The 72,089-nt window shown below is 42.8% G+C and overlaps 2 protein-coding genes across 2 annotated transcripts; both read left to right on the top strand.

Annotated features, from left to right (window-relative positions):
* Window positions 1–17,149: 17,149 nt before the first annotated feature.
* SLC18A3 (solute carrier family 18 member A3) lies at window positions 17,150–18,742 on the top strand (the record flags this gene model as incomplete). The annotated part of the gene is made up of 1 exon (XM_084290169.1): window positions 17,150–18,742. One exon carries the CDS (start codon window positions 17,150–17,152, stop codon window positions 18,740–18,742), a length of 1,593 nt encoding a protein of 530 aa, XP_084146295.1.
* Window positions 18,743–23,312: 4,570 nt separating this feature from the next.
* CHAT (choline O-acetyltransferase) lies at window positions 23,313–55,670 on the top strand (the record flags this gene model as incomplete). Its single annotated transcript, XM_084290168.1, is given in 15 exon segments — window positions 23,313–23,375; window positions 26,258–26,449; window positions 28,624–28,742; window positions 30,187–30,240; window positions 32,978–33,158; window positions 34,156–34,333; window positions 40,881–41,050; window positions 43,090–43,190; window positions 43,377–43,505; window positions 44,694–44,816; window positions 46,338–46,479; window positions 49,638–49,700; window positions 53,519–53,656; window positions 55,403–55,650; window positions 55,652–55,670. Coding segments are annotated over 15 exon segments (1,920 nt in total).
* Between the last annotated feature and the right edge of the window lie 16,419 nt (window positions 55,671–72,089).

Here is a 72,089-nt window from a genome sequence, read left to right as displayed (position 1 = left end):
CTGCTCTTGTAATTACACAATAAAGTGACATTATTTTAGAAGTGAGCATTGCCTAAGTCTGGTGTTCAGATACTGAAATATCCTTACCAACAGCCACAAAGACTGCTTCATAATCAGAGACAAAGAGCTAGCCCAAGCTGTTCTCTGAGAAGACAGGAGAACATCAAATACCCGCACCTACACACAGTCCCACAGGGCCAGGAGCCGGGGCTGCTGTCACAGTCCCCTGTGACTGTCCCACAGCCAGACAGCAGATTAAGAGCCCCTGCTCAGGGCAGGGAGTCTGTGACTCAAGACAAAAATACAGAAAGAGATACTTAATACAAACACAATTACAGTTCCTGGGTAACAAGCTCTGTCTACAGTTTCCAGAAGAAAACCCTATTCTGTCAGCATGGCTCCAAAGGTGAAGAGTCAGTCCTCATCATCTGTCACAGCAGCAGAAGAAAAAATCACCTTTGGGTAATCTCATCCTGAGGATAATCAAGTCAGCTCAGCCTGGCAGACGCTGTGGAACTGAGAAGCAGGAGGAGCAGATGCAGCATCGACGCAGCCAGCCTTTGCTCCTGGGTGGCAGGAGCCAAGCCCAGGCTGGAGGTCTCTGCTTGTCTGTGCATCCCGCCTTCCCTCAGCAGTGGCAGCACCTGGCTGCTGCAGTAGCTCCCTAAATTACAGAAGAAAATGGTATGATCTGCTTAAACCACAAGACCCACCGGGCAGTGGATTTCTGGGCGATTATCACAGACCTTAGGTTGCCTCTAGACTTTAATCACCCAAGAAGTGTGATAATCTGCAAGATTCATGCCCTAAGGTGGCTTATCACAGGCAGAAAATGACAGTAATGCACAGAGTTGTGTCATCCACACACTTGGATGCGTTTCTGGCATGGATCCCAGGGCCCTCAGTTGGTCACATGCAGAAAACATCTCTCCTTCTTTGCCATTGCTAAAGGTGCACCCCAGACATCTCCCAGCATGCCGCACCAGAGATGTGCTGATTAGATACTTCCAGGCACAGCTGGGAGATGGAAAGGTCATTCAGTGCTGTGCCACCACTCAAAATAACACCACATTGGAAAGAGCTGCTGAATATAGATCATCAGTCTAATATTGACGGCACACAGCGGCAGAAAGCCAAGCAGTGGGAAGGGAAAGCCATTGGTCTCTGCAATGATTACTTCCTCACTTTTAGAATTTTCTTTGATGAGCTCTCAGTTGTGGGTAGCTGCCATTTCCTTCAGCCTGTGCTGACACTTTAGTACAGGCATGGGCTGTTTCTGCTGGATTTTGAATCAGAGAAGTGGACTAGACAATTTCCTGCAGAAATCAGGGAGTCATCTCCCAGCACCCATCCAGGCTCTATAAAGAGTGTGGCTTAAACCAAAGCAGTGTTTAAGTCCAAAGACGCCGGCACAAGGATTCCCGAAAACACAGAAAACATTCTTTGCAAGAAGGCCAGGACACAGAGGTGTGTTTCAGACCGCTGCTCTGCAAGAGTTGCAGGGTCTAAGCCTGGCTGCCCCCTCCACCCAGCTATTTGTCAAAGGAGCCCAGCCATGTCTCAGCTTATTTATTTCCGACTTAAGGCCAGAGATGTCTATGACACATTGGAGGGAGGCTCATCATCGGTCTCTCCAGGCCAATGGCAGCACACCTCACTGCAGCTTAATCTGCTCTAAACAGCCCAGACAGAGCAGCTGCTGTTTGCTTTGTGCTCTTGCACAAATGCTGCAGATTTCCCTGTGAAATCTGGATTTGACAAGCTGGGAGCAAATAAAGACAGTTGATGACATTCGAGCATCTGAGCAGATTGCCCTTTAATGGGAACAAGTGCTACCAGAGAGAAACATGTTTTTATAGGTAACCCAAAAATTTAAGATGTTTGCCGGTCACTAAACCCATCATATGAACATTTGTCTCCTGTATCGTGACACATCACAGACATCTTAAATTCTGATGTGACAATAGGAAAATAAAAATGACAGCATCACAACCAAACCAGTACCTCCATTGATCATACAAGTGTCCCATCCTCAGAAAGGAAACCTTCACAAAGATCCTTAACAACGCTTAGAAGACACAAAACTAAGACTTTCCCTTACAAAACTCCTGTTGAAGCAAGTAATTAAGGGAATTCCTATGCGAGGAAGAAGTTGATAGATGTTCTGTCAAGTACAAAGATACCAATACTGTCAAGAAAAGAAGTGAGTCACTCTTTATGACAAGAGTATTGTCTGTTAATACTTAACTCCTCAAATAATTCTACCACTAAATATTTGCTATCACCTTACACATGATCTAGTAAAAAAAAAAAAAAAAAAAACATTAACTGTTTTTTTAAAATCTAAAACTGTCATCAGTCTCAGAGACATGAAAACAGAGCTGCAGAATTCAGTGTCAGCATACACAAGCCAAAGAAATATTTGTTAAAGTAGCAAATCGGTGCTTATACTGGTAAGCAGTGGAGAATGAACTTTCTATATCAAACACCCAAGATGCAATAGGAAATATTAAATAAGGGAGTTCTGTCAACCTGTAGGTGGAATTAATTTCTTGATATGCCCCAATAACTGCCTCCTCATTTCAGAGAAGCAAATTTATTTTTTTTTATATGCAAAAGATGGCATCAGGCCTTTGTGCAAAGAAATGGAAAAGCAGCAGCTGCTCCACAGCCCAAACACAAAAATAAAATATGTTTTCACACCAAAGACGTGCAGAAATGCTGTGCTGTCAGCAACAATAAGATACTAACTAGTAAATAGAAGTGAGTTACAGTAAATAGAAGGAACCCCACTCCCTGCCAGGATGCATCTCCTATAGCAACTGGCATATGTGCAAAGGGAAATGAAATTCTATCAAGTAATGCTCCTCCATCTGTTTATACTCTGCAGCTTCCACACTCTCGTTTTCCTTTGCTGTCAAAGACGTCCCTAAATGCAAGACAGCGGATAACGAGCTCTAGGGCTGAAATGACAAGGGCTTTTCCCCCCAATACACGATACCTTTGCACCCCCTACCGGGGAAAGGCTCATGAGCAATCAGCTTTAAGAGGCCTGCTGCAGGGCCTTTCTGCCCCCACGTCCCACCCATTTGCCTGCTCCTGACTGTTTTTTGTCTTCAGCATTTTATTTCTTTCAGCCTCGCGCCATCAGTTCTTTTCTGTTCGTGATCTCTATTGACTTTGATCTTAGCCAGTTCAGTTTATACGTGGGATCGATGAACACTAAGGGAAACTCATCTCGTTTCCTTATGTTACGACCACATTCTTCTACAGTCACTCACTTCTTTGCTCCTCTTAAGGAAGGAAGCCTTATGCTGGATACAAAGGCTGTTATAATACAAAAAAATACTAGCAATGAATCATCATATAACATGTTGGGAGGGCAGGCATTTGCTAGCTACTAGAAAATGGGCCTTTTTCTGTGGACACACAGAGAGCTGGGGCAGACCCTGCAGCAAGGACGGGGAGCTCTTGTCTCTAACCTTGACTCTTTCCCATTAAGTTTTTCAGCAGCAGGTCACAGTATGATGGTTTTACTCTTATCAGTATTACTTTTCACGTAAATAGTTATCCAAGGAAAAGTGTTCGTGCTACTCAGTAGAAGATACATTAAAATAAAAGCATTCAAGAAAGTTCCTAAAGAAGTTGGATATTTGGTTATTGCAGCTTAGCAAGATGGCAATAAACTCATTTTTAGAGCATCTGTGCTATTACATTTATAACCAGCAGATGGCATTAAATTGCCACAAATCTGCTCCAAGTGCCCTTAGCTGTGCTGTTCACCAGAGCCTAGCAAGTCCTGGGCTCTTCACGCACCCACAAATCTGCCACTGAAGCTGCCACTGCTGCAAACTCCCGAGAATTAGAGGAATATAACCAATTACCAACTCATGCTACACTGGTAACAAGAATGCTTCATTTCTTCCCTCCTGTTTGTTCCTCCTGTACGTCTGCCCTGGCTTTTCTGGAAGCCCACTGAAACCACTGGCCCCATGTCGAGTCCCAGTGGTCTATTTTCCCTGCTGCAGCAGACGGACCCTCTGCATCCACACACAGACTGAGGATGAATGAGGAGAAGGGAAGCAGGGTCTGAAAGTTTATGATCAGGAGACTAACAGCCCGTTTGCCAGACTCTGCACCTTCTCTGGAAATAGTTACTGGGTCAGCAAATCGAGCCGTGAAGCTCCACTAGGGGCTGAGACAGGGCTGCACCCATTTCGGGCACACTTCCAGGGCACCAGCTGGCTGTGCCCGTTACAGGCACATTGGCATCTCTGCCTGCAACCACAAAAACCACAGCAAAACTCAGTGAGTGTTGCTCTACAGGACTGCACCTCCAAAACAGCTTGCTGACTCCAAGCAGATGCAGCAACCAGCAGTGTTAAATTATAAGTACACTACTTAATGTATATTTAAGACACTATAGACAATACCCAAGGACTGGCATCTGTTTTAAAGGGTCATTGCAGATTCTGATCCCTTGTTTTCTTAAGGATAGAATGAAATTCAGATGATACTGCTGTGGCAGAATTCCCACTAATCTCCACCAGGCAGGTTTTATCTGGTTTTCGCACTGATAACATGTAACCCTGCCTTATGTCAGCAGTGGAGCAGCACCTCAGAAACTCAGGGCCGTTCCAGAGGAATAGGTTCCTGTGATCTTCACCACTTATACCACCTCCAGCAAAAAGGCAAAACTACAGGAATCTGGGGGGTGGCTGGATCTCCTGCAGGTGTCCAGCAAGTCCAAGGGCCAGACTTCCACCTTGCCTCTCCTACAGTGTTTCCATATAAATTTAGGGATGCGTTCTTACTGACTACCCCGACAGAAAGTTCCCAGGTTTTACTGAGAGCTTATCTCCTCCACTGCCTGCAGCCCTGAGTACCATGGAAGGCATCCCAGGTGCACAAGCTTATATTGAAAGCGTCTCCCAGATGGCTGAGGTTTCAGAAGAAAAAACATACACACACATCTGCACACTGACATAAAAAAAATGACCTCAGAGCCTTGAAAGTTTCCTCCACGTGGAGGAGTTGAGCAGGAGGCTCGATTCCCTCCTGCACTGCTCCAGATCTGCCGTGCTCCCCTCGGTCCCAAGGACACCACACACCCCGAGCAGTGGGACACCACAGGGCAGGCACGGCTCCAGCTGCACCTCCAGCTGTCTGTCATGGAGGCAGAAGAGCTGTCCTGTGACATGAAAAGAAGAGGTCAAAGGGAAGCTGGGAATACCCCAGCCACACTTACCCGCACTGTGTGAAGTGAACAGCAGGGAGTGGAGCAGCACTAGGGGGACCCGCAGGCACCGCTTGCCAGGCCCCCGGCCAGCCGAGCTCAGCGCAGTGGCAGGATTTCCGAGCAGGCTGCAGCAGACAGTGGTCCTGCTCCCCTCAGCCATGTCCCTGCCCAAGTCACAGCCACACCACGCTCTGAAGGAGCAGGCTTTGCTGCCCCGGGACTAGCTGCCTCCCAGCTCACTGCATGCCAGCAGAGCACTGGCCATGAGCAGTTGCCATCTCAACACAGACTCTAGAGTACTGCCAAGAGGAACTTTAAAACTATACATGTTTTGTTTTCATTTAAAGTATGAGCACAACATGCCTTTTTCATTTTCCACTTTTTATGAGTTTGGTCATATTCTTTTTTAATGAATTCCTATTTTGTTACCCTACACCATGCAAAAGAGCATGGCTAGGAGAAGAAATTGATGTTTACTAAAATGTACAGAAAACAGTAAATAGACAGTAAGTTGAAAAAGGGAAGCATTGGCATGCATAATATTTCACCTCTGACACAAGGTAAGACTTGACAAGGTGAACACTGACATTTCTTTGTGACCATTTCCATGCAAACAGACACTGCCACAAGTAAGAACCTAGGCACTGAAATTACTCTGTATTTGCACAAAGTAGAAATTCTGCAAATAACTCATGCCATAAGGACAAAGCTCAATTTTTCTTTCTTTACCAAGCAAAATTACAATATATTTTTTTCCTGTCTTTCAGATAACTCAGAGAGATCTGAGTGTTTAGAGCATGTTGTTGGAGAAGGGGTTCCCATGACAGACACTTACAGAAAAGCTAAGCTTTGCCAACACCCACGTGGAAGCCCAGACAAGCTGAGCATGTGCATGCAGAGGGAAGGAAACTTGAGAAATTAAGCTAAGGTTTGGAAGAAGCCACTCAGGCTGCCAGTCACTTGTATCTGTGCAGCCTCCTGACAGTCCACAAGTCTGTGCATCCTTTGCCTGGGACTTGATGGTGGAAGCACAAAGAGAAGATAGACCAAGCCCAGCTCTCAGCATGGCACAAGCTGGATGTCAAAAGCCTTATCTGGATTCACAACTTAAACACAGAGCGGAAGGGCAACATATGAAAGTTACTACTGCTGCCGGAGAAAATACAAGGAAGGAAGAGATCTGGAGTAGACAGGCAACAGCAGTTAGCTCTGATCAAAAGTACGGTGATGCTCAATTTGTGGCACGTGAAACTACTGAAAGATTGAGTACTTGGAGACTGAGGGAAATGCAGAGGGAGCCCCTGGAGGGGAACCATATTTCAGCAGGTCATGAGCAAGCCAATAATGATTTCCACTTCATTTGTGTGCACACTAAACATACTTGGCATTACTTCAGAGGCTGGGGTCAAAAGTTCGATAAATATAGATCTTTGCTGAAGGCATTGTGCTCACAGAGGCATCTGGATGCCTGCTACAGGAGGGTCAGAGCCAGGTTTGCACTACCCCTTACCCCTGCCCTGTCCTGGGATGTTTTCCCAGCTGAGATCCATTACACAACAGCATACAATACTTACACACCTCTCTCCTGCCAGCAGAAGACACCCACACCTCATTCCTGATTAGCAGGAAAAAATAATTTCCGTACATGTAACTGGCACTCGGAGAATCAGCCACAAAGCTTGTCTTGCTTTTTGCTTCACTGCCAGGATGCTTCAGAACAGCAAATGGGAAGCATAAAATCAGGGCTAACATTTATTTTGGGATCTTGCAATAGCCCTTCCATGGTACCAGTACCCTGGACCAGCAAGAACCTTCCTTTGCTCCAGATCCTCTTCAGAGCATCTTCCAAAAACATATCTAAGTACAGCACACATGCACACACACACACTCATACAGATGAGGGAGGGGGGAAGGATAGCCAATTCTATCACCCATCAGGTAAAGGTAGATAATTACAGAAGGGCAAACTAGAGCACTAGCGATGGCCAGTGCCTGAAGCAGAGAGCATGAAGAAGCGTGTTGCAATAAACCAGCATACACACGTTCTCTCCGTGCTGATGCCTGCACTGCAGTCAACACCCTTGCACAGCTTTCAACATCCAGCATTTCACGCCGTGCAGTAGGACACCCATTTTCCATGTCTTGGGGATATCCCCATGGGGCTTAACACGTGATCTCACATTTTGCTCTTAAAAGGTAACTGGAGCGAGGGCAGAAGTGCTTCCATGCTTGGTTTCTGTGAGCCAGCCTCCTGCCTAGCAGCTCCAGCAAGCCTCAGAGTTCAATTGGCTCTTAGCAGGCTATGAGAACTCACAAGTGTTTCAGACTGTTTGCAAGACAAGAAAGCTACAGCACATCCATGTGGAAAGGGAATCAGGCTGTCTCCCACATGCCTTCCCTTCTGCTTTGTCCCTCTCTTGGTCTACCCCCATAATTTGGGGAGTGCAACATTTTGGTCCCCAAGACGCTACATTCGCAAGTGCATCAACAAGAAGAGCACTTGGAAGCCACGGGAGTCAGGCACCAAAGGGGTTCCATTTCATGTGACATTTTATAGGAAGCTTTGCATCAGCCACATTACCCTGGTGAGACAGCAGCAGATGCCTGCTTACAGACATCCATCACCTTTGTCCCTAACCCTGGGGCAGCCCCACAACAAGCCAGTGTGCCAGCCCCAGGAGCAGTGCAGGCGACCATTGCCACGGCCTCTCTGCAAAAGGGGGCTGCTGCACCCTTGGCTGCTTCCCTGCTTGCCTCCCCACTCTGCCTCAGTGGCTAAACAAGTGCCAGTGCTGAGCTGGTTTGCCTGGCCCCCAGAAAAGCACTTAGCAAAGAAAGGTCTGCCAGCTGATCACTTAGCTCCTTGGCAACACTGACAGCATTTTAACCTCACCCTTTAGGCTTTGGTGGCCTCAGTAATATCAACCCCATGTACTCTGAGATGCACAGTAGAGTTCCCCTGCACCTTCACAGGGATGGCCCTTCAGTGATCCCTTTCTGCTCCGGTAGCATTTGGCTGTTCCTGCTTTTGGGTAGGCTGGGATGAAGGTGACCTGTAAGCACCAATTCCTATCTGAAGAAGGTAACATAGCTGCAACAAAAGAGGGCCAAGTGCACAGCCACAGTGTTTTGAGAATCTCTGTGATCCCTTGGCTTTCTTGTCTTTCTGCAAAACACACCCAGGTGACAGAGACTCTGATGACTCACTGCGTTTCAGCACATAGTTCAACTCTTTATGCAGAAATAGCGGGAAAGGGGAAAATCTGTCACCCCGAGGTTCACTACACCAGCTGTGTTTTCCAGCTACAAGTAGCCTCATCGAAAAGTTTTCCAGGGAAGCAGAGGATCTCAACATCCAGAGAAGCCTCATGCAGGCTCAAGGGAAATGGAGGACAAGAAGCTTTCATTAACTTACACAGGGCTTGGCTGAACAGGATTCAGGTACTGAATATCAAAAATGAATCTGTCTTCCCCAGCCAAGGACCCTCTTGAACTTCAGTGGGAGCTTGCAATGCATGCTCTAAGGATATAAGCCTAATAGACTCACATTATCAGTTTGATTGTCTGCATGTAAGGAGAGAAAACTAAAAGAAAACAAACTTACTCCTTCTCTTTTCTTAAACTTTTTTTTTTTTTTAACATAATTAAATCCCCCATAATGACCACTGCACTCTAAATCTAATAAGCACGAGTTTCTGTTTTCCACTGGTAGCCATTTGTACTGCTTGATTTAGGCAACTCACTAAAGCATAAGAGGAACATTGCAAGACAACCTTCTTGAGGCAGTGGATAAGAAAAAAGCTTACCTAGACAGTATCAAATCACTACAATCAATTGCATCCTATTGCTTATGCTCTGCTGCCATTGGCAGGAAGGGCACGAGCTGGCTTATTTACACACGCATGTACACCACTGAGCTCATTCACACACAGCTGCTTTCCACCTCAGAGCAACAAAAATTAATAACAAAAATAATTAAACCTCATCAGCCTTCAGGCGTATGGGAGCCTAAGAGCCCCGGAGCCAGATCCTCAGAAAATGCATCAGGTTCCTCCTGAGAGAGATTGGGGCCCGGCTCCTGCAGGGCTTGGCTGCCAGAACTGCCACGGCGCCTGGTCGTCACACTCCAGCAATAGATTACCCCATGGTATCGACCCCCCTGCTCTGGGTTAATTCTTTTAATTGTCTCAGCACATCTTTTCCCATTAGGCTGATGTAACTTGTTTAAGCATACACAGATTGATTTATGACAGCACTAGGGACGTTAATCAGATGCCTGCTCTCCAGTTAATGCGTGCTCTGTAAGAGAGGCAGGACAGCAGTCTCCTGTACGGGAGCTCTAGCCTTTTGCCTCGAAATCAAGCAAAGCCTCACAGCAAGAGCAGAATTACACCGCGCTAAGAGGAGATGGCTCCCACCAGTGCAGCAGGTAAGGCAAGGTCATTGCCTCCTGCTCTTGATTCTCAAGTGCCATCTTCTTTAAATATAGCTGCAATCAAGGAAGTGGAAGATATCTTTGAGTTCACTGTTAGGAACTTATTGGAGCCCATTGAAATCCTAAAACCTCATCAGGAGGCAAAGGGTTCCCTTCAGACATAATCCCATTTGTCTCCATTTAAAGAGGCACCTTCCCTCACAGCACATGTTCAACATCTTTTAGCTCACCGCTGTGTGCTCCCTGCATTCCCCTTTCACTGCAGTAATGCACACAGAGCAGAAGGCTGCACAAAACAGCTTTCTTTTCGACACACAGTGTTTAGGTCATGCAATGTGCAGGGAAGAACATTCAGATAGCAGGGAGAGAGATAAAAAACGGGTTTTATTCCAGGGTTCTCAGTAGTAGTAATAAAGATTGGAAAACACAGGAAAAAATAGGAAATCCTGCAAACCCACAATACTTCCCATTTTGCCACTGTGCTCAAAATTAAATCAACTGGATGTATTCAGTAAGAAAGAATTTCATGCAGGTGCCACCATCTCACTGAACGAGAAAGAAAGTTTGCCCCCCTGCATTTGTGCTTCTAAAAAAGAAAAAAAGGGGGGGGGGGGGGGGGCGGGGGGGAAGGGAAAAGGAAAACAGACTCTTTGCCAAAGTGCCGAAGAAAACAAGTTCCAATCCTGACTCTAACCTACATAACCATAACCAGACACTGCTTGGGATCACAGCTAGGACACACCAGGCTCATCACTTTTTGACAGCAAATCCCATGCATTTTCCCTATCAGCAACAGGGCTCAGATCGGGGACTCTCATCTCATCCTCCCAGGTGCTCCCCCCATCACTCAGCCTGTCCCGCCTCAGTTAGCAGTCAAACTTCACTCCTCTCACACCTGCAAATCCTTCAAACAGTCTTTGGTACTGTTCCTAAACACAAAGTTCCTGGATGTGCGGAGAAGTCTCAGCACTTCTTAAGAAACTTACTCCACCTATGACCTAGCCTTCTCCAACCCATGGGGAGAGGGGGAGGAACTTACCTATTTATTTATTTTTTAACTGCAGATGTGTTCTCTTGAACCAAGTTCCAGCCCCAGCTCAGCCCCTTTAAACACAGGGGAAGGAGAGCCAACTTGGGCATAACCAAGCAAACTGTCTGGAGCCTGCTAGCAGCAGCCTCGCAGCCACAGGATGGGGCCAGAGTTGCCCTGGGCAGGGGGTAGGACACATGCATAGGCCAGCACCACCCACCGCTCTGCTCCAAGCCCAGCTCTCACCCAGCAAGGGTCTGCAGCAGCATGAACCCCACCAGAGCTTTCCCAAAGCTCTGTATCAGCATAGGCACTCCAGGGAAGAGACAGGAGGTAGGACTGACACTAGCTGGCCACACTTTTGGCCCAGGCAGGGAGGCAACAGGAGGTGCCTGGCCCCTGGGAGCCAGCTGGAGCAGCCCATGTTTCTAGAGCCAGGTAGCAGGGAGTATTTGCAGTGAGTTCTTGGAGAACAACCCTCATGCTGAGAGCAACTCACATTTTCAGACAAAATAAGTGAGACAATTGTATGAGTATCCTCAGAAGATTCATGAGCAAAGACAAAAAAAAAAAAAAAAAAAAAAGTTATATAATATATTATTAATATGTATTATTAATTATGGATCATTCATTCAGTTCTACTCAAAAATATCAAAGGCTGCTTTGATAGATCTAAAAGCACCAGCAGGAGCCACTGCCCTTTGTGGCTCGCTGAGAGGCCTCACTAAGAGCCCCCAGCTGAGGAGGGCCACATGGCCCATATGCTGCTCTGAAACAGCACCGACACAGAGGTCCGCAGATACTCCAGCTGACAAAAAGGACAATTAAATCACTACCTTGGCTTTCCTGCCTCCACCCACAGTCTGTCTCAGGCCCCCACTCCAACAAGTATCTTCAAGCCAGCACACTCTTGCCCCATCCTCCTTAATGGGCTCAGACACGGCTTTATGCCTTCCTGAGGAACCAGCCCTGATGCACACCTGCTGTGTCATCCTAAATTTGTGTAAATTTTCCCAATCCTACACATCTGCAAGTACCTATAAGGTGGCTTCAATCTCCGCTGATTTTATCTATGCTGTGAAAAGGAGCATTTTCTCTCCTCGCACTCAAGTGTTTTTCTATAGTTCACAATTCGAAATGTTTTTCAATGTATTCAAAATATTAACTCAAAGGATGAAAGCTTTTTATGAATGTAACTTCTGTGAATAAAAGAATACATGAGAATAGATGGGCAAGACCAGTGATAAATTCTGCCTCACAGCATCACCTAATATGCCTATAATATATGAGTAAATATCTAAGGCACAATAATTATTCTAGGATTATCTTTTCCGAATTTTGTAAGTCACATGGAAAAGCGGGAGCCGTGACAATATTTGCCCCCAGAGGCCAGTACCTATTTCATACTTTACTCAGAATTTTCTCCTTTGTGATAATTTTGTAGAAAGGAATTACGAAAATTGCCAGATGCCAGAGCTTTTCTTGAGAGACAGTGAAATTTCACTTAGATAGTACGAAGATATAAGCTGACTCGTATCCTGTCACTGGGATATGTCACAAAATAATATATTGTGCAAACATGTTTCTATTTCTTTGCCAAGAGATTTGCCTCCCTGTTTAAGTAAAACATTCATATGCAATTCATTCTGCTTGGGACAATGTTGATCCCTTTACAGATTACCAAACTAAAACATTTGACAGGTTATTCGAAATATCCTTCTGTAGCCAGCAGGACAAAAATGCCCAGCATGATGGAAACGTACATTTAAACTGTCAGCAAATCAGATTGCCAATCTGACACTGCTTTTAAAGCAACAGAAACTATCTGTGAGTGTGCGGAAGATGTGTCTCCTGCTGCCTCTGTTCTGAGAGGCTGTTAAGCAACAGGGAGCTAATGAGGAATTTGATTTGGGCTACAGCAAAGCCCCAAAAGGTGAACAGACATGAGTAGCTACCGGAGAAACACGCTAAGAATCAGTAGCGTCAAAACATACCTCAGGTTCCTGCTCACTGAAAAATTGGATGAGAAATGAATGCAGGCATGAACTTGAGGGTTTTTGGAACAAGAATAGATTTTGTATTCTTACAATCGAAAAGCCGAAAACGGTGTCTTTGGAGAAAAAACAATACTTCTCCATTTGGTTGCAGAACATTTTGACAGGCTTCCTCAAAGGAGCAAAGACAAGATAGGACAAAAATGATGCCAAAGAGCTGGGAAGAGAAGCAGTCATTGGGAGGGGAAGAATTTTCCCAGGTCTTATTGCTGCTTCTTGCATCTCAGAGATGGATACCAGTGCAGCATTTGTAGTCCTCGCCTAGCCTGTGACTGACAGAGCAAATGTCTGAAGGATACAAAGAAGAGACAAGGACAGATTAAGGTGACACACAGAGCAGACGCAGGCATAGCATGAACAAAACAGGAAAAGAAATTTCAGACTGAACATTAGGAGACTACTCAAGCCATGAATTTTATTGGACAGCAAAGTATTCTCTAAGGGGGGAAGTGGAATTTCCACTGGCTCAGCCATTTAGAAGTAGAGGTATGTCCTGCAATTTCAGGGTTGGAAGCCACGCTATAATTCAATATCTCTCTTTTATCTCTAACTGCATAACTGTCTATTACAACTAACAAGAACATCAAGTATTGCTGGAGCTACCATAAGCCTAGGCATAAACCCCTGAATTACTTTCTATCTTCTCCTTCTCATCTATTTTTCTGCCTCTCTCTAAGCATTACTGCCAAAGGGTGAAGCAGCATGAAGTATGGGCACAGCGTAAAAACAAAACAGATCGTTCACCATTCCTTGAAAAAGCGTTAGGACAACCATTTTAAAAAGAGGTTTTGCTTTATTTAACACAGCTTTCACAGAAATGGATGGGCGCACTTTCACGTACAGCCCCCATCCCTCATCACATCTGTCCCACGCATGAAGTTTTGTCTTCAGGAATGCATCACCACGGACAGGCAGTCCCTGGGGGCTTACACCAAAAGCCTGTCAGCCGATGGGGCTGATGCTCATGCCCCCCACACTGCCGACCAGACCTGCCCAGCAGGCACTGAGCCCTACCTGCCCCCTCAGTGCCACCCCATGGGCACCACCGGCCATGGGATTTGCCAGCCCCTGCCAGGACTCCCTCTTTCCTCTGCCTTCCAGAGCTCCTGTGTGTGTTTTTCTATGCCTCTGCCCTCAGCCGTGTGCCCGTCTGCCTTGGGAAGGCAGGCTGCGGTGCCTAGCAGGAAGGGCAGGAAGCTCAGCTGCCACTGGCACACAGAAATACACGGCTTTTGCCTAGTGGCCATGGCAAAATGACTGATGTTTTCTCAATAATTCTGCTCATGCGATAATTTATTGGTTTTTGTTTGACAGCCCCACTATTTCATGCACAGAAATGCATCTGAAATGAAGCTCCCATAAATGGGCTTCACCTCCTATCTTCTTCCTTTTCCCTTATCACACTTCTAAAGTTTTTAACATACTTGTCAAACTAGGTGAGCCTCTACTCTGGACAGGATCAGATAAGCAGGTCTTTTAATCAGAAATGATGTAGGAGAGAGACACATAATTAGTTTAGCACTAAGTGCTAAAAACTATTGCCATACCCTTAAGAGGACAAGCTCTCTGTTGCAAACATTAAGTACTTGGGCTATTAAGAAAATTAATATTTTGCAGACAAGAGGAACTCTAACTCTCTGAGTCATTGTGCTTGGACTCCTCCTATCAGAAAGTTGTTCTCCTGTGGAAGGAAGACTTTTAAGGACACCCAATTAACTTAAGCCCATTGCTGACAGCAGGCTGCATCTTAGCAGTTGTTGCTTCTCTCTCTCTGTTAAATCTTCCTGATACAGCATCAAAAACAACTGTCATTCCAAAGTGCAAGGACTATCAATTCTGCAGGTAGCAGGACAAGCAGGCACAGACTGTATACAGCCATTTTCTCTCTTTAGGTACTCATTTATTTTGATTTTTGGAGAAAAAACTTTCTCATTTTCCGAAATTCCCAACAGAGGTAGATCTCTCTTCTGAAGCTAAAGTGGGTGTTAGAAGTGGGACCAGTTGGTCTTTCTAGACCCCTCTCTCCCTGCATGTTCAACTCTAACTGGTATCATCAGACCTATAGGTTTACATACTTATAGACGTGTTATGTATTTTCTGTTGTTTCTGAAATTAGGAAGATCCTAAACATAATTTCTGGGCCTTTTTGGACTCAAGAAAAAATTCCTGTATATGGCAAAGCAGTTATCGTGACCTGCATTTTCCTTTATCCACAGTGTCTCGAACAAAGAAAAGTAATAAGAAGTCCTGGTGCAGTCAATTCTGGTCTTTCTACAAACCTAAAACCTTCTCCTTCTCCTTGACATTAAAAGTGGCTTTCCAAAACTGCTTGTTATGCACTGGAGGATGAATAAATTACATCACCTCTTCATTACATCTTCTCTGCTTTGGGATAAAAGAACAAAATTTTAAAAGTCATCTCATCTCACCCTGCCGTCCCATTCCAAATATAATTATAAGTTTCTAAGCCAAACACCAGTGAGAAGGTTTTTTTGTTGTTGCTTTTTTTTTTTTTTTTTTTTTTTTAACTTTAATTTACTGTGGGTCCATCAACTCTAGCCACCTTTGAAGGTACATTTCCGCCCCATTAGTTCTGTCTAGTCAAAGAAGCTCACGTAGTGATGACGCATCTTTTGTAGATAAGGGTATCCACTGATTTGATTTACTAAGAAGGCTAAATTTATTATGCAACATTTTACAAGTATAATTCTGCTTTCCCTTGATGGTAATAAATTCGATATCAGTTCCCCTGAGACAAGAAAACCAGTCCCTTTATTATCCAGACATGACCCCCAGAGCCAGATTCCATTTTAGAGAAGGGAAATAGCCATATCTCTGATTAAAAGGGAAACTTTAATCAAATAAAGTGCCTCATCAAGCAAGAGCCAAGATTCCAATACTCCTGACTGCAGCACAGCAATGATCCAAAGTCACATCTGCCCCCAGCCCATTACCACTTACTGCAAACGTGACATCCATCCCAAACAGGAGGTACAACTGCCAGGAGCTTCCGTGTCATCCCAGGAGCTGCTCTGCCAGTGCCCTGCAGAAACGTGTTCTCAGGCTGCTCCCCAGGCCCTGTTCAAGGACCCAAGGAAGATGGGCTTTGGGGCATTTGGGTACGTTTTTGCGCGTCTAGATCAGTTTCAAGGGTGACAAGTAGCCTGAACCATGCAGCCAAGTGTAGCAGCCCTGGCCTTCAGCTCAGCACCCTCCCAGTCAGACTCTTCTGTTCTCTCTGCTCCTACACTCTGAAGGAGGCTTTTGGAGCGTTCGGATACTGGCTCCTTCAGAGTCCCAGCTCGAGAGCTCTGTCCCTATTGTCAGTGGTGTATTTCTGTAGTTTTACATCGGGCAATAAACAAATACGAAATAAAGATAGCAATGACAATATGGATGTCCTGGGGTACTATGAAGTGTGCTTTAAGCCTCCACTTGTGTGTAAGCACAATTCTGTATGCCACTCCACGCAGAGGTCTGTCTTAAAGTCCTGCTGGTCATCTAGACAGTTTTCTTGCAACAGAGCAAGACTCTGCAACTGACAGATAAATCACCTCCCTTTCAGTTGCGGAAGCCCAGCTACGCAAGCAAATGAAGGCGCCCAAACTCCACATCCCCCCAGGAACCGCTGGGCTGGGAGATCCAGTTATTTCTCAGTCTTCGGCAGATCGCCTCCTTGGATCAGCCGACGCGTAACGTTTCGGTTACGGGAGTAACGAAATTTCCCCTCTGCTTCGTGGGGAAGCCGCGAAGCAGCACCGAAGCCGCCGCGCTGAGCGATGCCGCCCGCCCCGCGGTGCTTCCAGCCGCAGCCCCGGCCGGGCACAGCTCGGGGAGCCGGTAACGGCCCGGCGGCCGGCGGCTCGTCTCGGCCGTCTGTCCGTCCGTCCGCCCGCCTGGGCGCTACACCGGACAGGCACGGCCGCGGGGACCCGGGACGGTGTCGGAGGGGCCGCGCCGTCGACGGGCGGCCGCCGAGCCGCGGAGGCTCCGTGCTGCCGCGCCGTCGGGGCGGCGAGAGCAGCCCTGGGGGCGGGCGGGCAGAGCCCCCCCGTGCCGGCCGGCCCTGCAGCCCCCTTCCCGCGGCCGTTGGGCGCCGCACGGCGGGGCGGGGCGCGGCGGGCGGGCGGGGGGGCGCGGGTGGGGTTTCGGTGCGCGGCGCTTATTAGTGTGGTGATGGAGGGACGGCCCCGCCGAGCCGCCTCGCAACGGCGGCGCGGGCTGGCGGCGGCCGCGGAGAGGTGAGCGGCGGCGGCGGGCGGCTCGGGCGGCGGCGGCGGCGGAGGAAGAAAAGGAGGAGGAGGAAGAAGGAGAGGAGGAGGAGGCGGCGGCGGCGGAGGGGCCCCCCCGCCGTGCCCCCTGCGGGCGGCGGCGGGGCGGCGCTGCCGGCGATGGCGGAGGCAGAGGCGGGGGCCGTGGGGCGGGCGCGGGCCGCCGTGGCGCGGCTCTCGGAGGCGGTGGGCGAGCGGCGGCGGCGGCTGGGCACGGCCATGGGGGAGGCACGGCGGCAGCGGCGGCTGCTGCTGCTGGTGGTGTGCGTGGCGCTGCTGCTGGACAACATGCTCTACATGGTCATCGTGCCCATCGTCCCCGACTACATCGCGGCCATGCGCGGCGGAGGGGGCGCCGCCGGGCGGGCCGCGCCCGCGGGGGCCAACGAGAGCGGCGGCGGCAACCGGAGCCTGCTGCCCGCCCGGTACCCGCCGGCCACGGGGGGCAACGAGGACGTGCAGATCGGCGTGCTGTTCGCCTCCAAGGCCATGCTGCAGCTGCTGGTGAACCCGCTGAGCGGCACCCTCATCGACCGCGTGGGCTACGAGTTGCCGCTGCTGGCCGGGCTGGCCGTCATGTTCCTCTCCACGCTCACCTTCGCCTTCGCGGCCAACTACGCGACGCTGTTCGCGGCGCGCAGCCTGCAGGGGCTGGGCTCGGCCTTCGCCGACACGGCCGGCATCGCGCTCATCGCCGACCGCTACTCGGAGGAGCCGGCGCGGAGCCGCGCCCTGGGCACGGCGCTGGCCTGCATCTCCTTCGGCAGCCTGGCCGCGCCCCCCTTCGGCGGCGTCCTCTACCAGTTCGCCGGCAAGCGGGTGCCCTTCCTGGTGCTGGCAGCCGTCTGCCTGCTCGACGGGCTGCTGCTGCTCGCCGTCGAGCCGCCCTGCGGCGCCGGAGCGCGGGCCAACATGCCCGTGGGCACCCCGATCCACCGCCTCATGGTCGACCCCTACATCGCCGTGGTGGCGGGCGCGCTGACCACCTGCAACATCCCCCTGGCCTTCCTGGAGCCCACCATCGCCAACTGGATGAAGGAGTCGATGGGGGCCAGCGAGTGGGAGGTGGGCCTCACCTGGCTGCCCGCCTTCTTCCCCCACGTGCTGGGTGTCTACGTCACCGTCCGGCTGGCTGCCGCGTACCCACACCTCCAGTGGTTTTACGGGGCCCTGGGCATGGCCATCATCGGCGCCAGCTCCTGCCTGGTGCCCGCCTGCAGGAATTTCGGCCAGGTCATCGTTCCCCTCTGCGGCATCTGCTTCGGCATCGCTCTGGTGGACACAGCCCTGCTGCCCACCCTGGCCTTCCTGGTGGACGTACGCCATGTCTCCGTCTATGGCAGCGTCTACGCCATCGCGGACATCTCCTACTCCGTGGCGTACGCCCTGGGGCCCATTGTGGCCGGCCAGATCGTGCACACCATGGGCTTCGCGCAGCTCAACCTGGGAATGGGGCTCGCCAACGTGCTCTATGCCCCTGTCCTCCTCTTCCTCAAAAATGTCTGCCAAATGAAACCCTCACACTCGGAGAGGAACATCCTCCTTGAAGAAGGACCTAAGGGACTCTATGACACCATCAAAATGGAGGAGCGCAAAGGCGTGGGCAAAAGCCTGCGGCCAGTGGGTGAGACAGAGGAGAATGGCACGGACTCTTACCGCAGAGACCTGACAGGGGTGTCTGAGGAGGACTCATCAGACTATGAGTACAGTTAGGTTCTCCCACACCACCTGGGAACAAGGCGGGACACATGGGAGAGGGGAAAGGGAGGGTGGGGGGTGAGAGTACTACTGCATTCCGTTTCTGTACCGACATGCAATATATACAGTTTAACCTTTGTCATGATGTAATGGCTTTCTTCTAGACTTATTTTAATCGGTATTTCCTTCAGCATTCTGGCAAGGTGTGTTTGGGGGGGGAGGGAAATCCTGAAGAAAATTATCAGAGTGATCATTGGCATAAATCTAGGAGGGGGTCCTTCCAACACAAACAAACAACAAAAACAAAAAACAACAACAAACAGAAACCAAAAAAAAACAGCCTCATAGCTGGGGCATAATTGTGCAAAGTTTTCTTGAGCTGAAACTGTGTCTGAAATACTGTATATCTCTGTAAAAAAAATAAATAATAAGAAAAGCAAAAAAGGCTGTGTAAAATTTCAAATGGTGTATTTAGGGACTTAATAAATCTGGTGTACATATACTTAGATTTTCAGTTGGTTTCATATATTTAAGAAGAGCAACAACTATCACAATGTCTTATTCTACCTTGGGAATAAACTGAAGTATTGTACTTTTTTCTTTTTTTCTCTCTTGTGCTGCTCTCCGGTAAGTGCAATATGCTGTATTATGTTGAAGTCCGAACTACAAGAATAATAGAACCTGAATAAATGGAATTGAAGGGGATCGATTGTCTTTGTTTCATTGTTGCGGGCTGCTTGTGAGAGGGAGCTTGGTTTTGCTCAGTGTAACCCCTACGATAACAATTCCTCCTAGCACCGATCGCATCGGGTACCAAACTGCCCAGCAGGAAAGCCCTGTAGGAAATGTACTCGTTCATTCTTCCAAACATACGTTAACGGGGCCGAGCAAACAACATTGCACTGCCAACATGCTGGCCATCGCCTAAAAACGGCCCCGTGGTCCCAAGTCGTGCTCTCACACGAATTTAATTTTAGTTTTCCCGATCGTGAATTACAAACGTTCCGCTGGTCACACTGCCAGCAGCTTTTCGTGGTGCTGAACGCTGCCGCGATCGCACTGAAAGCGCCCAGCGCAGCCGGTGGGGGTTAAACAAAGCAAAGAAAATCGGGGAGAAGGGCTTGGGCAAACGGTCGCCAAAAGTGGAAACCTTCGATCTATCCGCAACGGAACCTGGGCGCGTGCTTTGCTCTGGAAATTTCTCTTGAAATAAACCAAAATCGTTTATTTTAATTCCTCCCTCGTTAGGAAACGAAATAAAAGACTTATATTGTCGAGAGAAGCAAAGCGCAGACACGAACAGCCGCGGCAACTACTGAAGGGCTTTCGGCCGGCCCCGGGGAGCCGGGCGCGGAGGAGAAGCTGCCGCCCGGGACGCGCAGCCCCGCAGCTCCCGTCGGGGCGGCCGCGCCGCCGCTGACGGGGCGCAGAGCTCCCGAGAAGAGCGCGGCGGCGCCGTGACACGGCGGGGCCGGCCGAGGGCAACGGAGCCGAGCCCCGTTCCCCTAATCCGCAGCCTCCCGCTTCGCCGTGCGCTGCAAGCCAGGCGGAGCCGCACGGCCCCGGGGCAGCCGGTGCCGCGGGGAGCTGCGGGCCCCCGAAGCTCCCCCTGCCGCCTCCGGGGAGCTTCTCGGCTGCCCTCGACGGTGCTTGGGACGCGGCGGCGAGCCTGTTGCGCGCAAAGGGAGGGGCGGGCAGGGCAGGGCCGGGCCGGGCCGGGCCGGGCGGTGCCGGGGGCGGGGAGGAGCCAGGCGGCGGCGGGGACACGCCGCGCTCTGCTCGCCCTCGCCCAGAGGGGCCCCGGCCGCCGAGGAGGTGGCAGTGGCGGTACCCCGGCTGGAGCCGCCGCGGAGCGCCCCGAGCAGCAGCAGCAGGTAGGGGCGGGCGGCGCGGCCCCGACGGCCAGAGCCGGGCGGGGGGACGGGGGTACCGCGGGGGCTCGGTGCCCTCCCCGGGGGCACGGCGAGGGAAGGGGCGGCGGTGCCCAGGGCTGCCGTGCCGGGAACGCTCCCCGCGGTCCCGTGGCGGCTGCGAGCCGCGGGGGTTCCTGGCGGCAGCAGCGGGGCCCGACCCCGCCTGTGTGCCCCTGAACTTCGAGCGCTGGAGCCCGGGAACTTCGAGCGGGGCTCCCTGACACCGCCCGGGGCAAGCACCGGCACAGGGGGTCGCGCAACGCCGCGGTGCGAGGTGCGGCAGGCTGCCTCCGGGTTCGACTGCACGGAGAACTCGGTGTATGTCAGCACAGTGCTCACAGCACTGCCCTGCTGCTGTCAGCTGCCCGGGAGATCAGTGCCTTTTGTTGCGGATTTGAGCCGCTGCTGGGAGCTGCAGGCAAAGCCACCGGCTCCCCAGCCTGCCGTGACTCGCAGCCGTCCCGCTAAGCCGCTCACCCTGGCCTGCCAGCTCAGCTAGCTGTAAATAAAAACAGCTAGGATTATTTTTTTCTTTTGCTTAATAACTTTGACAATGCACCTCACAACCATCCCAGTGAGCAACTTTGAAGTCATCTTGAATTTCTGCAGGATTTTCTCTTGTGTCAGTTTGCCTTGTTCAATATTAAGCAAATATCGGATTGGGTGTGATGCTAAGCTGGCAGCTGCCAAACCAGAGACAAAGCCTCAGTTCATCCGTACCACAGAGGAGAGTACAGTTCACTCTATCACCACCAAACTCCTTATCACACTCATTTCACAAATATGTGAGTCTGTTATTAGCACTACTTCCCACGGACACAGAGCTAGTACGGACCTGGAGTTTGTGTGGTTATTTACTGCAGTTTGACAAACAACCTCAGCAAAGAAAAAACAGAAGTCCCAGTAAGGAGAACAGCAAGCGAGGTTTTCCTCTAGGGGAAAACAGGGTCTCTGAAGACAAAATGGCTGCTCGATATTTGAATGCTGGCGGGGAGCTGAGGCCAGCACATCTACAAGTGAGCAAGCCACCCAAGAGCTGCAGGACGTGCCTGTTATTTGCAGAGCTTTGAACCTGGGTTGCCAGGAGTAGAGTGCGCTGCTATGTGATGAGACTTGTGTAGCACACAAGAGAGAGTGGAGCAGTGCAGCGGGTTAATGTGGCCTTTCGGCAAGGGAAATCGTCTCTCACCTGGGTTGAAATCCTGAGCAGATGACAGATCAACGTGAGTTTGCCGTGTGGCTCATTGCAGTGCCCCAGGGACATCTCTCAACCTTACACAACCTACTTCACAGCACACAACCCCACTGGCAGTGCAGGACAGGGAGAGGACAGGATCTACTCAGGGTGCCAGTGACAGTGTACAAATTGAACAAGACTGCAATCACCAAGCCAGTTCCTCAGGAGAGGAATAACACAAAGTCCCCCCTGCCCATCTCTAGCCAAAACTCTTCATTTCACTTTCATCCATTGAACTTTTTATTCAAAATGTTTTTAAAAGCTGTTGTAGAAGTAATTCATGTGCCCTTAATTTGTAGTCCCAAGGGTTTCAGAAAGAAAATATGACTTTTTCTATTTAGTCAACAGATGCTCTTTTACATTTTGCTTACCCACAGTACAAAGTAATTAAAAAGAAACTCCTGTGATCTGTCAAGACCTGTCTGCACACACAGAACTACTGCTGTTTTAACTGTACCACCGTAACTGAAGGACAAGGGCTCGGCGTGGGCACTATTATATGAAAAGAAATATGTCTTGCCTATTCTTGTACAGAAAATGAGTAAGAGGCATCTTTAGAGTTGGAAATCAAGATAAGCACAATACCAGAGAGACACGCACAAAAGTATTTGCTCTGTCACAGATGACTTCTGTGACTTGTGTCAGGATAAGCCATCTCCTGGATAAGTAGATGCTATTTGGAAAGGCTGCAGGTCCAAGTGACTCCTACACAGTGTATGCCACCTTTCCCAGCCCTTCTGCCGCCCAGAAGCTATGCCCCGAAGCACCCACACCCTGTGAGCTTCCAGCCTGCAGGGGGGAAAGGCACATCTCCATTGAGTCACTTTCTGCTGCTTCCACATCTCTAACACGAAGGTGACAGCACCTTACTGTGTCAGTGGATCAATACATTTAAAGACTGCAGTGCTTTCAGATAAAATGGTAAAGGAGGGCATATAAAATCCGTACATAGTTAACTACAACCTTATGGCTACCTGTCCTGACACAAGTACATTCATAGAACAGCCACCTCTCTCCTCCAGCTAATGTCTAACAGTAATACAAAGTGTGCAGATCATGGCACAATGCATTGCAAAGTAGATTAGAGTGAGAAAATAATGCTTGCTGAGAAGGGACTGTTTATGTGCATCAGATAGTTTTAGAGAAATAAATTTATAGCGAAATGGGACAAACAGACTGTCAGAGCAATCTCCACAGGGCTCAGATCAGCTAGCTTTGAATCTTGTACTTCTATTTCTCTTCAGTTTTGCATTCTGAAGCTTCTGTGCATGCTTGTGCAGGGAATACTTCCCATGAACATTTTGATTATAAATAATGGGTACTGACTGGACTTTAAATCTTTTCTATTTCCAGAACTGAGGCGTGAGGCTCTGTAAGTGCCCCCAGGTGATTTCAATTTCTGTCCTCTACAAAAAATATCAAAAGAAATGCAGGAATGCCTGTCCTAGAAAAAAACATGCAGAAGAAGGAGAAAGATTCGTCCAGTAAAGATGAGACAGTAAGTGACTGTTTCCAGGAAAAGAAAAAGAAAAAAAAAGAAAAAGCAGGTTCAAGATGGATTACTTTTAACAGCTGACAGTAAGACCAATGCTGTAAATTAAGGTTAATTACTTTAATGATTGTAAACCAAGCTCTGTTCTAGAGTAGTTTTCTTTATTTCATGGAACACTACTTAACCTGCAGCAGTTTATACTCAGGAACTAATATTAGTGCTTCCCATATCCACATACAGTCCTCTTCCCAACATCCCATGAAGAATTCTAGCAAGTGAAATATTGCAATACAACAAACAGATGCACTACTACATGGGCAGAGATGGCATATAATTATTTCTTAACAGTACAAAACTATCAAACTATCACATATGATTCATTTGCAAGTGGGTTTAAAAGATGCCGGATGTTTATGCCTATCATTAGTCATTTAAATCCCTTTGTGTTTACAGCTTTTTCCCTCAAGCAGACTCATGAAAATGTACAATAACCTTATCCAGAAAGGACAGGCCAAACTTACGTATCAAAAAGAAATTTGGCACATTTATTTTCTCTAGCAACGAAATCAGTGACAGAACAGATTCCAGACTAAATACAGCTTGAAACTGAAGAATTACCATTCTTTTATTTCTGAGATCCAGGGTGTATTATAGGCTAAACTGGATTTGCATCTCCGTTAGTAATGGGTAATCCAATGACACTGTGTATGAGCATCTGTCATCTTTAGTTTCTAGATAGGGAAATGCAGCGCGGCACTGACTTTCCTGTGGCTGTGACAAGGCAGTGCAGGGGTTTAAGCTCAGAGGACACCCACTCTCTGCTGTCTGTTCAGAGCCCTTCCTCCATCCTGCTCCCTCCTTGCATGCACTGGCAAAGGAGTTTGCAGCTAGCCTTGCTCTGAGCAGCAGGTGGGACTAGGTGACTGCCAGGCATCTCTTCTGAACGAAATCATGCTGTGGTTGTACAATCTTCTGAAAATGAATGTCTGTTACATCAAGTGCAAGTGAAAAAAGCTGAACTTCACCTGTTTAAGGAGACAGGCAAAAATCTAATAAAAGGAACAGACTCTCCAAAAATTTATGGTCCACACTTACTATTGTTTCTCAACTGGGAGACATGTCTACCTCCACGAGGATCTGTGCTTAGAGCATCAGACCACCCTCTTGCAATTTCCCAGTCCTTCATGGATTACTTCATTGCCTGATTTTCCCAGTGCCTCCATAATTCCTCTGGCTTTTAAATGACTAATTACACTTTACTTGCTTAATTTTACATTTAAAAAAAAAAAAAAAAAAAAAAAAAAGGAAGGTCAATTGTCTGGACAGCATGAGCTTGTTTTCTTCCCAGATCCTATTGGTTTCCTTTAGCAAACAGAATATGGATAAAGCAGGTATCAACAGACATGTTTTTTATCACATTTTCTGTAAGTGTTTCAGGCTGACTGACAACAGAGTTTTGGTAGGGTGAAACTCAGATGTTTTGAGGATTCTCATTATGGTCTTCTTGTATGTAGTCAGTGCTAACAAAAAGGCAGACCAGCACATTTTCTATTTCTGCAATTTTATAACCAATCATGTTATCAAATATTAATTTAGGGTTTTACTGATCACAAGCTAAGTACGTTCTTTACTAATGAAGTACCTTCTCATAATGAATTATTTTATTATGTTTGAATGTATTTGAAGATTTTCCTGAGTCTAGTTCAGAATATATGCTTGTGTCATGCCAATTTGTTTGTTTGTCCTAGGATTTCTAGAATTTTTACTATGGAATATTCTTTTTTTTTTGTAATATTCTTATATTCTTTTTTTTTTCTTTCCCACTTGTTTCTTGGCATATCCATTTGAAAAATTCATTGGCCTAAAAATAGAGCTACTGAAGAGGCAGCGCCACTTCAGGATTTCGTACAGCTGCATACTATGGCCTAAAATCCAGGCACTTTATGACCTAATGAAACTCCACTGAAGTCTCACAATTACATTTGCAGTGATCAGTCATCTCAACTGCTAAAACAGAATAAATGGATTCAAAAAGGGATGCAATGTATTCGTCAGCAACAGGACTGTCACAGCTGTTAAATGCAACAGCCCTAACCAAAGTCTCCAATTTGTTCTAACCCACTGCTTGTGGGGTAGTGCAAGAGCCTATACATGTAGGCTGGGCCTCCCCTGGTTCCTCTCCGTTTCCCAAAGCATCTGTTACTGACAGCTAGCAGAGACTGCTGGGCTAGGCAAGCACTGGTTTCAGCCCACAGAACCATTCTGATATACACTGGCCTGCACTTACAGATCTCAAAATCAGTGTCCAGTCCATATACTACTACTACAAACCAAATACTGCTACTACTACTGCTACAAAATGCTGCTGTACCAGGTCTGCCTGGGATGGAGTTACTTTTTTCCACTGCAACCCATAGGGCACTGTGTTTTGGATTTCTGACTGATAAACTGCTGATAACATGCTGCTGTTTTGGCTGTTGCTGAGCAGTACTTGCACAGCATCAAGGTGCACAAGGAGCTGGGAGGGACACTGCCGGGACAGCTGACCCAGACTGACCAAAGGGATATCCCATGTACTGTCATGCTCAGCAGTTTTGGGCTGGGTAGCTATTGCTTGGAGACTGGCCGGGCATGTCTGTTTGTGGAAGGCAGTGAGTGATTGCCTTCGCATCACTTTTTTTTCCTCTCTTTCCTCACTTTTTTTTTTCCACTTTTCTTTTCACTTCCCCTGATTGGGGAAGTGAGCAAGCAACTGTGTGGTGTTTTTCTGCCAGCTGGGGCCAACCCAACAGCGTACCAACATCCACCCTGCCTATCTAACAACAACAAAACCTGACATTTTGGGAACAAGCTGAGTTGCTTACTAATCTGTTTTTATTTATGATCAGGTTGTGCCAAAACTTCCCGTTCCACCACTGCAACAGACCTTACACATGTACCTACAGTGCATGAAACACCTGGTGCCAGAAGAGCAATTTAGAAAGACCAAGGTCATTGTGGAACAGTTTGGGATTGCAGGAGGCCTGGGGGAATCGTTACAGCAAATCCTTGAGGAAAGAAGGGAAAAGACAACTAACTGGGTAAGAAAATACAGATTAGAAATATAATTGCTGTATTGGAAGATGCTCGTTTACAAACTATCTGCAATGTTCTATATGTGAGCGCTGCTTTCTTTCAACAGGTCTCTGCAAAACAGGGATCACGTCAGGTTCTACCAAAGGGAATGAATATTTCAGACATATTAGGCTAGAATTTGCAAACAGTGTTAAAATCCACGTCATTGTTACATTTTCAGGTCAACAGTTTGTTGAGATAAATGAGGGAATTCATTCATTTCAGGACCCAGGTGTAAGTGCTACCTATAGGACGCACTATGTTACATCCTTTTGGGATGTAGTTTCAGCTTTTCTCTTCAATGATAATTAGACTCAATTAGATTTTTTAATCAAATGAAAAATGAAATCTGATAGGGCTATAAGAAGTATGCTGTACACCCATCTAGCCAAAGCTCTGTTGCTGTCAAATTATTCTGGAACGGAATACTTAGGGATAGGAATTCCTCTTTCAAATAAGACTGCTGTTTGAAATTCATTGTCATGGTGTACTAATGTAGTGACTCCGAAGTACCTTCTTGGTAGAATATACACACACATACATATATATAGCACACAGGCAATAATGAAACCTCAGCCTTTTTTGTTTAGGTTTCTCCTTTCCAAGACTGGAAAATTAAATAAGCTATAGAATAAATAGATTTCAAACTTCCACAAAGTCACAGCTCATCCTGCCTGCGTTCGCCATGCAAGAATATGGCAACTGGAAACTAGAAACACTGATTTTATTGAAGTCCTTCCAGCCCAGCGAGGGAAAGAGCCACTAAGTGGTTTCATGGATTTAGTGACATCCTGTAGGCTTGCTACTGATGTCAGTGAAGTGTTATTATTCCTTAACTGGTCAGTTATGTGATCCACTAGAATACTCTGTTTCTTTCTATAGTCAGAAAAAAAAGCTACAGTGAGGGCAGTGCTTTTATTTTAAAAGCAGTGCTTAGTTTCTCTTCTACTTGTTGCCACAGTCTGAGGACTCCACTAAATACCGCCCAATCTGCTTTTGTTATTCAGATCATAGAACTTCATGGTTTTGGTGGCTACATTAACCATTTCTTAAATGGCATTGTTAATGCCAAGAGGAAACTCTTCATTTAACCACTTAGAGCATAAAACCTTCAAAGGAAGGACATATAAGCATTTTCTGAAATAGCTTTAAATACTGGTTATTAAAAACAAAAACCTGATCCTTAAATCAAAAATGTTTGTTTGTTTGTTCGTTTTTACCGGGAATTTTACTTGACAGGGTACAGCTCTGCTCTGTTCTCCTGAAGACTCCAGAGACTGTGGGGGAAGCATCTGTTCTAACAGCAATGAAATATCTCAGAGGAAAGCTTTTTCTACTGATGCATGCATTCATAATTATTTTTGCATAATTTCATTGTTGTATATAGTTCCTATACGCAAAGAATGCCCACTAAACTCAGACAGACCATTTCATCATTTTAGGAAGTCCTCCATTTTCCAAATAACAATTCTTTAAGCCTTACTCAGACATGAAGAATACCATTACCATACCTCTGCGTTTTTAATAAAAATGGTTAGAAATATAGACTGTCTGGGTCAAGCACTGGTGATTTGCATTTGTGTCAGTGGACACAGAGGGAATTCTCCAGGGGCCCTATTCACGTGCCAGTATCTCCTGTACCAAGCCATTAGGCTCAGAAAATTCTTATCTCACTCTGCCTTTTTCAGGATGGTATCTGACGGCTAACAACAGAGCATCTTGGCATTGTTGACAAATATTTGTAGCCCCTTGAGGAAAGCCATTGCTAAACAAAATTCTGTCTGCCTCTCCAATATATCCCAGTCACTATGCAGGAGTCAGCAGCTAGAATGTTGTACTCAGAGATCTTTTTCTCATAGAGGGAAGCAAACAACAGAATACCAAAACCACCACAATACAGGGCTTGTTTGCTTTTTAATGGAACATGCTGTAAATTGCCATTGATTGAAAATGGGATTATGGAATTGCGGCTGATTTCAGCTGAGCTGAGGTCACAGAGCCCAGACTGAAAATGCTCAGTGGCTCCATTAATCAGAGCCCATGCCTGACACCGGGGGCACCAAGCACCCCCCACTCCGAATGCTGTTCTGGGTGTCACTCCTAGCTCTAAGACCATGTTTTGTCCCCTTCCCTCCCTCAGGTGTTTAACTACTGGCTGGATGACATGTACCTCAACAACCGGCTGCCTCTCCCAGTCAATTCCAGCCCAGCAATTATTTTTGCTCGTCAGTATTTCAAGGATGTAAATGACCAGCTGAGGTACTATACTTAGAGTTTGTATCTTTCACTAAATGAAAGGATATTTTAAATATACTGCTTTTGCAAAGAGACAATCAACTTTCATTGAAAAATAAGGGCTGTAACCATTAAATGATTTCCTAGAAGAACTGAGGTTACTCATAGAGCAATTCAGAAATAAGTGTCATTACTGTTGCATTTATTGCATGAAAAAATGTCATAGCATTTATCTGTTGTTTTGTTGTTGTTGTTTTTGTTTGTTTCTTTTTTGTTTTTAAGGAATATATGCAAAGTATTACATTGTATAATTCAAATTAACCATTTTTTGATGTGAAAAGGAAATACTAATTTCTGACATGCTGTTTAAAGGAATATAATCCGTAACATGCCATCATTATGACACCTACTCACCCTGCAAACCGGAAGGCCATATTGGCATTAAATTGTCCTTTCCAGGTGTTCAAAAGGACACTAGAAATACAGGAGATCTAAGAACAGGAATTCAGAGATCATTCCTCCTGAGGAACATGGCTTCCTTCAGGTCCATCTTTCCCAGCTCCTGAACTCACCTTTCTCCCTTGAACTGTTATGGGCAATTACAGTAATTTCAGAAGTGGAAAGGTAGAGGAGTCGCCAAGCACAGAATATACCTCTCCAGACACCCCTAAAACAGGATTCCATTTTTCAGCTTTTGCCAAAACATTTTCTCCTTTTAAACAGTAAACTAGATAAAATCTACTTTCATATAATGCAATTTTCCTCTTTGCTTTTAGCACTCTCTAGCTGCTCATTACTGGAAGAATTAACTGCATATAAATTTATGCTGTTATAAACCAGCCAGAACCTCAAAGCTGATATGTTATTTTAACATTTTGCATAGACAGCCAATGTGTCTCTTTACTTTACTTTAAACATAACTATAAATGCTTCCATTCATTACTGCCTGAATTTATTGTGTGCACAGCTTTCTAAAAACCTCAGCTTTGCATTTGCTAATGCACATGCTTAAACATGGAAATATTTCTCTCAGAGCCTCCCATTCAGACACAATGTAAATGGGCAGTGTCAGGAAATAGTACACCTGTCTGCAGCCCTGCAGAAAGAATATCTGCTTAGGACAGGAAGTACTCTAATAAATTGGACAGCTTATGAGTATTGATATTGAAACCCATGGTAAGGATTCTATTAAATATTCAGCCTCTGCTCCCGTTCTCTAAATAAATGCTTTCAGGCTTCCTACTCTAGCAGTTTAACCATTTGAAGGGTCCGTCTCTGGGATTGCATATTTCTCTTGACATGAATTAATTTAGGATTTGGGTGTAGGCAGGGGACTCTTCTTGCCAACCCAGAAGACTTTCTCTCCTTTTGCTGTGTCATCAATCATTCAGGCTCTCCTCTCTCTCGGAAGCAGTCCAGCATTGCTGAATAACAAAAGACTGATGTCACTTCTGTCTGTTACTTGCAGGTTTGCTGCCAATCTTATTTCGGGCGTGCAAGACTATAAAGCTTTACTAGACACGTAAGTAACTTGGAAGGAGAGTTGCTGTGGAGCCCTGCTCTATAGGGCTTCTGATTCAAGGGTGCTGTAACATGCCCAAAGTGAGGCTGTGTCACACCTCTCCAGCATTCGGAAGGGCTGGAGATCCAGCACGGCTGCTTCAGCAATTTTTTATGTGCTTTCCGCTTTATTACTGCAGTCTAATGGCTTGGGGAAGGATGCTTTTTGATGCCTGGCAGTCATCACTTGCGCTTGTGCAGTGCAACCCAAAGGACACACACAATCTTCCTAACAAAGCTACTGAAAGCATGCCAGGAGGGCCGTGCTCCCCAGACCGAAAGAGCAGCAGTGCAGAAATGCAGCCCGCACCCCTACCTGGGTACCAGCCACCTGCCGCAGTGCCGTACCCACCGGGTACTGCACCTTCCATGTAGAACATCAGCCCTCTGCACCCCCACCAAAAGAAAAATAACACATCCCACCAGAAGAAGGAAGCCTTACCACAAACAGTCTGATTCAGTGGGTAATGAAAACAAACAGGTTGCATATTCCATTGTTACTTTCTGTATATAAACTCAGGAAGGGAATCCATTCTTTTTTAAGTCATGAGGCAGCTCATAACAGCATTTTACAAAGCACCACCTAGCCTCACCCAGTGTGTTCCAACTTTACTGCTAAAGTCACTGCTCCCTGAAGAACAGAAATAGCGGCGAACCAAGCACAGCAGACACCACACCATAGAGGAGAAGGGATCGTTTTCCTGGCTGGAAATACAACAGGCCTGTGTGATATGCTGTAACCAATGCTTATTTGGATGTGGAAAGCAAAATCCATATTTAAACAACATAGTCCCTATCTTTTATGAATCAGATTAAAAAACCCAAAAAAAAAAGGAAAAAGGTCCGTTTTTTCACTTCCAAAGTCTGACAGCTACTCAGAAAGTATAGAAGTAGTACTTTTTTAAGAAGTACTTTTGTGCAAGATATGTCATAGACCAGGACTGATGTGCTATGAAGTACTGTTGCATACTAATGCAGTTCATTGCATCTTTATATAACAGCATCTGAGATGAGCTAAGAAACCACATTACTCAACCAAAGGATAACTTAAATTATTATTTTGGCCTTACTACTCTAGAACCAAAGACTCCCGTGATCAGATTTGCTTGTCTTAGGTCAATAATCATTTAAGTCCTCAGTAGAGCACCCTCGTATTATGATTGCTGTTTGTTTATCAGCCCTCCTGTATAATTATGAGGACACTCTAATTGTACCATCTTCAGTTCCTTGTTGCTGCCAAGGACTTCCACCAGCAAGTCTGCTGCTAGCTTCTCCAGGGTCATCTCACACACAGATGCGCACATCCCAGCCCAAACCCAAGTGTTTAGTTTTAACTGTGCAGTTACTCCATACAATTGCCAGGAATCAATATTTCAGAGCAAGCCAAACTTGCTAATGTAAGACAGTCACAAGATCTTAGACATCTACTAAATTGGTATAAGATTTTTGGTCCCATCAGTCAAAGTTAATAATTCCCTTCCTAACTGCTGCAACTACAGACTGCTTTTATCTAAATCTACCATGCTAATCCACTATTTTTGATTACCATAGATGCTCTCTAAGACTGTTTAACACTTGTGTGCTAAATAACATGTTAAATACAAGAGGATTTCTGCATTATACAAAAGGAGAGAAGGGGAACACTGATAATCCTATTTTGCTGATGAGGAACAAAAAAAAAAAAAAGTGAAGCAACTCTACAAGGAAATAAGCACTACCGAGACTTCAACAACCAGGAACTGAAGTGCATATCCCTGGTTTAGAATTTTTGCAGTCCTAAAGAAGTTAAACAAGCTAAACTAGCATAAAATGCTACCCTGTACCAGCTGCTTGAGAGTAACCCTCCTTGTGTGCTGCTTTGCCCTGGTCCCTTTCAGGCAGGCTTGAAGCTTTGTCCTTTTTTGCTGAGGGAAAACCTCTTCAATAAGATCCTCTTGCAGTCTCTGCAGCCTCTCCTAAGTGACAATCCCATTATTTCCTGCTGCAGTGTCAGTGGGATATTTTACAGTCCATAATCATAATTGCAATAACTTTTTTTTCTTGCCACTAAAGAAGCCTTTTAAGAAGTGTTGTTTCCATGTGCCTTCCAATTAAAGGGGAATGGGTTTTCAGTATTTACTTCCCCATAGATCTAAGTAAGGATAAGCAAGGCTTTCTGAAAAACAGAAATGACTTCTGTGTTGCTCCAGCCATTCCTGTTCATCAGGCACGGCCCTTGCATCCAGAGTGGAGGCCTTCTCACATGTCGCTCTAACTACTCGGTACAGAACAGGGCTGCTGTCATTTGCACTGAATTCCATCACTACTTTTTTTCAAGCTGCTACATCTTTTCCAGCCCTTCTGCTGCTGCTGGCTTCTGTCCGGGCAAGTTTCTGGGGTCCCTTCTAGGCAGGCTTCCCAAGCACATTGCAAAACTGCTCGTGACCTGCTATTTTTTCTTTTTCCACTAGATGATAATGCAATTGCTTAATGAATATGCATGAGGCTGCCAGGAATGATGTATTTAACTTTGTTATGGGAATTCATCTATTTCCCTTATACCGTAATCTCGTTTTATTATTCAATTTGTGTTATACCTGATCTAATTGTAACAGAACAAAGGACAGATTAGATTTCTTTTCCTTTCTTTCTCTCTCTCTCTCTCCCCCCTCTCTCCCCTCTTTTTCTCTGGCTTTGTTTTTCTTCTTCTCTCTCTCCAGCCATGCTTTACCTGTTGATTTTGCTCGTGGACAGCTGTCTGGTCATCCTCTCTGTATGAAGCAATACTATGGACTCTTTTCTTCCTATCGTCTTCCAGGACATACCAAAGATACCCTTGTGGCCCAGAAAAGCAGTGTAATGCCAGAACCAGAGCACATCATTGTTGCTTGTAACAATCAGGTAAATGGGTGTTCTTTTTTTATACCTTTCTATATTTCTTAGTTTGTTTAAATTTACTCAAGAAGAGCCTAATCAAATCACTGTTCAGAAACACAATTAGCGTGCTACGTATGAGCTCGCTGCTTACCGAGGATTTGCTGTCAATATTTCCTAAAGATGCTTCTGCAGCATTTTTGTCCTTAGCCCACATTATGCTCTAAGTACAGTGATGCAGAAAAGAGGAATGTGGCAGAATTCATTTGCCTTCTTATTCAAACAAAAATGTTTATTAAACAGAGGAGAAACCACAGAGGAAAAAAAATCTTATTAGAGTGCATTTGCTGGAAATACTCTTCTCTTGACAGTCAAGGATTGGCACACAATGCATGACATATATACCACCTTCCCATGTAAGGGGGACTAAGTTATACCTGCAGAAGTCAGCACAGATGCAGGCAGAAATACTGAAGCATTAGAGTGAGTCTGGCCCAACCAGCAAGTCCCCTCAAGCAGCAGAGTACATTGGCTGGGCAGAAGACCTCATCACCCAGCTTGTGTAGCACTGCAGCTGTAGTGTACCCACGGGCCTCCATTGAACGAAGGGTTAGATCCCAGCAAGTACCTTTTCCAGGAAGTCCTGTTCTTCACCTCAATAGGAAGTTCTCTGGGTTCTGTAAGCCATTTTTAAACAAATAATACCACAGAAAGTATTTACATACTTTGTGTTTTTATCTTCTCTTGTGTTTTTACGCTTATTCAAATAACATATGTTTGTTTTATTTGAGTCCAACGTACCATGCAAGTACCATATAGCCACTGCTGTAAAAACCCAGCAGAGGTGAGCCCTGGGCCAGTCCCCAGTGGTTTTGCTCTCCGTGGTCCACAGGCCCGGCTCTCCAGGCAGGACCTCAGCACCTTGAGAACATCTACCCAGGCGAAGTCAAAGTGTTATACCAGTAATGGCCCAACACATCTGTGACTGTTCTTCTGAATTCTGTCTTTTTTTTTTTTTTTCCAGTTTTTTGTTTTGGATGTTGTCATTAATTTCCGTCGCCTCAGTGAGGGAGATCTTTTCACTCAGTTACGAAAGATAGCCAAAATGGCAGAGAATGAAGAGGAAATGTTGCCTCCAATTGGCCTGCTGACAACAGATGGAAGAACAGAGTGGGCAGAGGCCAGGACGATCCTTATGAAAGGTTAGCAGCAGCAATCCCAGCTTTCTCTTCTTCATCTTCTTGCTCCTCTTCCTCCTCACCATCATTGCCTTTCTTTGCTGGGAGTGAACCTTACAGCAAATATAGGACTGAATGTGCAACCTCACTGCTGATTTTTTTTGGCAGGAGGAAACTCAATGCCTGTAATCATTCAGATGTACGTTACAAAGGAAACAGCAGATATGATTTGACCTTGTGGCTGTGTATGTTTAAGTGTTACGCCATGTAAATACCTCTCGTTCCATTTTCTGCTTTTCATCACATAAATTGCATTACATCAGATTTTGTGATTTGTCTCTTTCTTCATATCCATTATGTACCAATAGGAGTGATGTACCCTCAGCTTTTGGCAACTATTAGATGTTTTTCATCTCATCTAACAAAGGCATGTAAACGTTAAGCATCTATTTAATCTAGCTGTGTACTCTCTCTAGTCAATGGAGAAAAAAGAGAAACTACAAAGACTGATTCACCCAAATCTTACGTATCTAAGAAAGGTGACACCAATTATAATTTGGGGATAGTTACCTCTCTCTTCCAACAACAGACAGCATTTAGCTGGACTTTGGAGGCCCGACTTTGAAACAGATGAAAATAAAGGGTGGAATCAGTCATCTCTATTGCTTCACACCTTAGATATTTCACCTTGAAGCTAAATGATGTAAATACCCTATTTTTATCCTTTTAGATGACTTAGGTATTCATTTTTCCCCTGTGAAAAAATGTTAACTCAACTCTTTATTCCCAACTCAGTAATGCCACAGAAAAGTTTGCCGTTTTACCAACGCCATGGAATATACGAGAGCTGCCTATAGTCTCAAAACTTTTTTAGCATCCCAAGGAAGATACTCCCTTTTCCTATTCAAAGTTCTCTGTGCTTATTAGGGCGTTATATATGTTACTATATACACCTGCTCCTGACTGATATTACAGATTAACAATAGATAACAAAGACAATAGTAATTCTTCTGCAAGGCTACATAGTCTATAAACAATGAGAGGTTATTAAACTTTTCACTGATGAATGATACCAGAATGCATAAACCAGAAGATTCTCTGGCTTTCCTAAAATCTGCATGTTAGAACTACAGAGCATCTATCCCACTGTGTTCTCCTCACGCTCAGTCAGTCAGGTTGTAACACAGCAGCTTAAAGAAAGTTAACAGATAAAGAAAGTTAACAGAGGAAATACGATTTTTTCCCCCTGTTAAAATAACAAGATCCCAACCTGGTGCAATTTGCAGGGGATGACACTCCTGTACTAGTGAGTGCTGGTGCTGATGAATTCTGGTGTGTGTACTCTCACGATTAAGGATGCTCAGAAAGTGCCTTTTAAGACAGGTGACTTGGAGGCACCTTCTAGCTTACCTCTGTTAAAGCAATGAGATTCATTCCGTGAACAGGGAAAATTAGATATTCAGAGCTGCAAGGCATGACATTACGGCTAAAATCCACTTGTGTTGAAGAATCTTACCTCTCTGGATTGACACTGGATACTATTTCTCTGAAATGCTTGGCTCTAATTTGACTCTCTAAGATTCTCATTTGCTTTTAAGTCCATTAATGCTGCATAGCCAGGCCCTGTCTGTTTAGCTGCTTTGGTTGTCAAACCTCCTGCTGGTAGAGCTCTCACTCTCGGGAGCTCCACTTCTTTGTCCCCCTGCTCAGCAAAAGTTTTGCTTGTGCTTCTCAAATAATCAGCAGAATTAGAAGGTCTAACAAACCTGAAAGAAACTTCTCTGGATGGGGAGGTTACTTCAGCATCAAAGAGGAGCCAAGCAAATAGGATGTTAGGCAAGGCTAGAAGGGAACTTCAAAACTGCCGGCCCCAGTGGGGGCTGGCACACCTTACTCCTTGAATTGCTGGAACATGTGTGGACATCATTCTGCCCCTGCCACTCTACATGCAACTTCAGACTTGTGAGTGTTTTTCTGTTCTTAGCTCCATACTAGCAGAGTCCAGACCCCGATGATGCACAAAGGTGTTAACCAAGTAAAAGCCATCCTCTCTATCTACACGTGCTAAGTTCATCTTCTGCCCTCAAAGATGACGCTCATAATTTTGAAGAGCTGGCATCAAAACTCAAAATTACCTCCTTTATTTTCTTCTCCTGTTTGGATCAATATTTCACTCTTTCGGTATAAGGCTATTGTTAATTATATGAAGGAAAAAAAGCAGATGTATTTTCTTCTGAATCTCCTTTCTACCCACACAAAATTTTGTCAGGGTCATAGCTTCTCTGATATCATGAGTGCCTACACATCATCAGTAGGGTAAATTAATTTGGAACTAAAGTCAGTGTTCAATTTCTTCATAATCCATTACATAGCCTAAAATAAATCATAGGTTCACAGGAGAAATTCATTTCATGCATTTTTACAGGAGAACAGACTGTTTTCAGTCAGTTGTGGTCATTTAAAGCAAAAAAGTTGGGGATTGTCTCACTGAAAATGGGTTCACATTCTATTCAATAGACACATAATACTGAATAACTAAGTACTATTTGGGTTGATTAAAAAGTAATCATCACTGAAGAATGAATTCCATTGAAGTATTTCATTGAAACATCACCAGCTTCAACAAACCTATAGTCAGGACACTAGAAACCAGCATTAAAAAAATATTTGCTTTCTTTAGATCATAAACGCTTTTCCTTCATTTTCTGTCTGCTCTTTTTTGTTCTTGTGTCCAGGCCTCATTTGACTTCTAATTTCCACTTTCTGCACATGTTAAGCCTGGGTTAACAGACAATAAGCACTTTCCTATTGCATATATGCCAAGCATACTGTTTCCATTTCACACCTATCATTTCATCTGTTCTTATTGCTTTCTACTCACATCAAATAACTCATTCTTTGATTACAGTGTACTTCTAAGAAGACAACAAAATTACTAGTGGTTATAAACAATACCAGATTTGCAGTCACTAAACTCAATTTTGTGACTCAGTGAACTTGGCACAGTAGATCCAATGCCAACAAGAGTAGTGGTTTGTCACCATCTTGTTAATCCATGTTACTTTCTTAGCTCTTACTTAGAGCTGGAAAGTTGTCTATGTAGACAGTAATTCTCTGAGGTAATCTCAGTGTGCAGAAAGCAAAACAAAATGAGATTTCAAAAAATATTGTTATTTGCTTTTCACTGTCTAAGCCTATAATACGGTACCAGTTTCATCTTCAGGCTTTTTTTCTCTCCATCTTTTTTTTTAAAGCAGGGAAGAGAAAGATTCCTGTATTTTAATGAAAACCAAGATAAACACCTAATCATTTATTTTCAGGCTGCACCTTTGGATAAAACAGTGAATACACCTTGACACCTGCAGCTAAATAATGTTTGCAATCCCATGTCATCTTAAAGAAAAAAAGGGAAAAAATCAGCAAAAACTAATAGAACCGTCTCAGTGGTGTTTCTGGATTACTTGGCATTTGCCAAAATATTCATTTTAATGATGAAGCAAATCAACTTAGTTACGCAGCTGAAAAAAACAGACTCTGCACTAGCAAAAGGATCTAAGCAGGGATCCCATCCTAGGCCACTTGCATTCGTACAGCTCCTCTAAATACAACAACGCTTTGCTGTTACATATGTTTACAAGACTCAACAGACCGTTTTTCTTCCTTATCAGTGATGAAATGTTAGAGTCATAGAATATCCTGAGTTGGAAGGGTCCCTCAAGGATCACTGAATCCAACTCCTGTTGTTCTTACAACAGTAACTAACAGGGATAGAAAAGCCGCTGGTGAAGCAGTGTGAAGTGGAAGGAATCACTCCACAACTGCTCCATACTGGGCCAGAAAAGAGGATGGTTCAGGAAGGAAAGGACAAACAGCAGCCTGTAGAGCTTACAAAGGAGACATATGCTTGCATAGACAACAAGTAGAGGGAAGGTCTTCTAAGTGAGGAAATTTTAAAGGAATGGTGATAAACACAGACATCTTTGATTTATAAATACAGTCAGTATTTTAACTGTATTCAGGCTGCATAATTAACCCACTCTCCTGAGTATAGGGGCTGCTGCTGTCTCATGCCTACCGTATCTGAATTCAATTCCAGATTTTTTTTGCATTTTTTTCCTTTTTAAAGTAAAACCCCAGAACCTCAACAAAGCAGAAGTTGACTGGCCAAGTCAATGTATTAATGTATTCATGTGCATTAGAAGAAAAAAAAAAAAAAACAAAAAAAAAACAAAACACTTCTTGCAGGGGTTTAGGCTTTTTCTAGTGCTTCTCTGTTTCAGCTCTTTCTGAAAGATTTATTTCCCATATCTAGTCATGGTTCTTGAGATCCTGTGCATCCCATTGCTTGATATGATAATTTTGTGAGTGTTTGATCAGCTCTCTGAACATGCCTGGTTTGTCTGTAAGGACATCTTTCAACTGCTTTCCTGTTTCTAGCAAATCTTAATTTTATTCACTGTAATACCTGCAATCAAGCTACCCTGAAGCCATATGTCAGCAAAAGGGCTTTATATCTGTCAGTGATGTGAGGGCAGCAGACACAATACAATATCTATAAACCCATCAGATAAAATAAAGCAGGGCACTGTGCAAACTGTGAGCACTTTGTAAATCACTATCCAGTTTTTCCTTGAAGATGCCTGTCCACAAATACCAGCAGCTTGTGTATACAGGGCTACATTCATTCACACAGCCCTTTTCAGCCTTTGTGTTTGTGAGCCCAGAGCGTCTATGGAATAAATACCACCATTACTCTCAGACGAACAAGTGTCATGTACTAAAAGAACTTTATGGCCGAGAGGATAGGGACACTTATCCTTTATAAAGCTTCTGAATGCCTTAGAAGACAACTAACAGGGCCACCAGTGTTTCACATGTTGCAGGGAAGCACAGGTCACTGGCATCTGGTGCAGAAACTTCAGCCTATGTGCTCACAGGAACCAGGAAATCAATTACAGGTTCCTGGCTCAAGTCATTCTAGGAGGTGGCAGGAACACCAGGTGCCTTCCCTAGGACTCTGCTTCCGTGGGCAGGAGCAGACGAGGTACTGTGTGCCCCACCATGTTCCACACAGCCTGCAGGAAGCCAGGCTGGCCACCTCTGTCCCTCAGGGTCCCTGGCTGCCAGTGCTCCCTTGCAGGAGCCAACAACAAACAGCAAGAGACATCACCTTTCCATAACCCGCAAGAGGCTACAACTCCCTGCTTCCTTCCCAGCCTGCCCTTCCTTCCCTATCACCTGCCTTTCCTTCTCGTCGCCTTTGACAATTATTGCATATTTGCACTTTTTTCTGCACTGAGTCTGGAGAATGACCCTGCATATCAAGCACGTGTTGCTTTCTAGCTCCTCACTAACCTACGTTACTCATTTCTAAAAGGACTTTTTTTTTTTTTTTAAACATTGAAAAATGCTTTTCTTTTAGAGGATCAAACTACGTTTCATATTTGCAAAACTAAGAAACATGTACATTTTGAGATTGCTCCATATTTCAAATGCATCTCCTGAACTGAGCACAGATTTGCTGAACTTAGAACAGACTTGCAAGAAATTTTGATCAATCTGAATTCATATCTTTAGTTAAAAACATTTTCAAGCAAACATTTTCATGAAATCTGGCAAAAAACAACAGATGAAAGCTGATCCGTAAAGAGCAGAAGGAACTTTAACTCAATGTTTAAAAGTCCTTTATCCTTTGATCTTGTTAACAACCATTTAACAGCAATTAATGATGTTACATGCTTTTGAAGAAAACAAGTCTTTGTTATAGGCTCCACACTTCTATCCTTTCAATTATGAGCTGTATTAAGTCCTCAGAATTAAATAATTCCTGTGCCTCAAGCTGGCCCTCAGAAGCACAGCAAACATTTACCCTTACATTTTACTCAGAAGCAGCCAGAAAAAGCACGTTATATTCAGAAACACACAAATGATAGTGGGGAAGTGGAAGGTGGCAACTGATGGTGTGGGCAACACCGTGTCACAACCTTATCCATGTGATACAGGCAGTTCACCCTGTCCAGGGGTTATTTGCATTGCAACGATAAATGATCAGTGATAAAAGAGTTAAAAGTTTTGATGCAAGAACAACACAAAACCAACACGGGCCCTGCTGTTTCTTGTCCAGAAAAGGGTTTTAATGTGAGAACAGCAAAAAGCAGCATAGGTCCTACTGCTCCACAGCAGAATACCACAGCATTGCAGCAATAGCATGAGCTCTGATATTCTCCATTTTCCACCTGTCCTCTCTGTAACTGTTACATATAAAATAAATAACCAGCGCTTGCTATAAGAGCAAAATCAATCTATTTGGTTGTATTAGTACTTCAGGAAATTAATGCCAGAAAGTGGACATTACGGAATCATATTGAATCACAACAAAGTTAACACATGAATGAATGCCTTGGGGTAATGACTCTTTGCACCAAGGATGTTCTGCTGTTGAGAGCTCTGCAGACAGCAGCTCATGGCAGAGTGAGAGTGAGATCTTTAATGCTGTCCAAGGTAGCAGGTTCCCCAGCCAGTCTTGCACTACAGGTAAGAAGATGTGAACGTTTCACTCTTTTATCTCCAGACTCCACTAACCGTGACTCTCTTGATATGATTGAACGATGCATATGCCTGGTGTGCCTGGACAGCCCGAGCGGGGTGGAACTCAGTGATACAAACATGGCATTGCAACTGCTACATGGGGGAGGCTACCATAAAAACGGGGCCAATCGCTGGTATGACAAACCTATGCAGGTAAAAACCTTACAGTACTATGATATTACTTGCACGTGGCAAAGAACTTCAGTTGTGCTTGTGGTAGGGACCACTTAGAAGCACATGGGAGAGAGAGGGAGGTGGTGTCTGCATCCACCAGGCAGGGCTGGTGCTCCCTGTGGGGCAGGGGAAGCAGACCTACTGCCTCACTGGCTGGGGGTCTTCAACACAGGGACACTTTCACCTCCCACGAGGTTGGTGTTTGCGCATGAGGAGGCAGGGAGATAGACAGACATACAGATAGGCAGACTTCTAATAAAAAGCAGTACACATTTATTATAATCAATCAAGTGGAAAAAAAATGCTGGACAAACAGTCCAAAACAAAACAGAAAAGCACAATAGCTTTCCCTGATTTCTCTTCTTACACATTTTCCCTACATCCTAGAAATGCTACTGTTTGTAATTTAGTCTGTGTTTAAGTTAGTATTAAGTTCCACTTAACAGACTGCATGTTCATTTAATAACATTCTTGCCAAGGCTTTCCTGGAAGTGTTGATTTCTCAAGCCTCTTTCCCAATCAAGCTTTGATTGTCATATTTGAAAGTGTCACATTGTTATTTTCAGTTTGCAATAGACTCAGGGTGAAGCAATGTATTAATCTCCAACTGTCAACACTGTTGACACCTCATGAAAAATTGAAAAAACCTTGACTGATCCACTGATTGCGCAATGCTGGTTGTTTTTGCCATATCTAAGAACGGCAACATGAAAAGAGAGACCACTAAACAAATTTCATTTGCACTGATTTATCCTAGCGCAAATCTATTTCAGTAGTCATTCCTGATTTATGCCACTGCAAATGACATCGTTAGCAGACTCCAGTGCTGTGTTTTTAAAGAATGAAATATTTGTCTTTAAGACCCATTTGTCTGCGGTTAGACTCCTCTGTTATTTGCAGGGCCACTAGTTAAGATGTTTCAAGAAGATGAGAATAAACAAGCCCTTATTTTCATTTACTGTCAGAACATAGTGGGAAACAAATACATTTGCATAGTGTGCAGGAGCGCTGCACCTGGTGCGATGTATGCAGGCCAGAAGTAGTTCAAAGGTGAAGAGAAATTGTTCGGGGGAAAAAGATCGCATTTTCTTTCATGCAAATAGAGATTTCATAGATAGCCGTTTCCACAGAAAGACTTGCTCTTTCCCTCCATACCCTTCTTCAGCTTTGCAGTAAGGCATCAGGAAACATCCAGGTAAACTTTCTGCATCACACACACACTCTGAAAGCCTCATGGAAACTACTGGAGACCAAGGAGGCAGGATGTGCACATGAGGACAAATTTACAGAGTGAGCTGAGTGTGAAAAGTCCAGCCAGAGATGCTTCAGAAGAAGGGGGGTGGAGGATAAAGAAAAAAGTCAGGAAACATGAGACAGGTTGCAGTTTGCTCTGAGACATTGGCTGTCGTTTGAGGTGCAGAAATAACTGACTGCACGAGGGTATCACTAACTCGCAGTGCAGCAGTTATACCAGTATGCAATGAAATCAAGGAGGATGAGGGGAATGAAGAAAACACCACCAGAAACACAAAGAGGAAGCAGGACATTAAAACAAGCCATGAGAAAGCTATCAAACAAGGATGAGCTTGCTCACTTGATACGAAAATTGTAATAAAATGTGATACTAAGGGACTTCCCAGGTAAAGTAGTTGCATTACTCCCAGCTGGGGAAGAACGTCAGCCTGTTTTTTGTGAAGTTTTTAATTTGTTTTTTAGTGACTGGGGTTTTCAGTACCATAAAGCAGATGCTAAATCCAATGTCCAGATTACAATGGTCATTTACCAAAGTTTACATTCTCATTGGCCTCAGTCCAAAACAGCAGCATGAAAGGGATCGAACGTAAAGACTTTCACGGGACAAGAAAGTCTCCCATGATAAGTCTGTAAGTGTCCCACTGATCTTTAAGTCAAGGAAGTCCTTGAAGCGAGCAATGACAACATCACTTTTTAGATTGCCATCATGAGTAACCTATGATTTATTCACTACATATTTTGCACTTGTTCTCTCCTTTACTTAGTTTGTGGTAGGAAGAGACGGAGTCTGTGGTACCGTGTGTGAACACTCCCCTTTCGATGGCATCGTACTGGTGCAGTGCACTGAACACCTGCTCAAGCACATGTGAGTCCCCTCTCAGTGCAGCAACTACCCCAGGAAGCTTCTGCCAGTGGCAAATTTCCCCTGGTGCACAGGGCCACTAAGCCCTGTTCAGCTGCTGGAAACTAGTCACTCACCTGCTAAAAAAGCCGTGTTTGACAAATAGACTCTCACTGCGAGCTTAATGACTTTTCTCTCACATACTAACAGGAAAGAAAGCTCCAAGAAATTAGTCCGAGCTGATTCAGTAAGCGAGCTTCCTGCTCCACGGAGACTAAGATGGAAATGTTCCCCTGAAATTCAGGCACACTTGGCATCATCAGCAGAAAAACTCCAAAGGTAGCACATAATCCTCACTTTTTTCAATGACTGCAAGCTGGGAGCTACCCAGCACAGTGTGAGCAGGGATGGATTTTCCCACAGAGGGCCCCCCCTGCCCTCCTACTCCTCCTCTTCCCAAACACAGCTAAGCATGGGCATACCTAGCATCTCTTAGCGGAATGGTACCCTATTGGGCTGGGGCTACTTCATGGTGTTCAGGAATTGCAGAGCCATTGTTGTCCTCTCACTTAAATACTAGGAAAAGTAACCACCACTGGTTTTAAAAAAAAAAAAAAAAAAAAAAAAAAGTCTTGTCTGCACAGGATGCAAATGGTACAGGACCTCTATTTTTACAGGTACATTTTATGGGTTTGACCTTACTAAAGCAGAGGACATGGCAAGGGGGATAAGTATATGGGACAGTAGACTACAACTGGTTTGAATAAACAATTTGAATTCAGGAATTTTATTTGTTTACATCCATGTTGCTCCTACAAAGGTTAATTCTTCTGATTGTGTTTCCAGACTGTAAAAGATTTGCATGATTTGAGGGGGTGGGAGGACAAAGAGATTTTCTTCAAATTATTTAGATCACAGGCCTGAGTGCTGACGTGAACTCTCTGTACAGAATTAACACAATGATATGATCGGCTGTATGTCCAGTGCGTTGGACAAAGTGGCTAGAAGCATACAGGAAAGTATGCAAACATTCAGAATGCAGAGTAATTCCTTTTTGTTTCTAAATAAAGGTAGTAGTCCTCTAAATTGAAACTTATGAGGAGCTCATGGCCTCCATCAGGTTTTTAATTGACCCATTTCTCACACTTGTAAATCTTAAAGAAATTTGTCCTGAACAAAGGAGGCCGTGACTTAGGCTTCAGGAGTGAAAACACTAGGTTTAAAAAAAAAAAAAACGGGGGGGGGGGGGGGGAGGGGGTGCTGGGTAGGAATGTTACGCAGATGACCCTGAGTACCACAGCTCACTTTAAGGCCGCAGATTACAAACCCAGCCTAGGATCAGTACGAATAGAAGTCACTGACTAGAAAGAAGTCACCAAGGTCCAGGACTGTCCAAACAGCAGAAGCCCCCTCACCTCTGTGGGTCCAGGCAGGAACATTTCTCTGGGTTTTATTTAGTCTGAAATGGAATGTGAGATTCCTGCATTCCCCCCCACCCCGTGGTAACTGCCTCTACTTGTTTTCCAGGATGGTGAAAAATCTGGACTTTATTGCCTACAAGTTTGAAAGCTATGGAAAGGAGTTTATTAAGAAACAAAGGATTAGCCCAGATGCCTACATTCAAGTAGCACTTCAGCTGGCATTTTACAGGTAAGGTTAACTCAAACCAGATGAACAAGGTAGCAGGAGGGGAGAACTCACAATTGGTTGTTTATAGAGAGGGTCCAGTTTTTCCCAACACCCTAAAAAAATGCCCCCTGTATGGAAATGAATGATTTAACCTAACAACGGTAAGTCAGGCAGAATAGAAGTTGCCGCCCAGCTCTGGGACACAGCATTCCTTTCCCTCACTGCCTTTCCCACTCTTTGCTCTGCCTTCCCATCCCTGTCTCCTCCAGACACCATTCCCAGCCACTGCCCTCCCCACAGCTGTCCTGGGCTTGGCACAGAGAAGAGGGTGAGGGATGTGGCAGGGAGTGGCAGAAAGTCCTACCACCCATGGCAGCAGGAGCTGCTATGGAGTCCCAAAAACACTTCCTTGCCACTAAGGGTAGCTTGGGAGGAACCGTGGCAATAACCCATAGCTTCCTGCATACAAGTGCCCCCAACATATGCAGTGGGGTAAATTGCCCACAGGGAAAAACACTACTGCAGGATTTCAGATCAGAGTTCCTATACAGGACAGTAACTTCTGCTACTGCCTTCACAGGCATCCCAAGATTTAGTAATATCCTCTAATTTCCATGGTATTATCAAAGTTAAAAGCTGCTTTATACATTGTCAGAACAGCTAATGCTCCAGGCTAGAGATCGGTTGCATGGTTTCCTGCAGAACAGCCTATTACATGAATAATTCTTTATCATGTCAAATTAAATCCTGAAGTGGTCTTTACCTAGCCAAAATGAACAGATGCCTAACACATTTTGTGTACTCCATAAAAATCTGTTAAACATCCATTTTGCGTATTCCATTGACCAAGCTCCAACAATGACCTGGTCCAAGACTTTCATCTGGATCTGAGCAATAATTTAAATCCCACATATGCAAAAAAGCCCCACAGCCTCAGGGACAGCTACGTCATAACTGAGACCCCTGATTCTACTGGAAGTAGATAAGGCACACTCTGAAGCAAGGAACAGTAGCTATAGTCCTGGGTCCAAATTAAATAACAATCTGTGCTCTGTTCTATTTGCAATGTGGGTTTTCATTCCAGCTCGGTGTCTCAAAAAGCATGCTTTTCTCCTATTAATTTTCTGTTTTTTATTGACACTCAGAGTTCATTTTTCCTTGTTTTAAATAAAACATATTTCACTCCTATAAGTAAATGATTAATTACACGATTATTTTACGATGCAGTACAAATAAAACATTCCTTGAGATCTTTCAGTAGATGTTAGTTTTACTAGCCTTGTTTTTACACAGCAAGTCATTTTTTACTGGCAATACATAACTAAAATGTAAACTGTTGCATGAAGCTCCTCATATTAGAGTTGAGTGAGCATTCATCTTTTTTAAGTTTCTTATTGAATTCTATCAGCATTAGGATGAATACTATATGCAAAAAATAAAATCATGGCTGTAACAGTAAAGTGTACCAAGCCTATATTTCCTTTAGTCCTTACGATGCCTTGGAAATAACTAGTCTTTGTTTTTCTTACTTCATTCTCTCAGATGCCACAGGAGACTTGTCCCTACCTATGAAAGCGCTTCCATACGCCGATTTGATGAGGGCAGAGTTGACAATATTAGGTCTGCCACCTCAGAAGCATTTGCTTTTGTAAAAGCAATGATTGATGACAAGTCAGCTCTATCGGTATGTTGGTCTGTCTCCTTCTGCCTTCCCTGGCAAAACCCTAAGCAAATATACATTCATGATCCTCACTTTGTTAACTGAGAACTTAAAGGCCTAGCACTGAGTAACTGGCCTCACAGATTTTGCTCTTGGTGCAAACCAACTGTTATGCTAAATTTTTATTTTTTTATTTTTAACTTAAGCATATAAAGGATTCAATAGATAAGACATTGAAAGAAACAAAACATCTGATTTTAGACTTAATATTGCCTTCTGAATGTGCTATCACCAGATCCAATTCTAGAGAGATCTAGGCTGAACATGGAAAGTTCTGGGATCATTCATTATACTGCTGCACCAGGGGGAACACCTGGCTGGCCCCCTGCAGTAGGTAGCTCTGCAGCAGATCGCAGTGCGTGAAGTGACATAATTCACATGCTTGGATTTCAGTGGATATGTTTTGGCTGATCTTTTGGGTTTTAAAGCTGTATTTCTGCCACATAGCGTTAGCTTTCAGGGCTCTCCAAGGGGACTGAACTTCCATGATGAAAAAGTTTCATCAGGCTAATGAAAAAAAATGCTCCAAACTGTCCTGACATCATTCTGCAAAAAGAACAATTGTTACCTTTCTTTGAGCCACCACCAGAAGCTGCCAGAGTCTGTCAGAAGCATGAGTACTCTGCATATTAGCTGGGCATGCAAAGAGGTTTGGCTGACAGAGCTGAGACTGTAGCTGCATGAACAGCTCCGTGCCCCTGTCCCTCCTGTCGTCCCTGCAGAGCCTCCCTCAGCATCTCGCTGTGTGCCACTTCCACCCACTGCACTCTGATGCTGTACAGGGAATTTCCAGGCTGCTGTTTAGATGCAACATGCTGCCACAGTATAAATTATTTTGCAGAGCAAACCCAATCTAGTAGCATCAACTCACATTGCTGTTAGGTAGCATCAAACATAGCATCGCTAGAAGTAATGCCAGGCTGCAGACTAAGTGTAATTTAACAAACTGTTGTAAACCAAGCCCTAATACCCCAGAGAGTGAGGAAAAAATTATCCAGAGAAATAGTTATTGTTCCTCCATGGCTTTTTCAATCTCTTTCTGGTTACCACGTCCAGGATTTAGCTCATGATGAACATTTGAATAAGTTCCACGTTAAAGTAATAACTCAAAGGAAAGCAGAGGTAATTTCCTATGCTGAGTGGCTAATTCAGGACAGATCATGACCATGCCATCACACATTACAGTGACTACTGTGCAGAAGACAAGAGAAGGCTTGTATTATTTGCTACTCGTGTCCCATCTGACTGCCCACAACACAGCTCATAATGGTATTTCATTAGAAGCTGGTGTCACCTTTGCACACTTTCCCCCCCCCGCACAGTCAGGTACTCAGCATAGGCTCAGCCCCAACACAGGTACCTGCTGGCCAGCAGCACTCTGAGGAGGAGCCAGCCTGCTCCTGGTACACTGCTCTGCCAGATCCTTCTTGTTCCCTCCAATAATCTCTTTCCAACCTCCTTGGCCCACGACTTACTGACTTCTGCAGTTCTCCCAAAGCTTTGGCATTTCTCACTGTTTTACTACCCAAATCTAAGACTGTGCCCACTTTTAACAGTGTTCTAAATTGTATTGCTTCACACAAACAAGCAGAAGAATGCCATGCAAGTCCAGAGTGAGCTCAGTCTCACCCCCTGAATTTTCATGTTGCATGCCTTGGCAGTACCAAACACAGAGAATAATGGTTTAATTCTCCCTGAGAAATGTGCAAGCATAATGCAAACCAATCCAGCAATCATTCTTCTGGCTTCTTGTCCACTGAGATTCAAAGGATATAGAAACTGATTTGTAATTGTTCTTTCCCAGTAACTTATATAATATAGAAATCTTTGTTGTGATTTGAGCATCTCTCTATCCAAAACTACATATATGTACAGCAATATATATAATATATAACTATATACATAACAATAATATGTATATATTGCAATCACAGATTCATGAAAAACAAAATTCACTTAACTCTATTCCAAGGTGACTTCTTTAGACCTGCAAATTGCCTCTGGATTTGAATGGATTCATTTTTAATTTTTTTTGGACAAAGAGATGCATCACTTGGTTCAAGTATCCTTGGACTCCCCAAAATACAGTTTGTTAATAGCCATTAATCCAAATCAAATTAAAAACAATTTCCTATATGATGCTAATAAAAATGATTGTCAAATGATAGCTTGAACAGTCACCAAAGATCGATCGAGTCAGATTGATTCTCTAGAAGGAGAAATATCTCATGCATTTGACACTTGCTGTAAAAAAAAAAAAAAACAGCATCTGACACAGCAGAGATTGCTTGAATAGCTGTAAATTAATCAGATTTAAAGACTGCATGTGGTAATTTAATCTCTATAAGGGAACTAAGGCCTGAATCTAGCCCTATGAAAAAAATAGACTCTAACTTCGAAGGTCCCTGATGGTGGCCTTGAATTGTTTCTAAAATGATTTCTTTGTTCAAAAGATCATTCATCGTTCATAGGAGCTGAAGGCTCCCTGTTCATCTGTGGGCCCAGTCATTTCTGCCTGTTTCAGGGTCTCCCAAAGTTGCAGCATCTGATTCGATGTACATTTGACAGGATCTAAAATTTACTGGCTTGTTATTTGAAATCCAAGGCATCTGTGCAGGATAGAACAGCCTTGAAAAATTCTAGATGCCCTTTCACACAGGGGAGTAATTTATTTTATTTTTTTTTTGGACCAGCTAGTAAAATATCAGTAATAGTTTTCATTAATATCAATGTCATTGGCCAGATGAACCATGCTGGAGAAGATGCCTGGCTGTTTTGAAAACACTGAATTATACTCAGCAATTATTTTACTACTTCAGATGGAGTGGTTCAATTAGTAATAACCTACACACCCAAAATCCGTGGAAAGGAGCTGCAGATCTTTCCTTGACCTCAAACAAACCGCCACCAATGAGCCTGTTCAACCCTTGCACAGCCAGGCATGGTTACTGAGCAGGACACTGAATCCCCATGACTTTTCAGTTATAAGGAGTACTTACACCTGAGCAAGGAACAAAGGACATTTTGAGAGTGCCTGTTGTTTGGTTGCCGGTTAATTATTGAACAATGTGATTTCTTTAAGAGTTTAGGCAATAAGAGAGATATTTCAATTCCCCCAACAGGACTCCGAGAAGATGCAGAGATTTAAGGATGCAATTGCAGCTCAGACTAATTACACTATTCTGGTAAGTAAAATACTGTTTTGTCTGAATAAGAACTAGTTGTTTTTTCACCAAAAGTCTGAAGATACAATCATTAACTAAGCATCACAAAATGTACATATCTCTAAACCTTAAAATTATCCACTGTGTCACACGAACGTTTCTGATGACCCAAACACCCTCCAAATAACCATATTCACCTAAACTCACTTCCTGGAAAGCAAAATAACAGAATTCTGCAAAAAACATCAATGGCAAGACCACTACTCTTGACCACCTCACACATCTTGATCTGTCATGGAGCATGACCCTCTGTATTCATTGTATGCATGGGGAACGTGCATCTTTTAAACATTTATAATTTGTATCAATGTCATAATTAGGAGTCCCAGACATGAATTAGGATTCCACTAAGCTTTGTGCAGTACAAGTTAACAATTCAAAAATGGCTTTCACTGTAAAGAGTTTGCAATCAAAATATAACAAGAGTGGTTTTTTTTTGTTTGTTTGTTTTGTTGTGGTATTGGTTTTTGTTTTCCTTTTTGTTTTGTTTGTTGAAAAAAGTATTGAAAGGTTTGCAATGCAGAACACTAACCAGATGAAATAAGCCTTTATTCTTTGCTTCTTGTGACCCTCATGAAGTATTAGCCATGCAGATAGCCAAGAAAAGTGGAAATGAGGTATTCTAAGATGAAGCAGTAACTGAACACCTTATCGTGAAAAAAGTAAGCAAGGCTTAAAAGCAATTGATTTCACTGCAGTGTAATACACAGACAAAATAGAACTCCAATTTCAAAATCCAGATCCCCCAAATTTACAGGCTTTCATATCCATAAGCTATAACATTACATACAAGCTTTTGACAACTGTAACATATTCAGAGATGTTTGTTTTTTTCTCTTCAGAATGAACCAGTTGTTCATTTTCTTATGTTCCTCTTCCCTAGAGGTGAGAGGTCCTTATCTGGGACCTGGTCCTCAGCTGACAAAAGCAGTAATTTTGACTGAGTCAGTGGTCAGCAGCTGAGAATGCAGCTCCTCAGATTGTCCAGTATACTGGACAAAGTGTAATTTATAAAAAGTGTCATTAACAACGAGGAAACAATTATAGTAAGTCTTTTAAAGACCTGAATGTAGTGTCTAACAAAAGGAAGATACACTAAACTGATTATTTTTTCGCTGAATGGTATCAAATACAACTCATTTTCTGCTGATTACAAATGAGACCATTCAGCCTGAGTAATGCTCCACATCCCACTGTGCCAGGACAAAGCACAGATTTCCTCTACAAACAACTTTGTCAAACCATTCATGAAATTAATACATGTTAATAACCAGCTATGTTAAGTGAATTTGCTACCCGTAGTTTTGCCTCAGACCATTGCCTAACAAACCCACAGTACTGATTGCTGTTTAACTACTTGTAATATTCAAGAAATCATTCACGTCCAGGGGTGGTTTCAGAGGTATACCCAGGGCACTGGAGAGGTGAAGTGTTGCTCTGAGGCAGGATTTATTCCTAGGACCGTGAAACAAAAGAACCAGGGAAGGAAAGCAGTTTTGTGTTTCAAGTATAATGCCAAGACCATGCCTTCTTGAAGCTAAGACACAACAACATCTCTAAAGCAGAGACAAGTAATTATCTCACCCGAACCATCTCAGAGAAATCACACAATGAACACAACATGCTGCAGATCTACTAGGTCACAACCGATGGAGTTCCTGTATGACATCTCTTTAAATATATATATATACACACCTATATATATATGTTCTATAAAACCTTCCCTCCAAGTAATTTCTGTTCAAGAAAATGTTATAAAATTCACCCTCAAGTACAGCTCATGGGAAAATACTTAATTTTCCTATGGTGATTTTACTTATCTTTACATTTTAAAAGGCCTTTAGGTATTTCTTCTCACCAAGTGCCCCTTTCTCTGTCAGAATAGCAGATTTAATTGATGTGCATTTAAACTAGGGGCAAGACTTCCATGGTCTGACTAAATTGGGTGTAACAGACTGAAATGTAATAGCTCCTAAGAAAAACAAAAAAGTCTACTTCATAAAACAAAAAGCAATTTAATGATTTTATTTCCCCTTGTTAGGGCTTACTAGTAGCATTGCTATCTTAAATGTGGAGCTCTAAAATTCAATTTAGCACAGTTTTTTCCTATGCGTTGACTCACAGTTTATTTCGTTAGCCCGTCTCGGCCTCTCTTCAGACATGACATTGATCTATGTTGCAAAAATGTCATTGCTAACAGCCTTATAAATCTTGTGCGATAGCAAAATATTTCCTTTGATTATCAAGTCAGTTTCCCTCTATGGGAAAAAACAACATAAACACTACCCTGATGCATGCTACCTTTTGCAGCATCCTTGCTCCATCTGGGCTGATGAACAAATGGCCCCCTTCCCAATGGGTGCCTACTCCTTATTAAGCCAAATAAGATTATGCACTCCCAGCCCCTTGCTTCAGGCACTCATTAGTGGTTAAAATGATTCTCCTCTCAAGAGGAAAACCAAGCTTGTGCCTTTTATTTATTTATTTATTTTTAATTCTCCCCTTAAGAGGAAAACTAGCTTGGTTTTTTTATTATTTTTATTAAATCCTACCTGCTCTCTCTGGCTGCTTGTTTCCCTTGTTCTACATTTCCTTCCTACATGACTTCAGCCTGCTATCCAGGAATGAGCCACAGCTCAGTCCTTACAAACTGTGCCCTCTCCAGCAAGGGTCAGCCCAGACTGAAGGATCATCTGAGGCAATTCCTGCCTGGTTGGATCAGCCCAGCACTCTTCTTCAGATGCCAACATTTTGACTTGGTTTCCTAAAGCAACAAAGCTCCTGTAACTGTACTGTCTGCCCACTCTTTCTACTGACTTTTGATCCCATTAGCCATCTTCAATCACATTTGCTAGCAGGGAAAGATCTTAAAGCTAATTAAATTCCTGAAGTCTACAGCGGGAGATAGCTAGACAGTAAACCCACAGGGGACAGACTTACTGCAGGGTTGGCACTAGTTAGCTCCTGACAGCTGGACACCAGCATGTCCCTATGCTTCCTACACTTGCTGTTTTCAATTGCCTCATTAGAGGGAGGGCTAAAGTAAGGGCTGCCCCTGAGATAATCCAGCTCTGCAATGAAAATGGAAATTGGGGCAGTGAATGAAACAGAGAAGACATCTGCACCCCTAATCCTAGTCTTCTCAAGTGGTGGAGAACACTAGCAGATCTGTGATAGAACGGGAGATCTATCCATTCTACACTTCAAACTGGATCTAACTTTTATATGGGCTCTGCACTGAAATGTAGTGGAATCAGAAAGACTTCCAGAGGTCCCTTCCAAATTAAGTTGTTCTGTGATCCCTAGTAAATCTGGTAGTAGACATCTACTAGATCTTTGGATCTAGCTTTTATGCAATGACAGACCTGCCAGAATGAGACCCAGGTAGTAAGGCAACAAAAGATTAATTTGTTCTTATTTGGAAGTGTTTTGAAACTTCCTGTCTTTTCTGCTCCCTTCAGCAGCTCTGAAAGCCCACTCCGTGATATTCACAGAGAATATTTGTTTGAGAAATTATGTGCACCTAGAACACCAGATAACATCAGCACAAAACACATCTCCAGACCATCTCCTTCCTAATTTTTACATTTTCAAAGCACCATATGGACATCTAGTTACTGACCATCAGTAAAGCACACACTCTGAGCAATATCTGCACATTACTGGCATTACAACACTCAAGGCAAGTTCATCAGCTCTGAGCAGAAAGCAAGGCAGCAGCAGCCAGCAAAGCGCCTGCGTACTCAGTTAACTGCTGGTGTCTGTCATGTTGTACACAGGCTATTACTGGGATGGCAATAGACAATCATCTACTAGGCCTGAGAGAGGCGGCACGAGAACACTTCAAGGAACTGCCAGAGATATTTACAGATGAGACGTATTTGACAAGCAATCGATTCATCCTTTCAACCAGCCAGGTGAGTTTTTCCTATCCATTGGTCTTGCTAACCAAGGGCTAATTAATCTGTGTTCTGCCAGACCCTGTATCTCACAATGGGAACGATAGATTAATAAATAAATAAATAAATGCTAGTACCATCAAGAAATCTGCAAATTTTTTAATCCAGTTTTGTCTTGCTCTTCAAAATCAGCACAGTATCTACTGGCTGATCTAACTTCAGTATCTACTGAAGTTATCAGTTCCCTAACAGCATCACAAAGCCCTTCCCAGAAATTCTGGAAATGCACACATACAAATTCAGTAAAATTTGTACAAGGGCTCGGTGTTTCCTCACTTCCCATACTATGTATCTTCCTGTTTTCTTTCTTTTCCTTCTTCCCCTGAGGTGCCAGCTCTAGCGGGAGTTCTGTTCCTGTGACTTGTACAGCCACAAGCCAGGCAGGCTGCCGCTCTGAGAAAGAAAAGCTAAAAGGCATGGGGAAATTTTACTCTTAAAAGTAGCTGTGTTAGAAATCTTCAAGAGCCTTCAGTTATTCAGTGTAAGACTGCAATCCGTGCAGACATGATTCTTAGATTTACAGACATTTTAGACAGTTGCGGATTTACAGTTCTGTGCAACTATACTAAGATACTCTAAGAGCGAACATTTCCTACATTTAATATTCTGAATAAGGAAACATCCTTTGTTGCATACAGCCTAAAAATTAAATGTTTCATTGCATATAGTAGCAATCCTAATGAAAGAAGAAAATTCTGCAGGAATTCATTTTCTGAAACACTAACCCAGCAGCATGGATTGGAACTATGCAACAAAAAAGACTTATAATATCATGCTACAGCATAAAGCCTTAATAAGTAATTTGATCTTGTCATAATGTTTGTAGGCTTGAGACATGAGTGAATGTAACCAACACCCTACTACATAAATTCTCCAAGAAACTATCCGTGAGCAAAGAGTGTTTCTGAATAGCTTTATGGCCTTCGGCTGTTGCGCAGCAAATTTATCTGACAATTCTATGGCTCTATTAGCAGGACTAATGGCTTGTTCTACACCATTAAAAAGCCAAATGTCATTTCTGAAGGCCCATGTGCACAAAGTCTGAAGCACAGATTTCTAACACATCTTTTATTTTCTCCAGGAGAAAGTGTTTCACTCCTGTATTATGCTAGGATTAAACTGAGGTGTAATGGAAATATAGCACCCAGATGCATTAAAATACGCTTTTACACAGCATCACAATTAATGAATACTAGGATTAGAATATAAATTATTATTAGAATATAAGCTCATATAGAAATGGATGATACTACTTTCTATAATTGATTACACTCTTCACACTAGAAGGTTAACATAACCTTAAGATAACCTTATGAAATTACAAACCTTAGAAAAGTCTTATGCATCATGAGAATGTATCAAAATTACATACAGCCTTAAAAGTTCCTTATCTGTCAGGAACAAAGCTTATATATGTTAAATATCTGTATCAAGTGAGAAATGCATTATATCCCCTTCAAATGATACCAACTCTCAGACCTTGGAAAACAAACAGAGCAGCCCCATTCTATACCGGGTTCAGCTTTTACTTTCCACATATCAGCTCCAGGTCTAGACTTCTGAAGGAACTCATACTCTACAAAGGGGATTCTCCACATTTTGAGCATTAGTAGAATTTGTTTATCTTTTTCCTCATTCTTAACCAGCTGATTTCAGGTGTCTTGATTAATCAGAAATCACTCCTTACCTTCTCCCTGTACCCAGGTTCCAACTACTATGGAAATGTTCTGCTGCTATGGGCCTGTGGTGCCCAACGGCTACGGGGCATGTTATAACCCTCAGCCAGAGCATATATTATTCTGCATTTCAAGCTTTAAAGACTGCAAAGAAACCTCCTCAGACATGCTGGCAAAAGCTGTGGAAGAAAGTCTCCTAGAAATCAGAGATCTGTGCAGCAAATACAACTCTACCGCAGCAAAGCCACTTGCTAAAAAAGAAGAAGCCAGACGGTTGCAGTGACCACAAACCCTAAGAGGCTGTGGGAATTATTTTGCTAAATCCACCCTATGAAGAAACAATGACATAGTTGTTCAAAGGCAAGATAGTACTAGTAATATTTCAGTGTAGAACAAAAATGTCATGTGTTTTACATTGTTGCCAACATTTAAAGCCCTATAAATATGAAATCTTCCATTTCATGCTTGAGAGTCAGCAAAAAGGTTTGGTCTCACTGGCTGAAATGAAGGAGGCAGTAATATGTGCCTGTATTGTACTACTATTTCTAACCATAATTGATTTATGCCACTTTATCATCTAAAAAAAATTAAGTTTGTCTATGACATGAATAAAACACTACAGCACACCAATTAATTAATATCCCCTGCAAGTAGTTCTAAATCATTTTCATGTCTTCCTGAAAGGTTTGCATGCAAAGAAAACAGAAGAAAAAAACAAAACAGTAGTTTCCCCTACTAGGTATATTGAGCATAACATTGTAAATAATAAGCTGTTGTCATTAAGTCATGAAATTTGCATGAAGAGTATTGAATACCACCATCCTATTTCCAACATTATAAAAGCAGATAATTTTTAATAGTGGTTGCCATGTATTTCTACAAACAACAACAGATTATAAGAAAATTAGAACAGTATCTGCATGTTCCCCCAATCCAAAAATGCTGCACAAGTAGTTTTGCCTTTATTCTGGTTTGCAACGGCCTCAAGCACAGGCTCATCCTGAAAGCAGCATATTTGAGATAAGGTCCATCAAATAGAAATGGAAGAATTTTGTCCATAATGAATTGACTTAATTATTTCTTTCTGCCAGTGAGCAAAATCCAATCTAACAAACAAAGAGGCAAAGCACAAAGCATAAGTGCAATTCAATTCTGCTTAAAACCTTTTTTTTTTGCACAGGAATTTTTTGTTTGCACAGGAATGAATTCTGTCCCTGTGACTATCAGGACAGCTGTATGCAACCACAGAAAATCAAACAGCAATAAATAACTAGAATGAAGAGGCAAACTTGCAAGACGAGGAAGTCCCCAAGATAGAACAATAAATACCAGTTTAAGAGCAGTGGTACTCATATCAGCTTTGCATTATCCCACCTGGGAGAGATTTATATTTTTTTAATATCAGATATATGGTATCATATTCTGCAACATACAGTAAATTCAATTGCAAAAATAATATAGTACCTGGTAATTTCCACCTTTTCTATGCATATAATCCTGAGTTTTTTCTCATTATCTCCTTAACTCCCTACAAATCCTTCCAAGGACTGGTATTTTCAGATACCTTCTCTCAAGCTGAAATACATGTATGTTGCCTTGCTTAGCACTGTTCAGTCGTAATTGTTAGAATATAACTTGGTGACAGACTAAAGACACTAGCTGAATCCAGCGCTGATCTTTTGTTAGGCACACTGGAGCACACTCAGAAGTCTGCACAGGGACTTGCATGTGGAGAAGCGGAGACCTTTTTTCTTCCTTTGTAGACTGAATCTTAGCACTCATAGGCCTGAAAGCAAGGGAATGGATTTATTACAATAAACTAGAAGCACAGATATGTTTCTGTCTAAGAACTCTAGATACTGACTCAGTAGATTACTTATGCCCATGCTTATTTTACTGCCTCTTTCAAGTTGCATACATCCAATTAAATAGTCTGCAATCCACAAGCCCTCATAGGAAAGCACAGTGAGCCTAATAATCAATTGGAGCAAGTCAGCTATGTGCGAGCAAATCAACTATGTTGATTTACAGTGATTGAGGGCTGGGCTCTTTTTATTTTTATTTTTAATTAATGTGTTGTTTTAAAAATATGTATGTTTTATTACTCCATGAGTGTGGTTCAAACCAAAGACAGAATTTATTTTTAAATTATGTAAATAATACTATGTTGTAAAAGCTGCCCCAAAGTTAAAATGTCCCCCTAAAATGTCCCTCTAAAAAATAATAATAATTTTTAAAAAGTGTTAGTCAAACTGAATGTTCACTTAATGGGTATACTGTTCAAGTTATGACTTGAAATTGTTCCCATGCTATAATTACAAAAATTACTTTGAAACATTCCCAGTAATTTTGCTGTCTTATGTCACTGCAAAGGCATTCTGCTCTTTTAACATAAATGTAGCACTACAATCTCAAGATTTTTGTTATATAACTGTTTGAAATTATGACCATACTTTAAGTGTATAAAATGCCAAAATTGATATTTGATTATTTATTAATTTAATTCTAATTAAATATATCATTTCATTTTGTATTCGTAGTTTGATAGATGTAAATATTTATTTGCAGACATTACCTGTGTTTGCATTTTACTTTTTTTTTTTGTCTGGGATTTTAACAGTAGCTCAGACACTGTACTCAGCACACAATTACTGATAATTCAGGCAGAAACTCCAACTACTGAAATTTTATACCTATATATTGTTAAGAGCACCTTGTCTGTAGCTGCTATAACAAGTGTTTTGGATTTTTTGACATCAGAAAATACTGGTGGTGGAAAATGCTGACATCTTATTCTTACTTGAGAAAGAAACCAGTGACCACCCAACGCTTCCTATTAATTTAGCAAAGCATTCTATCCTTGTACCTCAGATACTTAGTGATCTGCCTGAATACCTGAATAGCTTCAACAAATTCAATCCCTCCATTTATGTATGTGTTTAACCTCAGTCATTACTCATGCTAACTGTAGCATCTGCAAAGTACCTTACTCCATTTAAGAAATTTCAGACTTGGTTCCTGGTTTGTTTAAACTGGAGAGTCTTGAATAACTTAAAGATGGATAAAATTCACAGCACAGGGCATTACAAACTTATCCTCAGTTTGCCAGCAGGAACTTCATAAGGGACCATGCTGCTTCTCAGTTACCAGAATCCCCTACACCTGTATGATATCATCGCATGCTGCAGATCCACCTACCAAGGATTTCAGGAAATAGGAGTTTATTTAACATTAGTTGTATTATACAAAGTAAGTTCTCTTCTTAAGTTTTAAAATACATTCTGTGCACATGTATTTGTGGAAATCAAATGAGACACATTTAAAATATTTCCAACCAGAAAACAATGGAATAGATTGTTCTTATTAAAAAGGTTGAAAATCCTGATTGACAGCCTAAGCCATTAATATAACAAGTGGCAATGATTAAACGAGACCTCTTAGTGGGACCTGAGAAATACAAACTCTCTGCAAGATAATTTTAAGGTGGTAACTATTTCATTCTCTTCATAGGTCTGCTCCCACATACACACAGCACTGGGATGTAGCAATTAAAAAGCAGATTTTTGTGAACCTCTATATTCACGGTGAACAAAACCAAAAGAAACTTGACTTCAAAATTGGTGTTTTAAGGGTGCAAGAACCCGACCTCACTTCCTGTGAGTGCTGTCCAAGACCCTCTGCTGTCTGTGATTAGAGCGGGGCATGGTTGTGACAACGCACCTGAACTGCTGCTGCTGCTGCACGTGTTACAAGATAGAGAACTATTTTAGTGATAACTTTTATTTTTATAAGATAGTATAGATTTATGACAAATGTAAATGCTTATTTATAGCACATTACGCTTCGGTTATGTTTCTTGCTCTATTGGAACGTATTTATCTGTACTTGTATTAACGTATATGTATATATGCGACCTGGAGCAGACGCTGGACACCCTCCCTCAGCTCACGCCGCCAATAAAAGCCCCCAGAAGACAGCTTGTCGCCTCTTGGTGCCACACACCACCACCCAGCCCCTCGCGGGGGAAGGAGCGGGGACGACGGCTCCGCCAACGGTCGCCCAACGGTCACCCAACGGCCGCTGCGCGCGCCCCGTCAGGCGGCGGCATGGCGCGAGGCGCGGTGGTGCGGGTGCTGCAGGGCCCGGCGTGGCGCCACGGGCTGCCGCAGAACAGCGCCGCCCGCCTGCAGCGCCTGCGAGGTGCGGGACGGGGCGGGAGGGGCTACACCGAGAAATGAGGTGTAGCTAGTCTATTGAAAACGATTCCTCGAGAAAACAAGGATTGCTGCAGCCCAGATGCTGCTCATTATGGAATGAGCAACGCTTTCCCTTCATTTTAACGTTTTCTGCCTATAACAGGACACATAATAAAGATTTCTGCCTAGCAAAATTCATCTAAAGTTACCAGATAAATCGCGTTGTACGTGTGTGACCTGAAGTATTAAAACAAGTCACATTTTGTGATTATAAAGGCCTTAGATCATAGATACAACAGCAATAGACAAACAAGTCTCGGACAAACCAGTACTGGGTTGGCACTGGAAACATACGAAGAGCCCGGGTTCACTCACAAGACTGCTGCTGCTGGCACTCCGCTCAGGTTACCCGGCTGGGGCTGCCAGGCCACCCCAGCGACCTCAGGCAGGGACTGGGAAGGACCAGGCCTTACCTCGCAAGACCAACAAGTGCTGTGGGGAGCTGTCCCCCCAGGGACGGATCTCCAGCTAACAGCACAGAGACACCAGCTCTCATCCATTTTATGAGCATGAATTAATTGCCAGAGATTGCCATTGCAATTTCCTAGAAAGCAGTGAAAATCGTCTGATGGGGATTCTGCTCAGCTGACAAAAAAAAAAAAAAAAAAAAAAAAAAAAAGCACAGCAGGAACTCATCATGCTGCTTCATGAACTGTACTCCTCACTCAGCCATTTTCACTATTGTTTCTTCAGTAAATTGAAATGCTAGGAGTTGCCGTCACAGGTGGATACAGTTAGGTTAAGTGCTTGAGCCATGCCACTTTCAGCAAGGAAACACCAACCCTGAAACCCTGACAAGTCACACAACTGCTATGGAACTGGGACAGTGACAGCGATATTCCTATCTGCTTTTATCAATAAAACATGGATCAAAATAACTCATGTGCAGTGGTCAGAACATGGTCTCAGCCTTAGAACATTGCCAATAAAAACTGAAAAGGCAAGAGCATAAATGTTAAGTATCCAGGAGCCTGCTTCTGCCTAATAAAACAAACAAACAAACAAACAAACAAAAAGCCATGGGATGAGATGAATAAAATAAACAAACAAACAAATAAATAAATCCTTAAATCCATGGGTGCCCATGCAGAAGCATGAGACATTTATGTGCTGCTGGAACTGCATCGAGTTCTCACTTCCCCTGTTCTGATTAATTTACAACACTATGCAATGTACTGTAATAAACCCAAAACACACCTAATTCAGCTAAACAAATACGTAGGTTGAGAGAAGGTTTTGTCCCCTCTGGCTTGATTCTCAGCTTCACAAAATCTCAAGGCTTTAATGTACTGAGGAATTACTCTTTACTGAAGAATTACTCTTTAAGCAGAAGTGAAATGAATTATGCGTCAATGAACAATTGGGTTATCAAGGTTGTTCACTTAATGTTCCAGCTGTTCTATAGCACCATCCTAACGTTTACTGGAGATTTCTTTTGTATTTAATCTTATTCCATGGTACTTGCAAATAAATACATTGTGTTTCTTACAGCTGCTGTGCCAGTTAATAGCAAATACGAGTACATAATGAATTTCTTGCCTTTTACTGCTGGAACTAGAAATGACAGAGGGTGGAGGCTTCATTCAAAGGAGATCCATTAATGTAATAATAGAGAAGCTAGATATCAAAGCAGACAGGAGTTGTAGGGAGTTTTGTACAGCACTTAGCTACATTAACACTGTTATTTGCTTCTTGCTCTCATAAGCACTAGAACTTCAATATACCAGGAGTTCACAGCAAAGCAAGCAAATGCAATACCGCTCACTGCTTCTTCACCCTTTTCCAGCTGTCCTGCAGGCAGATGGGCACCAGCTGATTCTAGAGGAGATACCAGACTGGAATACTGTAGAACTCATAGTAAACGAGGAGACTGTATTTCGCTGCAACATCAATGACCTGGATTTTGGTAAGCACAAAGTTTTATTCATCCCAGTCTCTCACTGAAAGCACTTACATTTTGAAGTGAGCACTTCCTAAGGCATAAACAGTCCAAGTTCTGTCAACATTAACTCTTCTAAGCTTGCATTACTTTATATTTGAGGCATTTTAAAGGGCACAATCAGGAAGAGAGAACAGTTCAGCAGTTAAGGCAATGCCTAAGAGAGCACTCTCTCAAGGCCTTCCTGCATGCACCACTACACAATCACAAGAAAACCAGTTAGATTTCAGTCCACAGTTAAAACTTATATGCTTGGGTCTTAGTTTATTTATTTATTCAGCTCCCCTTCCTTCTCCCCTGGCAAACCAAAAATAATAGAGGCATACATATATTTATATATTTATATATATTGATTCAGGAGAGTCAAAGAGCTTGAGGGCTCAAGTTCTCATTTCCTGTGCAACTACCTTCCAGAGAAAGGCTGAAAGCCACCACTCCTCCCCTCCCCACTATTCAACAGCTTCTCTAGGGCTGGGGAAGTTGGAGGTATGAAGGGAAAGCAGAAAGCTGACCAAGCACAAAGGTATTTTTAGCACCACATCTTGGTTGGTTTCACCTTCCTGAAAGGAAAGAAACAGACCAGTAACTGGGAGGTTCCAATACTGCTCCTTTTGGAAATTTATTCCAATAAAATACAACCTTTTTGTTGTTGTTGTTGTTGCAGTATTAGATCTATGCTATTCTACTGTCTGCTGAATCACCTGCACTGCTGCACTCACTTTTTGCCTTGTTTCAAATCCAGACCAAAACTGAATCAGCCTCAGATTATGCAGTTAAACAGGGTAGAGCCAAACTGAGTCCAAGTACTGTGAGGGAGAATGCAAAGGAACACATATGTTACAACAAGGACTACAGATGTAAGATATGAATAAGCTTATTTGGATATACTTTCTAAGTTGTGTTTTTTCTCCTTTAGGAGGTGATGGCAAGTTGGATCCACTCTGTGAAGAAGCCAGAAAAGCAGTGTTAAATGCTTACTAATTTATAGGTTCACAGTGCTTACTGATTTATAGGTTCACATTCTCTTTTACCTTGTTTTTCTGCCAGGCAATTTGCTTGCATCACAAAAGTATTAGAAATTTTATGATACAGTTGGCTCTTCATGCTTCTGTCTCTCTTAATGTGTCATTCAGACAGGAATATACATCCTTTTCCAGAACTAGTCGTGTGTTACCACCCTGAATGTCACAAACTCATATAGAACTGTGACAAACAAGTAGTTCAAATAGTTTGATTTTAATTAAAAGAAGAATTAAATTCCTGGACATCTTGCATTATTTTAACTTTCAGGGAGTTTCCTATGTTAAAGATAGTCATTTCAAAGTTAATAGCTGCTGATCAATCCATACATACTCACACAAATGTGCCAGTTTTACTTTTCTCTTGGCCGCAAATATTCCAGAGAACGTTTTCGTATCTTTAGACACAGCCCAAGGGTACAGAGAGAAGCAAGCTGGCATGATTATAAGGGCAGGGTTAAAGCTGTCTGCAGTTACCATTACCAATATTCCAGGTATCAGAAAAGTAACACTGCTTTTTCCTCCCTTTTTCCCCCCTTGGTAACTAGATTATGAGGCTACTGTTTTGTTCCTGATTTATCTACATACACCCTCAACCTCAGTTAAAACCTACTTCTGGTCAAGGTGAATCCAACAGTTTGCAAGCAGCCATATTTTCAGGACACCAGTGCTCTGACAATTTTCAACTTGACCCATATTTAGTTTATGAAAGAAAGTGGTTAGTTTTTGCAGTCTAACGCAGTTGTATGAACAGAGAAACACAGCATACATTGAGGCTAAGGAGTGCTAGGCAGCTGCAGTTTCTAGTAGGGCTTCAGGCAAGACCATCTGACCATTACAGAGCCAAAGACAAATAAATCCTAGCACTCATAATAATTCCTATAAGCTGCAAGAAGGTAGGTAGTTACAAATAACTGAAGTACCTCTACTGCAGTACTGATCCAAAACAGAAATGTTGTCAAAAGAAATGCTTTGCTATACTAAAATACAATCTCTTAATTATATCCTAAAGATGCCAGAGGTATTAAAAATATTCTTTAGCAAGTGAGAAAAAAGTATTAATAGTTAAAATCAAGCAAAGCAAAAATCACACTGTTCTAGAAGACAAACATTTTTGCTTTCTATAACTAATGTTTTTAGTTTAGATTAGAAAGTGAAAACTTTCAGAGGACTATATTGAGAAGATCAGTAAAATTAACACTTTCACAGATGAGAAAAGCACATTCTGGAGCAGACATTCACAAAGAAAGGAGATTGGGTTTTCATCATTTGCTCCACTCTAGCTCTGTCCTGGACAATACTGAGTTAGTTCACCATTCACTGGGGTTCTGACCCCATAACTACAGAGACAGACAGAAGACTAAGCTCCCCAGATCTCCTGAGCATGAAATGCTGTGAACATCAACGAAAACACTCTAAAAAGACCTAACCAGTTCTGTTTTTAAATTAAAAAAAAAAAAAAAAAAGTTTTCAGGTCTTACTGTGTTTAGTGCCCTCTGTAACATCACCCTGAGAACATTTTTGACATACCTCCAAGTTGGAATGGCAGCAGTTTTGTAGGGAGATATTAAGACATAATAGATCAGCTTGTTTAACTTGAATAAATACGAACAAGCTTTGAGGAACAGAAGGCTTCAGGTCTCAGAGAGAAGTAGCAAACTTCAAAAAAAAAAAAGTATGGGTTGAGAGTAACTACTCTGACTCTGCATTAGAGTACGATTATGACCAAATTGTCAAAGACTGGAGATGGACAAGATTTTCAATATGACAATGAAATTTAAAACAAAAACAAAAACTCCATCAGACATCTCGAACACTACCAATTAGAATGCATAAAGAGATCTCAGACTCTGTTATTGGGTTTTGTAATAGATGGGAAAAATACATACAAATTTGAAGTAGCCCTTTTGGTTTGGTACCCACTCCCCAAACACTACCTGTGATTAGTTGCCATGGCACTAGGAGGCAGGTGGATGTTTGAAGGCACTGGAGTAGCCACTTGGACAAAGGGATTCTGATATTTTTTTTCATATATATGTGTGTGAAATAACCACTTTCTCCTCAAAGTCTCCCTCATTTGTAAGGGGATTATCAGCCCCACAGATAATCATGGCCGTTTGAGAACAACTGAACAAGTATAACTAGCCTGCAAATCCTCTCTACGGTGACTTTCATCCAGACTATTGCGAAGTTAAATCAGGAGAAAGAAAGCAGCAGCAGCAAATTATTCCAGTAGTAACTCCAACTAAATTGCAGTGCAGCTTTTAGGGTTTGACTAATTGTCTCATTAAGACACATTTCTGAATTTCTGATCACTGAAATGGATCTCAAGTATTTTTAATCACTGAAAAAATTGTACTACTAAGAGCCTCTCGCCCTTCTCTCCTCAGCGCTATTTGCAATGGCAAACACACAAAGGCTCCTGTTGATTGGAGCCCCACTGTTGCACAGTTGGCAGTCAAATGGTACTAATGGCACAACAACACAATATAACTAAAATAGTTTGCCTTTTAGAGTAACAATCTCTTATAACATGATTAAGCTTATCATGTGCATTTCCTTATGTTTTGCAAAAGGCTCACAAAATTTGTCAGCTTTTCCAGTAATTTCTTCAAAAAGGGAGAGAAAATAAAAAAAAAAAAAAAGCTATCAAGAAACAAATTAACAACACCTGATTTAAAAAAAAAAAAAATGCATCAAGCATGGGCTGCCCAGCAGAGCACCCAAGCCACTCTTCTTGCAGAATGCAACTCCGAAGCCTGAGTTGCATTTAATCACATTTAATTGCAGACACTTTATTGAAACACACAGTTTAGGAGTTGGCTTACCCTCAGCAACTTCTGTACCTGATGGAGAGAGGCATCTCCACAGAGCAATTCAGATCTCTGCTGAGTACTAGGCTCCAATTCAGGCACTTTTAAATTGTTTGAAACTAAACACCAAAAAGAGAGATGAAGCTTCTTCCTCACATGAGATGCATGTTTCAAAAGGAACATGCTGGTGTTAGTCAGCACACTACTGACGTGCTCTTTGCACTATCAGCAAGTAGGAAGATTTTACTCTTGGCCATTGCTCCTAGTGAGAAGGAAATCACTCTTTACAAGTACTCAGGAAGAGTTTAAAATATCCTATTTATTATCAAATACATTTTGCTTGCTTTAAAGTTACTGTATGATGGCAATCATCAACTTTCCACAGCTGATGTCAGCACAGTTCTCAAAAAAAAAAAAAAAGTTTAAAGTTGACTAGAGAAAAAAAGTTGAATTATTTTAATAGTTTTTTTGGTATTTTTAATTATCAATACTGTACATAGATAAATCTCCTTCCTCTTCATTTTGCATATTGGCCATCCAGCACTGTTATATTAAAGATGACAGCACTAACAATTTCAGTGCACCATTTTACTTACTAGGAGTCTGTGACTAATTTGGTTTGCAGTCAGGAGGAAGTGACTTCACCTCCTTTGTCTGAAATGAAGACAACAGCTTTGAGCCACAGTGATCCTCCCTGTTTTCCAACTCTCCAATAAAGAGTGCTGTATAACTTACCTGTGCTATACTTCACAATTAGAGCAAGGAAACGTTCTGGATGTGTGTAAATAAATTAAAGAACGTCTATTATATAATGAGAAGGGTGTACTGTGGTATAAATAGCACAAAATGCATTAAATAAACATTGCCACATATGACCAAATATCTATTAAATGAGCATATCAGAGGAGAAGTTAATTATCTAAGAGTGTAACTAGGAACCATTTAGAATCACTGGAGATTAAGTTGCTTTATTTCTGTTTATCCTTCCTTCTGATTAGGCAGTAGGCTGGTGCAAAGAAGAGCGTCCCAAAGCAACACAAAGCTTCAGCTCTTAATCAACTCTAGGATGACAGAGTTTTGTCAACAATAGTTTGAAATTCTGATAAAACAATAATTTTCTTCAAAGTAATTTTGTACAAAATATGCTGGCATGAAATAGCATTTAGGACATCAAGTTGCAAGATATTTATGGTTCTTTTGATAACTTACGCTGCTCAGGGGAAAAAAGACAACTTATGCAGTGTATGTTACGTATACGTATTTGTCAGATATATTACACCAAAAAAGACAGTATGTGCAAACTTCTTTAAAACTGATTTTTAGTGTCAGAGACTAATATTCCTGGACTAAAATATAACTTTACTGTATTAATAGGATTTCTAGACTTGAACAGCTATGGTGTTTCAGTCCAGATACAAAAATGTTAAGACTGATGGAATTTGATTTTGCTTGGGCTGTGACATTGATGGAAAAAAAACATCCACTATTCATCCTATGCTACATAATCAACATTGCAAAAATTGTTTAGTTAAGAACGATTGTGCAAACTGCTTTAGCACAAAGAACAATTGGTGAAGAAGGATTTAATCACATAAAATTCTTCAAAGCAAGACCAAGCCAATCACTCTACGTTACTTAAGTATTTCTTGAAATCTGTAATTAACATATAGTAATAAATATTTCATCTTTAATAAGCCTGTTGGGAGCAGTTTGCTAAACCTTTATTTTTAGTCAAGGGGAATTACATACAATTGTTTTATCAAGTTCTGAATAAGACAACTTTATTTTGTCCCTTTGATATCCATAGTAGAAGAGACACTTATTTGGGGAAATATACTATTTCCTTAAATGTGTTTTGCTTTTTAATAATTAAGCTTACTTATGGAGCAGCAACCTCACCAGTTTGTCCATTGATGTCCAGTAAGAGGTACTTATAAACAAATGGATATTGTGGAAATTTAAAGTCCTCTGTCACAGGCCAAGGAGCAGAGACACAAGCCAACACACACCCAGACAAAGGATACCAGAGGTGCATATCCAGGCACCTTCCCAACATTCCCCTCCACTTTTTCCTCTACACAGAGCCACATCGCAAGGTGTGGCGAGCAATCTAGAACACTAAACATCGCTGCCCTCCAGCAAAGTCCCTGTGCAGACACCGTTTATTTCACTGCAAGACCAACTCAAATGTGGTTGCTTAAACTGCTACTAAAACAAAACCATTATACAGGTAACGTCTAATGGCCACCCCTGGAAAATACTCGAGCTGAGCTGAGCTCTGACCCAGACCTGCTTCACTTGTGATAGCCTGAGCACTCCTTCCACCCTCCAAGGCAGGAGGACACAAGGCTGGCTATGATATGGGCAGGAAGTTTCTCAGTGCCCCTTTGTGAAAATATCAGAGATTTTAGGGGAATTGCATAGGAAGTAAAGATTTCTGCAACAGAAATTATGTTTCAGTGTTTCACACAGCATCTTTAACAATGATGACAATTGTTTTCCCCTCTAAATAAATTAGATCTCCATTTGCCATTAATGACTGCATCACTTAAATATCACAAAGAAACCGCCTGGTGCGCTTATTAATAATTGAAAACTTTGGAGAAGTCTCAGAAATATTTTCAATCAAAGCTAATAAATCTCTAACACATTATCCTTCCTGAATATTTTTCCTTTTGTTCTTTTATTCCTTTTGGATAATAAGGCACATTTTAAATAACAGCATTAAGAAAAACACAATCTGAACTGAGAAGTATCTATGATCAGAAGTGACTTAACAATAATAAAATAAAAAAAATAATAAAAAAAAAAAAGATGTAGAAATGAGGCAACATTCCTCCGTTTCCCTTTCTCAAATATGTTTAATTTTTAGTTCAGTCCACATGCTGTTTCCTAACACCTCACACTGATGATTAAGAAAACACAGCCACTTAATCTCTGTCCTTGGCCTGCATAAACATTACAAAAAACTTTAAATAATCATTTTTTAAATGATTATTCAGTAAAGTCCATCAAGCCAAGACACCTATTGCTACACAACTGGACTTTGCAGAACTACTAAGTGACCAAAAGGAACAAAAAACCACCCAAAACATCTTAGAATTAATAGAAAACTTGAACACCTTCTGTCATTTAAAGTTTCTTTAAAGTTTGGTGTTCTGCTTACTCTGCTCAGTAACTTTATATACCCAGGAAGGGCAGAAAGATGCATGCAAAATTACCCTCACCTACACAGATTATTTGGTGCCTATTTCCACTGGCTGATCAAAGCCCAAGGACCCACAATCACATCCCCAGGACACAGACAGTGAAAAGGGAAGCAGTCCGGCACTTGTCCCTCCCAACAGACCTTACTGATGGGGATCACAGCTGCAGCCTGGCAAAGGGAGGGCATTCTTCACCTCCACCCACAGAAAGGAAAGGGATTTTTAAAGCCTTTTAAATATATATATATATATTACATATATATATACACACACATTTCTCTACTATTTTTCATTCAAAGATTTACTCACCTCTTCCAAAGAAGCCTCACTGTGCTCATGCTACAAGTTTGGTAGCAAGTTTAGCAAGTAGCAAGTTTATTTTACATCCTGAGAAGCCTTTGCTTGTGGCTCACAGCAGAAAGACACTGCACTGTCATGTTTTCCTCTAGGGCTTGAAGTCCCCAGAAGCTCTTACAATTGTGCAAAGGATGTGCCCCCTCCACCCCAATGGCAGGACAAGGCACCCTGCCCAATTCCCCTCAGCCACATCTGTCTCTTACCTTCCTGTAGAAAGTGTAGGCAGCCAGGATCCCACAGCCTCCTGCTCCCAGAGCCTTTCCCTGCAGCCATGCTCAGCCTCCTTCGCTGGAGTTAAACTCCGCAGCTCTTGTCCTCTCTGGAGTAGAAATGGGGGGCAGTGTCCTACAGCGGCCTGGGCAGGGACTTCTGTCCCACCACGGGCCCAGCTGCAGCCCTCCGTTCTGGGATAAATGGGGATGCATTTTGGTGTGTCAAAAGTAAGGATAAGAGTCTGGGATCAAGTCTTTGGCTTTAACCAGCTAACAACAGACAGCTTTTGCTTTGCCACCCCACAAAGGCCAGTCCCATAATTAAGAAGCCACCTGTGCCAGGTGACTCATCCCCCAGGTGTGGTGGGGGCTCCTCGTGTCGCTGCTCTGCCCAGCTGCAACCTGCTGAGTACCCTGTAAACGTGAATCCTGCTGAATCACTGAACCAATGCACAGCACAGCAGCAGGTTTTTTTTTTTTTTTCCTCCATCTTTGATCAGACCTGTTAAACTTACAACAACTTTGCATCTGTTTTCAGGGTTTTTCTGGCTTTACATGATTGAGTGTGCCTGTATTTCATGTTTGGAGCAACATTTTAAGTCACATTACATCAATGGAAAAGGCCAGATCGAGAAATAAGAATCTGTGACACTTGTGTAAAGTTAACAGGCAAAATATCGATGTGAGGATTTTTGTGCGTGTGTATGTGCATGTAGAGCAAAGGTTCCCAAGGTTTTGTTATTATCAGCAATAGTGGTTATTCCTAGCTCTGGAAAAAAAAAGATCCGAAAAAAAAAGATCCCCCTCCCTAACACACATACTTTTATCTACGCAGTTCAAATAATGAGCATACATTCCTGTTTCTTGTCTAGTCTCAGATATTAATTTTTATCTCCTCAAACAAGCAGAATGGTTCCCTTTCTGGAGAACAGGTCAAGCAGACTCTTGTCTCTGCTCTATCAGACTATGACTCCAACTGCACCACGGGTAGAGGAAAAGTTTCCATCAAACACACCCCTGCTGCTAGTGCATCTCATCAGGTAGCTAATAGGAAACAAAAATAATTCTGTGATGGAGGCTGTTTGTCCTAGCAAATCATTTGCTACAGTAGACATGCATGATGTGATACCTCACCCACAGATACAATGAAGTCAAACTGATTCTCATATTTGCTGTATTCTTCCTTCTGAGTTATAAAGCTGTGATTTGAATTTCAGTGCAGGTGAGCTGCAGAAGCCTCTCTCTTCTGTATACCTTCTGTATTTTTCTAACACTTCACACAGATTAACTGATCGCTATTGAGTATATAAAGAAGAACTAGCTGGCACGTTAAATGTGATGGTATTTTTCTGTGAGATCAGAGAGAGATTTTGAATCTGGTTTAAAGGCGCCATTAGAGGATCTTGGATTCATTGTTGATAATGCACTTATTGAATGTGCATGTATTTCAAAACTTTGTGGTTTTTATTCAAGGGACCTTGCTGTAGAAAGGCAGCAAAATTCTGCAAATAGGTGTAATCTATGCATTTAGCAATTTATAATGCTTTAACATGTTTTGAACAGTTCCTATTGGAAACTACAGGCAACAGTAAACAATTTTAAAGAAAAATACATTGAACCAACATATTTAGAGAGATTTATTCCAGTGTTTTCAAATTAGAGAAATGAAATCCAGTCCAATTCCATCATTTTGAAAATTCTGCTTTAAACATAAATGTGTTCACTTGATTTATTCCTTAATTTAGAATAAACCAAATAATATTCTAATAGAACCTCAAAGCCTTAATTTGTACTTGTAACCCAATGGTTCTGAGTAACTATCTTTTTTTTCCAGTTCAAATGCTGTGTCTCCCTCTTTACTACTAAATTTAAATAAGCTATTTAAATAACCAGGCAAACAAACAAAAACAGAAGAATGAGCTGCCCTAGCACTTTTATGAATGGGATACTAATGCCAACATTGAGAGGAAAAACTGTCAAAAAGAAAAGGCATAACAGAGAATTTCATTCTTGCATATTTTTATTTATTTTTACATTCTTGGATGGAATTTTTACGCAACTATTATGCCACAATATATGATACACAATGAAAATGGAAACCTGCCATTTACCACTTACATTTCTATGTTTATTTTGTTTTCTACCTTTGCATATACTGTGGCATAAGTGCATTTATCAATTTTCATGCAGCACTGGCCTGCCTTCCGCAGACTGAGAATACAATAAACGGTGCCAGCAGTATTTAGATGCATTCAATTCTCGCCACAAAATCATGAGCCCCTTAAAGCATTAAAATACTTTGGGTGATGGTTACTGCCTATCAGCTTAATGCTTTCAGCTGTAGAAATGGACAGGAGACAACCTTTGGTGGTGTCATCTGCAGTGTTTTCCAAGTTCATTAGGCTTCAAAAGACTGAACTAACTTCAGTGTTTCCATGACAGCAAAGCCCAATGCAACTAGTCTAAATTAAAAGGATGCTACTGCTTTTCATAAATATTAGACCAAGTTTGGTTCTGGAACCCATGGTAAGTAACTTACCACACCACTTTTATGCTCTGGCAGAAGAATTTGTTTTATTTTATGTTATTTTGTTTTATTTTTAAAATCTTGCTGTCTCCAGGCCAATTGAAGGAACAGCATGAGGTACACATCCCTTTTTGGTAACCTACTTGTAACTAGTAGTAGATGATCATAACTCAAAGTTTGTAATAAAGCTTTTTATTTTGACAAGATAAGAAGCTTTTCAGCATCACTTGACTCTTTGCATCAGGCATAAACTGTCAAGCCTTATTATATCACAGCCAATATTGCAACAGCAGGGTAAAACTTACTGCCAGGAACACGAGCATGTCCCAAGAGCATGCTCAGGACAGGGAACTGGAAACAGGTGAAGTCTCATCTATGTGCTTTCC

This window comes from Netta rufina, assembly GCF_964035555.1.
Source record: "Netta rufina genome assembly, chromosome: 7".
Taxonomy (NCBI): Eukaryota; Metazoa; Chordata; class Aves; order Anseriformes; family Anatidae; genus Netta; species Netta rufina.
The sequence above is the reverse complement of the archived record's forward strand: the minus strand, read 5'-3'. Positions and strand labels throughout refer to the sequence as shown.